Source organism: Phaethon aethereus, assembly GCF_964289735.1.
Source record: "Phaethon aethereus genome assembly, chromosome: 6".
Classification (NCBI taxonomy): domain Eukaryota; kingdom Metazoa; phylum Chordata; class Aves; order Phaethontiformes; family Phaethontidae; genus Phaethon; species Phaethon aethereus.
The window spans coordinates 10,401,202-10,473,290 of NC_138580.1; positions in this window are offsets into that span (position 1 = coordinate 10,401,202).

The following is a 72,089-nucleotide window of genomic DNA, read 5'->3' on the forward strand; positions in this document are numbered from 1 at the left end:
TCGGGAGCGCTGGGTATCCTGTGCAGGTTTACTTGCAGAAAGCCCCAGGAGCGGCCTGGGCAGGAGAAATCACTTCAGCCATAAAGGTTTAATAGCTGATAAACATGCACCAGTATTTAAGAAGCATGAACTGAAATATAACATCTCCTAAAACATTCAAGAACAGACTAAACATTGCTGAAGGAGTGAAAATAGCCTGATTGCATGAGACATTTTCGAGCCTTTTTCTTTAAAACTTCATGAACCTACCAGCTTTACTACCAGAGATTCGTAGTTACAAATGTTAACTCAAAATTCTCGTTAGTCACAGCTGAAGTGCACAATGGTACTTTGATGCATATTTTGACACATCTGCAAATGCTGGTGTAGAAAGGTCTTGAACCTGCTGCTAGGTATGACTACCCCAAGAGAAATATTCTGTAGCTTATCTCCACAGGATTTAAAAATCTTGATAGCCAGTGAGTGTTAATTAACATATATTAAAATATAACTAAAATCCAGTACTTAGGCTTTCACACAGGGCAAGGCGCTGACCTATGTTTGCTAAAGTAGGTAGCATCTGCTCTGGGGATCCTGACCTGAGACAGGGCATGAAACGGGGACCTTCTGATTTCTGCATGGTCAGGGGGTTGCATATTATAAAAATAAAACCCACAGTTAGGTGTAAACATTTATAAGACTATTAAGCGATTGCATGCTTGGTCACCACCACATCAGAAGTGCTTTGGCTGGGCATGATGGACATCAAGTTCTCTTTTTGGTTCTCGGGACTCAGAGGCTGGTTTTTGATAAGGAAGATGCCCTTGAACAATGCACTAGGAGGGAAGACCAGCTGGAGCTCTGCTTTGTGGTTAGTTATATTTTGGAATCCTAAGTAGCTGTTTGCCTATGTCTATATTCATTAAGCAGGGATTTAAAGTAAAAAGCACACCATTCATTATTGTTACCGCAGCACCAGCCTCTGCAGCCAGCCCTACCCAATAATGCAAACCAAGTCAACAGCTGACCAACATAATTTACTGACAACTTCTGTAACAACCTGGAAAAAAATCCCCGCAGCCCAAAATATTGTGGGTGGTTTTAACAACGTTGTCCACAGTGCATGAAATGCAATATTTTGGGGGTAGTAATTGCTGTTATTTAAACCTCAGAAAGCCACAGATTTATATTTGTTCAGTTTCCCTTTAAGCTGGATAATAAATCTGTACAGCTTCTTCTGGGCTTTTTTTGTCTTTTTTTTTTTTTCTGAGGCTTCTGAGAAGATAATATCTGCCTATACTGTTCTTTTTTTTTTTTTCTTTTTAAAACTTACAGAAAAGATTTTAACTGCTGAGTTGCTCTGCATGGAGCAAATTGTGTCTTTAGACATACTGTACTTTAATTATTGAAGATAACATCACAGGTACATATGCAGAAACCAGCAGTCAATTTTGACTCAGAAGATAATACACCTACTGTGTATTAAGTTTAATGTAGATTAATGTGACTTGCTTTCCTTTGCATGTATGTACACAGGTACAAATAATTAAGATTAATTCCACCGGATATAATGGCCTTCACTGTGCACAGTGCCATAAAATTCTTCTTTAATAGCTGTTAATTGGATGTATTTGCTTTGATGGTGAAGTCCTGATTAGTCTTGTTACCCTACAACCCCTTCCCACTCCCTTTGCTCACTTTTGTGCTTAGGAAAAGATTTATAATAAGGGAGTCACAGCTATGCAGTTTATTAGCAAAAAAATCAATACATGTATCTGTTTACATATATTACAGGTTCAGGTAAACGGGGTGCTCTGCGTAATACCTGAAGAGTAGAGATGATGTGTGTTTTCATCTTATTTTGTTTTCCTCATGCGATACTTTCACAGGTAATAACTCAGGGTTCTTGCTGAATGTCTTTTTTTTTAATCTTTGTTTTCTTCCTTTGGCTTCTGCATTGAACCTGCAGAGTTGCTTGGTGGTAGCAGGAGACCGATGGTACCTTCGGCGTGCTCCAGCGCCAATCTGCCAGGCGTATGGCTGAAGTTAGGAAGTGCTTTCATATGGTGATTCAATGTGTTTTTTTCTGGAAAATAGTAATTATTTTGCCATCTCTGTTCTCTGAAACACAGTAAGCCTAAAGATAAGGGGCAGTGACTTCCAGGTGTGCAAATCAGCATGTCTGCACTGAAATCTAGGTGGGTATTTGATTTGTGTTGAGTTCTGGCCTTTTTAAGTACGTAGCTTGTTTTTAGCAATACTACTTTACATCTGTTATCTCCCAGGAGCACAGCTCTTTTTATGGAAATAATGAATGATGAATATGGAAGTGGATGGGTGGTCGCATCCAGGGGGTCAAGGGCTCAATGTCCAGATGGAGATCAGTGACGAGCAGTGTCCCTCAGGGGTCCATGTTGGGACCAGTACTCTTTAATATCTTCATCAATGACATAGACGGTGGGATCAGGTGCACCCTCGTTTGCAGATGACACCGAGCTGAGTGATGCGGTTGACACACCTGAGGGACGGGATGCCACCCAGAGGGGTCTGGACAAGCTCGAGGAATGGGCCTGTGTGAACCTCATGAGGTTCAACAAGGCCAAGTGTGGGTTGGGGCAACCCCCAGTATCAGCACAGGCTGGGGGATGAAGGGCTGGAGAGCAGCCCTGATGAGAAGGACTTGGGGGCACTGGTGGATGAAAAGCTGGACATGAGCCGGCCATGTGCACTCGCAGCCCAGAAGGCCAAGTGTGTCCTGGGCTGCACCCAAAGCAGTGTGGCCAGCAGGGCGAGGGAGGGGATTCTGCCCCTCTGCTCCGCTCGGGTGAGACCCCACCTGCAGTGCTGCGTCCAGCTCTGGAGCCCTCAGCACAGGAGAGACATGGACCTGTTGGAGAGGGTCCAGAGGAGGGCCACAAAGATGATCAGAGGGCTGGAACAGCTCTGCTGTGAGGACAGGCTGAGAGAGTTGGGGTTGTTCAGCCTGGAGAAGGCACCGGGGAGAACTTATTGCAGCCTGCCGGTGCTTAAAGGGGGCTTATAAGAAAGATGGGGACAGACTTTTTAGCACGGCCCGTAGAGATAGCACAAGGGGTTTTAAATGGTTTTAAACTACAAGAGGGTAGATTTAGACTAGATCTAAGGAAGAAATTTTTTGCAATGAGGGAGGTGAAACCCTGGCCCAGGTTGCTCAGAGAGGTGGGAGATGCCCCATCCCTGGAAACATTCCAGGTCAGGTTGGACGGGGCTCTGAGCAACCTGATCTAGTTGCAGATGTCCCTGCTCACTGCAGGGGGGTTGGACTAGATGACCTTTAAAGGTAGTTCCAACCCAAACTATTCTGTGATTCTATGATTCTATGATATGTAAAGGAAGAAATTAAAGGTACAGCTACAGCCTAAGCCAATGTCTCAGAACTGGATTCCTGGGCACGGCTCCCCTGCTCCCACCCGTGCACCGCCATGTGTGGAACTGCAGGCAGTTTTCCTGGGATGTCAGCCCAGCAGCATGTGGAACTGGGGTATTTTTTCCTGCTCAGAGCAGTTTTAAGTACCTGAACCCAGCCACCCAGGAGCTGTGACAAAGCCAGACCTGACCCCAGGAATTGACTTGACTTGATGATCTTAAAAGTCTTTTCCAACCTTAATGAATTCTTCGCTATGGATTTCCACTCCAGAAACTCAACCTTACTAATACAAATCATCTGTACCATTTATTCATTAATATACTGATCCGGTGCCTTTTCTTGTATGAGTATGAACTCATCAGCTTCCTGTGTTTCTTGCTCCTGGTGGTCTCCACAGACCCCAGTGAAGAGGACAGGGAGGGCTCTTTCCTTCTCCTCCTGCCTCTTCCCATCTGCCTTGAGCCACCGGACGCTGCTGGGACACAGCCACATACAGAAGGGGGACCCCCAGTTTGAGATGGTTTGCACACTAGCAAGTAGGTTCTGCCTCAAGGAATTTTTAAATTAAATGTCTGTGGGGTCTGGTCTACTGCCAGGAAGGCTTTGGTGGGACCTCGTCCAGCCGAGGTTGGGCTTCTGCTTTCCTCCTCCTCCGCCGCAGTGTTTAGTGAGTCAGTGCACTCCAGCAGCCAAATAGGATCCTTAAAAATGTATGGGTTATAAACGATCGACCTGATTAAAAATTACTGCATAAAGCGCTCCACAGAGGACGGGCTAGCACTGCTAGTTGCATGAATCACTGCTATTTATGTCCTTTAATTAGGAAAATTACTGTACAATGCGTGTTTTAGAAGATGTCTTCTGACAGGTCTTCAGTGCTCCCCCTGACTTTATCTCTGCATCCAAGTCTGCTGCCTATATTATTTGGATCTCTTACTGCAGGCAGGGGAAGCCCAACCAGGGCCAATTCCTAAAGTCTTTACATCTGAGAAGCCCCATCGCGATGCCCATCGTCCGAAGATCTGACTGAATGATTGAACAAGTCTTTTGCAAGATGAATAATCTACGGAACATTAATATGTAATTCTGCCCCCTCCTCCAAAAAGGAAGAAGCCTGCATAATAATGGCAATTATAAGAAAAGTTAAAAAAAGGCGGCCATTTCTTTGTAACCATTTAAAGATGCTTAGCAATTATACGTTTATTGTCAGTATAAAATGAACAATTCGGAAAAAGCTGGGTGAACATCCGCGGAAGCAATTAAGAAAGGTGTTTATTTTACTGAGGCCTCTCCCATTTTCATTTCAGAAGTAAAGCTCTATCACTGAGTTTGCAGTTGTTTTATTCACGTTTTTAATTACAACCCATTTCCAAACCTGACTGCATCTGCCCTAGGCAAGGCTGTATTTACATGCACTTCTGCCCAAAGACCCCTCTAGCAAGGGGAGGGTTAAAACCAATATTTGTAGATAAAGAGGTAAACATATTTACATTCAGTTTTTCACACTTTATGCATATGTCATGCAGTGAATAGTTTTAGAGGTATGTTTGTACTATCTCTCCAGAATTTTTACAGTCTGCAGGACACAAAATCTCTATAAAGTGACTTATTGAAATAGAAGCAGATTGGTAAAACCGTTTCTCTCTTATGAACTGTGAAGAATGATCCTCTAAATGAAATCAGGAAGGAACTGGACAGAATCTTGTTTAATGGTGTGACAAAATGAATCACAACTATTCCAAGCATCCATCACTGCTAAAAGGGGACCACAAATGATCTGTGAACTACTATATATTGATTACTCATGTACTACAAGTGTCGGATTTAATGTTCACACACCATGGAAAGGCGGCAGGGACAGATGGTGCCTTAACTCTTCTTTGATAGATTTTAATGGTGAAATATTGATTTCTATCTGGCCAAGGCCTGTTGTTAGGGGCCAAAGTCATTTGTTGGGTATAGCCGGACACCCAGCCTGCTAGGGGTAATCAATCATTTTTGGCAAGGCAGGTGAAATTCTGAAGAGAAGCACCTTGGGTTCCCAAACTGTGTCGAGATGAGGCTCAGACCAACATTTGCGCATGCACGTCCCCTCCTCCCCCCCCGCCCGCATACTAAAAGACTCCACAAATTTGTGCTTGTAAAGAATTATTAATGATAAGACATGTTTACTGAGGAGAGTCACAGCGAATCACAGCTGACATGAAATAGTCTGGGAGCCTCAGAGAGAAAATGAGCTTCTCGCTAAAAGGGACTATATTTTATTTAAACATCCGTCTAGGGCTGAAAACTCAGGTAATCTGTTGTGTTACAAGCCACTGGCTGTTCTTGCCATCCAGAGAGATAACAGTGAGGAGCTAATAGGAACACATCAATCACAATCAGGCTGCAATTCCACCGGTGTCTCCTCTTCCCAGCTCCTTTTTAAGCTCCTTAATAACGATGATAACATAGTTCTGGGCTTGTGAGAGGTTTTCTTCCCTTTGAGGGTCATATTCATAAAGCGAATGGCTTGCAAAGTCAGCATCTCACTCCTATGGAGAGGGGCGGGGGGAGAGCAGAGGGAAGGGGTTTGCAGGTGGGAGGGGTGGGGGGGAAGAAGAGGGCGGATTTCCCCCAGAAATAAACCCATGGACACCCTTCTTCCCCCTGACACCCTTCCCAGGAGAGGGTTCCTATTTGGAAGCGGGCGGGAAATGGTAGCATCTGCCCAGATGTGCCCCAGATGTGGGAAGCCAGTTGAGGCTGATTTTTCGTTTAGATTATCTTGCTTACCTAATGATTTTTGCTTCGCTGCTCGGCTCGATTGTGTTCACTAGGACGGCAGGCTATTAAAATGTCAAGGCGCATTGAATTGTTGTTATCAAGGAAAGAGACCTTTCCAACCACCCCGTGTTCCCCGGCTTGCATAAAGGCGAGGAAGGGATTGGAGGAGGAGGAGGAAGACCTTCTCCATGTCAGGGAGGGGGTAACGGTGCAAGGGGGGGGTGCGCGTGCGCGTGTGTTTGTGTGACTGTGTGTGCGTGCACGCAGCTGTGTGCCTGTGCCTGCTGTAGTATGGTGCGGTAATTAAAGTGCCATCTTTTATAACAGGTATTAGACATTTCTCTCATTCGTATTTACAGGGGGAGACGAAACTTCTCCCCGCTGTGCTTTTCGCCGCAGTCCTTGTAAAGAAAATACTGAGAGGAGGAAACTTGTGCGGTTGAATCACTGGCCCCGCATACTAAGGAGCTGCTGGGTTGGGCTGAAGGAGAAAAACAAAGGCAAATGCCTTCCTCGTGTCTGCACCTGCCTTAAGGCTTGACAAGAAAATAAGTTCGCTGACCTACTGGGAAAAACACTGGAGATTGTCCGGTATCACAATATTGAACAACCAGTGACAGGATGATACAAAGCCGGCACATTTGGAGACACAAAAATCCCCTGCCTCTCGTCGCCACCACCACCTTGTTCATATAATTGCAGAGCAGTTTATTACACAGAGGCGCATCAGATATTGCCACAAATTGATTTTTTTCTTTCTTCTCTCATAACCTATATAGCACATCATATTGGTTGGAAAAAAAATATATTCTTTGGATTTACTTCTCTTTGTTTAAATCATTTCACAAATGTTTTGCTTTTTCCCTGTCATTTCTCTTTCATTTTCATTTTAAAAAGATGGCTTTTTTTTCGCTTGTATACAGTTTTGTAGAGTAATGACATCTATGCTGTCCCCCATGCATCAAGCATCATTGATTGGCCAGAACATCATTGTCACTACTGGGTGTTCATCTTCACACTTGTGCTGGCAGGTCCCTCACCTACTTCTCTCTCTGTCTCGCACATGCCCCTTTCCAGAGCTGCGCGCTCGCTCACCACGGGCATGCCCACTTTCTCTCCTCGCCTAATACGCATTTCTCCGGGTGTGCTTTTACTCCGCGTCTCTCCCTCACACGCCCTCGCTTTCTCTCCCTCTGACCTTGTGCTGCTGCCCGGGTCCACGGGCACAAACTGCAGCCGGGGACTGGGTTCTGTGGCAACCTTCAGAAGCCAGGAGAAAACAAATTCTTCCATCTTCGTCCATGTTGTCTACACTGACTCATGAGAGTTTCTTTCACAAGATTTGATTCCCCGACGTGTTCAGGCACAGGGAGGAGGGAGCAGTGAAGGGACTACAGCAGCCTTTGCTAGTCCTGCACGTGGCAGTGGAGAGGGGGTACACAGCCCTCCTTTCCCACCACGCTGTTACTCCAGCTGGCCTTGATTTTTACTCGGCCTTACATTTCCACTCTCACATCTGTCTTGGGGCTTGTCTCCGTGGAAAAATTATTGCACACAGGGCTGGGATGTGAATTAATAGCACAATCCTGCAGGGAACATTGCAGGTACAGTGAGGACTTGTGTGCACAAGGACGTTACTGTGGAGCCAGCCAAGGTGTAAATCTCCCACGTTGTAGCACCAGCTCCCCCACGGACGCTGCCGGCGCACGTGGGGTCTGCGTGGCCCCCCGAGCCCAGCTGGGCTCCGCACGCCCAGTGCCCGTAGGCACTTATGGCACGTGTACTTCTCAAGCAAGAAAAGTCCAGATGTATTTGCTAATTTGCATCATCTCATACCCGTGTTCCTTGTAGCCCTTGATACATTTATTTTTGCAAGTTGCTTGAGAGGCACGGAAGTGGTATTATTCCCTGTTACAGAAGGGAAACTGAGGTGAGAAGGCTCATGAAATGCCTAAGTACTTCAGATGATAGGGTCCAAAGTGACTTGCCCTAGGACATGAGAAAGTGGGTGGCAGACAGTAGGAACTGGCACCCAGTCCCTGAATACTGTACTCTGGTTCTTAGTACTCTATTTATTAGACCAGCTTTTATTTTTTCTATTAACATTTTTCTCATCTCCTCGCTGCTCTCAATATCTAGCAGTTTCCGTATTTTTCTTGCAAACCATAGCTTCCTCAAGCAGTTGCGTTTGGCCTCACCACCGACGGCTGTGAACCCGACATCCAGCCCAGCCCAGAAAGAAGTGTGGCTCCTCCAATCGCTTACCTAGTCAAACACAGTGACCTTCGTCATGGCCCAGATGTGGGATCCACTCATGGCACCACAGTGGGCCTTCAGCGTGCCTCTGCTTCTGGCCATGGTGAATTGCCAGATAGGATGGGGAAAGAAACTACTACCTCCAAGGCCAAAGCAAGCATGTGGCAGAGGGTGCCTGAGACCTTTTTGCATTGACATCCAACTTGCATATTGCTGCCTGCCTAGACCTATATCTCAGACCAGGCCCCATAGACCTGGACCGCTTCCAGGTTAGGAAGGGGTCAACAGGTGGTGGTTGAAAGGCTGGGGACAAAGGAAAACACTGAAAAAACAGTGTCCTTAGAGGCCATTGCAGACACCCTTGATCACCTCTCTATCTGTCCAGCTGTGAGACAGGCACTTTGACCTGCTGGAAGACATGACCACCGTCCTCAAGATCCCTCATCAGAAATACTTCACAGGGCTCTGTGAGTCTAAGCAGCAAAAGTTGGTGCAGGAGAAAGGTAGAAAGAGAATCATGATTTTATGTGGTAGCACTGTCTGGAGGCTCTGACAGTGTATGTGCACCTGCAGATCGCTGTGCTATAGTGAGGGTCTGAAGAATACAATAGTTGTGCTGCCCTTCTTACCTTCCTTTGCCATTCTGGATCCATGTATGTCCTCTGAGTAGAATACTCCTGCCTGTGATAATTTCCTGAATCTATTGTTAGTATATGTATTTTTTTTCTCCAACGGGTTATGAACTTCCTACCAGTGCTAGAACATTCCTCCTGCAGGCTAAGTGTCAGCAGGCAATTTTCATTACCTAATGAACTTGACCAGCATTACGGCAGAGTCCAACAAAGCGTTGAATCTAATCTTCTCCCACTTCCTCCACAAACTGTGGGAAAGGGCAGCACCCTTTCTGAAATCAGTGGATTCAGCCTAAGAAATTTTCCAAGTGGATATTTTTGAACTACTGACAGTTAAGAAATAATGGGCAATTTTTGAGGAATCATTATCAGTATTACTATCATAACAGATGAATTGATTTTACAGTTGGTAAAGGACCATTAGATCATCTGCTTCCAAGTCCTGGCCAGCACTGGCCATCTGAACACCATCATTGTCAGCGCATGCTGACATAATCTCAAACCTATTTTGGGCATGAGTTCAAGCCTGAAGTCAGTCAATGGCAATCCTTCTACTGACTGTGAAGGTTGGGAACAATCCTGTAGTGGTTTGGAAGATAAAAATCAAAAATTTTTCACTGCATTCTTCTGTGCACAGGTAACCAGAGTGGCTTTCTGCAAGAGGAACCAGCATGGCCTCCTGCAAAGCACAGGAAGGCGTTAAAGGCTGGGGCAGTGCAGGAGGAGCTGGAAGCCACCCACTGACTTGTGCCGTTGCCAAAACACCTTCTTACTGTTTGCTATATTTCAGAAATGTTTTGGAAATGTGAATTAATTTCCTTAATTCCTCAACAGATGCTCAAGGAGATCTTGTCATTGACTCACTCCATGGGGACTTGTTCTCCTGGATTTGGGCGTACCAGCACTTCCTCTGAGAGGGACAGAAGATCATACGTATTCCAAGGAGAGCAGATTATATAAACTACTTTTTCCTTGTCAATCTAGGGGCTGAGGAAAAAGAAAACCTGTAGCAGTGTAATCCACAGGGTCCTGGACAGTTAACAGCATGATAAATTAAAAGCAGAAAGCTAACCTATCTTTTGTTCCAGTGATGGCCAAAGTCAAAAGGCTCAACAGAGCTAAAGCTCAACAGGCAGAATATTTCACCAGAGAGAGATCACCAACTGAAGAAGTCACAGATCAACATGGAGAACATAGCATGAGGTAATGCTGTACTGCTTTGCGTCAATTGGTATGATGCTCGTACTCCGGCTGGTCCAAGCACATGCAGAGCACGTCTGCTTTGTGAATAATTGTGCACTTGTACCTGTGGTCAGGCAAAGGGTGGAGTTTTGTGCTCAGCACAGTGGGATCTTGGCTTACAGCTGTGCTGTCTAAGTACCAACATCTAGGAAAAGAGCTACATAAAATGGTGCAAGAAATGTCCTTTCCAGGAAAAGTGCAACACGTGTCCCTCCATGCCCTGTATTTAGCAATTTCTCTCACTGAATTCTCCAAGTGCTGACCCTGTTTTGGTCAGTAGTGTCAATACTGTACATCAGCTGAACTCACATCCAGTAGGAAACTCCTTACAATTCAGCGGTAACTCAGGGCACAGAGAGCTGTGCCTATTGTTTTATGGTTCAGTCTATACCCTGATCCTAATGCCACAGCGTGCCCTCCCAGGGCTGCTTGGGGTAAAAGGCTTGTTTTGCTTTCTGAGAGACGAAAAGCCATCTCTGGATATGGCAGGATGAAATGGATGGCAGCAGAGATGGGATGAGTTCACAGCATCTTTTGGAAGCAGTGCCTCTGCCGCACCTACCCGCTACCTGAGCACTGCAGTCTGTCGCACACAGCGGCCATTTGCCGCTTCTGCTGCTCCCTCATCTCTCACCCCATGAACTTCAGAGGTTTTGCAAAATGATCAAGAGGACCTAAGTTTCTGTGCCAAAATCTAATTTCAGACATCTAAGACCTATTTCTGCATCTGGCTCTTTGTGCAACAAGAAAACCCTTAGTACCGGCTATTACATTTAAATGTAAATTGAGTGGGACCGGGAGAATTGGTTCCTGAACTGCGCCAAAACCCCTGCATTAAGAGGTTAAGGCTGGTATAGATATCAATCACGCCAGCATCAAACACATCAAAGGGATGTAATTGTCCCTCAAGCATAGAAAACTCAGCTGAAGTTAGCTCAGTTAAAGTAAGTCTGAAGAGAAAGACACTGGGAAGTTCCCTACGATCTCTTGTGATGTCATGCAATAACCTTATAATTATGATTAAAGCTTCATTTTTTTTTTTGCTTCAGAACTTATGTTCTTTTCTGGCTGCATCTCTAACCTCCCCAGGCACCTTTCTCAGGGGGCAGAGAAGTGGTCACTGATGCCTGGGTTTGGAGAGGGTCAGCCCTTTCTGATGTGCTTGGCCATGGTACGCCCTCTCCGTTTGAATTCAAACCTTTCTCCAGGGACTTCCAAAACCTTAAAGCAAATCCCTGGGCTGACACCATCAAAGGTGTGAGGGAGGAGGCAGAAACGTGGGAGGTACATTGAAATACCTGGTTCAGCCAAACCGGTTTTGGGGCAGATGTGACCCAAAGCAAGTCCTGTTGTGTTTGAGGCTAGGCAGCGGCTGCCCAAGCCTGCGGGAAGATGCATTCCTGCGGCAGCAACGGGTTACAGCCACGGACCAGCTGCCAGGTATGCCAGGTCCTGGCTTCTAGGCCTTCAGCACACGGAGGAAACCCGGCATCGGCCAGGGCTGACCACGTACACCCAGGCTCAGGGTAAAGGTGAGCAGCCTCTGCTTGCAAACAGCTGGCTGCCAGTCCCCCGCTCTGGCCAGCCTTGGCTCTGTGGCTTTTCAAGGGCCCCTTTAGCATTCCCGATCCATACCCTCCGTCACCCTCAACGTGTCAAGGCAAAAATGCCCTGGGGATCTCCTCAGACATAGCCCAAGCTGTTACAGCTCTGGGATCCTCAAAGCAAGCACTGGAAGCAAGGCTGAGCTACAACTAAGCCATGTCCATTTTTTTTGCACACCACAGACTTATTTGCTAGCAAATTAGCTGTGCAGGGAACAGGAGGAGAGGGCATGGTTGTTGTTTGCAATGGAGCACCTTGAAGAAACTAAACTAGCGCTCAAAGCAGGGTAATCGGTGTAGCAGTAGGCTGTGCCCATGCTAATAGTTTTTACTGAGTTGAAGCTTATTAACATGTTCACTGGTGCATCTGTATTGCCTCTGGGACTCACACTCAGCATGGTTCTCTGCCACGCTGCGTGGAGGTTTTACCTTCCTCTGACCTTGCTCAGGCTCCTTTGTCCTGTTCTTCTTGTGCTCTGTGTTAACCTCTTGTGGGCTTAGGCTTATACCCTGTGTTTTAAATCCAGGACAACCTTTTCAAGCTTCTCATATGCTAAAAATTTCAGTTGTGCTAAAAGTCTTTTGTGTCCCATTGTTACAATGCTTCAGGTTTGTGGAAAGTTTGTTGTGCAGTGCACACTTCAAAGAATCAGCCCATCCTTAAGCTGAGATTTTAAGCTTTTACAAGTGATCAAAAACCCTCACTCTGTCCTTGCCCTAATGTTGTGCTTTGGGTAAAGAGGTGTGTGTTTACTCCACATGAGTTCACAGACTGAATCCCTGTTTGAGAGAGAGAAAATAAAAACTAAATCTTGCTGGAGTATCCAGACTATGCCCTTATTTCATCTATTAATATAGAGGAATAGAAGTGTAACTTTTGGGGACTAACACAAAATAGGTCAGGAGAGAAAATGCCATCTCTGCCTCTGATCTATGCTGTGAATCGCAAGGCAAACCAAATCTCTACTTTCTGAGTTACTGCTGCTAGCCCAGTTTAGGTGGAGTGTTTGCCAGGGTGTTACCTCTTATCATTGATTGTGAAGATCATAACAAAGTTCAAGTAAGGTATGTGACAAGCATAACTTATCACATGCAGAGTTCAACCCTATTACATCCCCAAAAGGCATTGACCTTTTTAAGCACATATTACACAGAGAGTTTCTAGAGTGGGACAGGGAAAGAAAGTTGATATGCCAAGATGCTGGGGTACCACCAGTCCACCTGCCAAATACAGGTTGTTTAAAATCACACAGGCGCTGTGAGCAGAGCAGCACTCTGCCTCGCTGCATGAACAATTTCACTTACATAGTGTGGGTTATAACCCATCCAGTGCTTCCTCCCTCCTCGCAGACAATTCAATCAGGCAAGAACAAGCCCCAGCCAACACAAACAGTTAGGTTTTGGTAGTGTTTTGCTAACAGTGCCAACCACCCTGATCTGCAAGTTTTGTCTCGAAATGCCCCCTGATTAGCTGTAGTTAGAGGTTGTCCCAACTCAAGGCCTCTTTTCAACAACGTTCTGCACTAAAACTGAAAACCTGCCAATTAAGTAGGTGCATTTTGGCCCCAGACAGCCTTAAGACGTCATCTGGAGACTTGTCGTTTGCTAGTTTCCACCCACTGTTGCACTGCTGAGATCATCTCAGCGTAACCCTGTAAGATTTCCACGGACGGAATCGCCACACTGAGAATTAGCGGATTTTGCTAGTTCATGTCTTTTGTGAAATCCAGTTGTTTTGTACTGAAAGCAGCACGTCTCTGGTATATGTGATTCAGATCAGGCAATCATCCTACACAGTGTAAATCAATGAGATGAAATGTAGCCATTGACAGCACTTACAATTTTGCCCATTACTATGAAATCCTCTTTCTTTAAACGGAAGGTGCTTTTATGAATCCATTGAAGCATAGCTGACAAAGCCTTCAATACCGACTATTGCCTAAATACTGCAAAACATAACAGTTATAAAAGATACATGTGGTGCATATTTATAAGGATTAGAATAAGCACTTTGTTGAATTGCTGCAGCACATTTGTCCCTTTTTCAGGATACTTATAAACCTTGGATATTTGCTTCTTCCCACGAGTCAAATAAACACTTGTCTGTGGGCTTACCAAATGTCTCTGCCTTTCCATGTGCTGACAGTGCAAAATAAGTATTTCTACAGCTGTGCTAAAAAAAAATTCATGCAGTGTAATTATTCTTTATGCTAATATAATAGACTAGTAAATGTTCCTACACTTCTTGTAGGACTAATTACATTTCAGTAATGTGAATGATCCCTGGAGCCACTGCTGTTAAATATTTTTTGGAGTGGTAGCGAGGGAGTTTGTTATTTGTACACACTAGAGAAGTGTAGCTTTGCGAAACAGAATAGCACGGCTCTAAGGCAGTAACGCTCCTTCTGATGTGACCATACTACGTCAGGGTAGATGTAACACAGGGAAACCCATTAGCCGGAGGATTTGCTGCTTCCCGTCTGAACACCAAGTCCTCACATTCAGAACCCAGCTTTTGCAGTGGCTGGAATAAGTTTCACTTCAGAAACCAATTACAAGAAGTTTGTTAGGAGCTGCTGAATAAAATGTAAACTGTATAGATTGTGTACATCTAGAAAAACGTAGGGGATTCCAAAGCCACATCTTTTTAAATTTTAAATTGGCTAAAATAAATGATTTGCTATAATAAGCAGATTAGAAGATAAAGCCAAAAAGAACTTCAAGCAAGCAAGCAAGCAGAGTAATTTCGGATAAAGCAGCAACTCCTTGTAAGTGTCCTGTAACAATTTGGAAAGGCAGCCCTGCCTAGCTATTGACTTCTGAGAAATACTTTTGTTTTGGACAAGGAGCTGACATTGGTCGTGTCATTCATTGGTTGAAGCAGTCACTGAAGATCTAGCCTTGCTGCTGTAGCTATCTGCTCAGTGTGTTGGTTAGACAAGTCTTGTCTTCACCCTCTGCTCTGCATGATAGCAATGATTGCAATACTCTACAACTCAAGCTGTTGCACAGCCTGCTGTGTTTGATAGTATATAAGTGCTACTCACTAAATGTGTCAGTCAACCTTTCTATTACAGGACTGGTTTTGCATGTTCTTGAACAAGTTTTGTGCCAGTCACAGCTTCAATTGTCATAGACCATCTGGAGGAGGTGGGAATGAAGGCTATTACTATCTACATGCTTTATAGAGGCTCTGTGAAGCTGAATGAAGATCAGCAACTGAAGGCTACCCGCCAGGCCGTGTCCTCTTTCTGCCCAGTGTTTTAGATTGAACAGGGCTTGAGGCTCTTGCTACTCTTCTGATCAGGCTGCTGGAAATCTTGGACAGACGGATGATGCACATGCAGTTACTCTGATGCATAAGGGATGTATCAGTCTGCTGCCTGGGTGCTAAGCAGATAGTCTGCAGGAGCACATTAAATCTGAGCGTGTAATCATGCAAATATAGCAAATCAGCAAATATAGACCTTCTTGGATCCAAAAGAATAACTAAACAAAATTATCTGGGGTTTTTTGGTGGTTTAGGTTGGATACAGAAAAACGATCTGCATAGTTGAAAGGTCAGATGACGTACTGTTATGGAAGTATATCCACTGCACATGCGAAAGCCATAACCTGGTGAAAAAATGACTGCTGTATCACAACAAAATAATAAAATTGAAACCATAGCCATCCCAGCAAAAGTGCTTCTTTGTCTAGTTCCCTTATGCTTCTAGCTTTTCTACAGAGGCACTTGTAATGGTTTACAGATCTGCTCTCCTACCTTGATACTGCCTTTTCTCAAACATCCCAGGAAACTTCTTGCAGCCCTGGCCCAGGTGGAGGCATTCCCATTCTGCACTTGGGTGCGTCAGTCGGGCTTCATTAGCCACATCTGTGAGCAGCTACTGGTGCAGCCTGCTTGGGTTGTTTATGCTGAATTGGCCCTGCACCAGAGCTGGGATGCTGCAAACCAGGCAGTTTGGGTTGGGGTGAAGAACAGCGGTATAATAAAGCCTGCTGCCACAGGGAAGTGATGGAGGGTTGGAAGTAGGGTGAGGTCCATTAGGGGAGGGCTGCTGGGGGAGCTGGGTGTGACAGAAGAGAGCTAAGGGAGCTGTGGAAAAGGAAATCCTTGGCAGGAAAAGAGAGACTGAAAAGAGAGAAAAAAGACTGAAAAAAAGAGGAATCAAGGTGAAATTTGAAGAGAGAAAGTGTAGGTGGAAAATTTTGAAGAAATCAGTAGCTGCCAGAAGGAAATGAGCATTTGGGGACAAACTGAGAGAATTCTGAATACTTATTTGCCATCTATTCCTTTTCCCTACTATAAGTTTCAGTTTTTACCTTTAATGTTGTCATTGAAGATGCTTCAGAGAAGGACAAAGCCCTGTTTTAAGCAACCTCGTGCTCCTCATAGCACCTCATTGAAATCTCTTTGATCTGCAAGCAAATTAGCTCTTTGGGATTTGAGTTTCCCAGTGTGACACCAGATTGCCCCCAAAACTGTAGCTGTTCAAACATCATACCTGCTGCAGACCCTTTGTCTTGCTGGTGGGAAAAGAACAAAAGGTCATATTCAGAATGTGTTGCCTTCTGCCTGGAAACCTGGGATGAAGCTACTCCACTTGCAGTCAGCAAGCCCTTGCCCACAAGGGTTAATGTTTCTGATGTGAAAACAAGAAGTAGTAAAATTTTAAAACCTTCTCCATTGAATGTTTACCTGTTTCCACAGAGATGGAGTGCAGCTCTCCAGGATATTTGCTGGATTGTTGAATTTGACTCAACTGCCCATACCCAGGACATGTGAAGGGACAAGAGACGTGGCCAAGAGAATCGGCAAGTGCCTCTGTAGTCTGTCCTGTGCAGAATCAGTCTGTAATGTTAGGAAATGAAATACAGACATTTTCTCAGGCTTTGTTTCAGCCAAAGAAGCTGTGAAATAGGTTACTGAGCTATGCTCAAGATCTCTCTTATGGAAGTTGCCAATGCATGGCTGAGATAGCATATTTTTCCTGTCTCCACACCCCCTTTCTCCTTGTGTTCCCTCTCTCCTCTTTAAATTCTTCTTCCTGATAGAAAGGGATCTGAGCCAAAAGTTCCCTAATTCTGGAAACTGCTTGGGTCTGAGGTTTTGACTTAATTTATCTTTACCTGATGATGTGAGTGAACTACAACCCTGTTGACTTCTATAGTGTTATCCAAGGCTAAATCAGTATATACCTGATCCACAAAGGAACCATTGTACAGCATGTTGGCATTTGATCATGCCGGAGAATGAAAGCCATATTTGAGTGAGGCCTACAAGTGCCTCATTACTGCACTGTAAACAACTGGATATTACAGTAATGGACAAGGCTTTGAGTGCTATGAACAGCTTCACATTCACGTTATTGATTTGCAATGTGCACTGTGATGGTCTGCTGTAATAAATACAAATGCCATAGTGTAGAAATGTCAGAACAACTTATTAAAAATGTGTCTTTTCCTTGCTCGTGCGGTACGGCATGTACATCTGCACAGCTGCAGGACTGTGGCGAGGTGGGAATGAAGCTATGGCTCAAAATTCAGCACTGCAAGAATATAAATTCAGCATACAAGCAGAACCTGTACTGGCCAGCCCTTTCCTTTTGCTTTGTGCTTCTGTGTAAGAGACAAGACTTCTCCTGTGCTTCAGAACATATTTCACATTGCAGAAGAGAATAATCATTTGTCATATCTCAGGAGGGTTGAGGTGGTACCAGGTCTCAGCCCACATACCACAAGCAGTTCTCTGCCTACCTTCCACCACTTAGAGATACAGAAAGTGCCACTGGAGCCAACATTTCTCTTAACAGTACAACTGTTTTATCTAAGCATGGATATGGAAAACCTTCAGCTTTTACCAGAGCTGTAGTACAAGCAAGAGACTCGTGGCAGATCATGTGTGTGCTTCTGCTGGGCACACCTGACGTATGCGTGTGTACTGTTCTATACATGTGTAATTCTGTCTCTCAGGATATACATATATAGATTAATATTCCTGACCAGATCAACAGTTCCAATAACATCTGCTTAGTCTCTTGGTCCACTAGAGGGTAAGAGGCAACTTTCTGAAGAAGATGGCTCGTGTTTATCTGCCCATCTGTTGAGATACTCTTTTCCAAGCCATTCTTCTCCATGACAGCTGAGTTGGTTTGCATCTTCTAGCTGGACTCTGTCACTTCTGGGCAAATTCATGTGGTGACTGGCAGTTTCTTGCTAGGGTTCCCCCACATAGTGTCCTGATATCCCCTTTAGCTTATTCTGTAAAAGGATGTCACAGTGAAAACTCTGTCATACCTACTACCTATAGGTAGGATTTACTGTTGGAAACCTCTCAGTCCCACCTGCCCCAAACTCTAACTAGTGGAAGAAAGTGGGAATGGAACTGGGAAAACTGCTCTGATTGCTACTTAGGAGGAATGATAGGCTATTCATTGTAACCAAAATAAATGTGAGTTTATGAATAAGTGTGGAGTGTGAAAGGGGCTATGGAAAGGCTGGGAGGAGAAGTGAATGGAAATCTCTTGCTGGAAACTCCAGTCTGTTTCCACAATCATGAATATAAACATTGCCTATATTCCAAGAATATACACTTTGTACAAACATTCAGATAGATCTTTCCATGACATCCATCAGCCGTAGCACTTTGCAGAGGGCAGCTGAATTAAACCCCATCATACATTATTTAGAGGGGAGTTACTGTGCTCCTCATGAAGACTGAAAAATGGAAGGGTTAGATGACTTAACCCAAATACAAGGCTTGTGGCAAAACCAATTACATAAGCTCTAATTCCATGTGAGACTATTCTTTGTCCTTGTATTTATAGAAAAAGTCCTTCTGAGTTTAGTAACAGAAGGGATCTATGGAATTTCACATAATTCTGTTGATGTAACTACAGAAACTGTCAGGACACCTTATTTTTTAGCGTTGTTCTCTTTGTTGTTCAGGTAGTCCTATGGATTTAGAGATTCCCTATAATGTTCTGCTGTGGATACCATAGGAGATGGGAAAGTCTTGAACAGGACAAATAAGGTGCAGTGCTTTGCTCCCCAAAGCCCCCCATTTGGTAGGCACGTCAGGAGAGGGGAGGAGAGGCTTCTGTTATCCATCTGATGGATAGTCCCTGAGGCACCACTGCCATCTGGTGAAAGCTAGAGCAGCCCATGGGGAGGTGTTAGGGAGCCATAACTGACAGCCTTACCACTGCACTAAACTCAGCAGAAAGTGAGCACAGTCTGGCCACAGAATTTTATTGAGAGTTTTTCTTTGGAGTTTTCCTAAGTCCGTTTTAGACTTCTACAGCAAATCCATAGTCTTTTGTACATTCATCAAAAATTATAGTTATTAAACTCTGAGGACCATCTCTATGAGGAAATCACGATGATGTCCTCTCAGACTTGGGAAGGATTTTGTACATTTGCCACTTTTGTCTGAGCAAACCCATTTTCTGAAGCATGTGAGAAGGAGGTGTCCTGCTTGTGTTGTGTAAATGTCCTGTTGAGGAGCGGTCAGTAGTGATTACTTCTGCAGCATCGAACACACTTCATGGTCAGATTTCTCAAAAAAGAAAGCAAAATGCTTAAGTATGCAAGCAGCTATTGTCTGTTCAGTTCCCTGGGCTTTGGAGAATAACCTGGTTCATATCAGAGATGCTCAAAACTTGTCTTGGCCAGACTGGCTATCTCCTCAGAGGACAAGGGGAAGGGAGCCGCTGGCATGAGCAAACTGGTCAGGTCTATATGCTTTGTGTGGAGCCAATTTGAAGGAAGTAGAAATTACTCCAAGAGCCAGTGGGTGTTTTTCTGTTACTGACCCGATATCACACATGGAATAGAGGAAGCCAACAGGCATGATGTCTCCTGGGGGTTGATCCAATTCAACCTGTAGGCTGAAATGGGTAGAAAACTGCTGACTAAATAGACCTTGGATCAAGCACAAACCTCCTGTTATCAGAGTTCAGCTTAAGTGATGCGAGGGTGAACAAAATCTCTCCAGCAGAATTGTACTTGTAGTTTAAATGTCGTTGTTGGCTGGGGTGATGAATATATACTAATATTTGCTTTCTCCTTCCATTCTTACTTTTAGAATCAAAGATGTTTTTATGGGTTTATATTAAAGTGTTTATGGTGTTGGGTTTTTTACTTTAAATCTCAGAATCATGTTTATAAATGGTATCAGCTACTATTTCAAAAACGAGAGATTGCGTTACAGTCAATAGTATATGTTATATCCTGCATTCTGTTGTGAGGAAGACAGTATTAAGACATACGTAATTTATTAGCAATCATCTCAGTAGTGGTCCAAAGTCTTTAGTGAGGGTCAGGTCAAGTTTTGGTCAATCTTTGGTCAAACTTTTAACAGCTTTGTAGCTGCTAAGTTAACTTCACTGTAGTGTAAACCCATTAACTTCAATGGAGTTAAATAGCCAAATGTTTAAGCGGGAAATGCAGAGACTTACCAACTAACTAATAGGTTTTTCAACACGACTAAAACAAAGGAAACTAAGAGATTTCTATTTTGGATAATCAGTTTTGCATCCTGACAAACATACTGGATAAAGGACTGGAAGCTATGAGAAGCCAAGTCTTTACACTTCCAGCCAGAACCTAGCTAGAGGCCTGAATACAGCATGTCATTATGATTAATTATGGGTAATGAGTGTTTTACGAACCTAAGAAAGAAAAGCATTTATTTTTCTGTTATTATACTGGTAGTGTCTTGTTTTGTTTTAAAGCTGGGAGTGCAAAGCCAAACAGATGATGGAAACCCCCTTATTAGCTCTTTTGTTTTGCTATAGGTTGTTACTGGACTTATGGGGCCAAATCCCCATCACACAGTGGCTTTGTCAGTGCAAGAGACCAAGATTCAGTTCAAGAGCTCTGGGATTTTGTATTTTTTCCTTTGGTTCTGTCTAATTCATTTTCTGTGGCAGAAATTCCGTAGACCTATCTAGGATGTTGTTCAACAAGCATAACAGGAGACAGGGCTAGCCCATCCCAGGAAAGGTCTGCTGCTGGGAGTTTATAAGCTCTGGGCCTGACCCAAAGCCCACTGGAACCCCCAGGAATATTTCTCTTCATTTTTGCAAGCCCTTGGACCAGGCTGTTGGGGGCTCATTTAGAAATCTGCAGCTGCAGATGATGAAAGCTTGAGAGCAGCTATGGCCAAGGGGATGGGGAGCGGGGACAAAGGCCCCGCTCAAACGACCCCGCCTAGAATTGACACCTGGTGGCAATGCCACCCAGCACCACCAGTCCAGAGCGCACTTCTCGGTGCAAGCGTTTCCATCCCTCTGGGGTCTCCGTGCCTTCCAGACCAGGGTCTGTGTTAAATCAACATGCGTACTGTTGGCTTCATCCGCAGAGGTATTCTTGCAGAGGGGCAGCAAGAGGGTGCACACGAAGACCTTTTGCTCCATCCCTGTGTTTTAGGGGACTGGGGACAGCAGGACGGGATCAGGGCTTTTTGCGCTATTGGGCCCTAAGTTTTAAAGAGGGGTTAAAAAAAATAGGGGTAAAAGTGGGGAAAGAGGAGGAAAAGAGAAGAGGGATCAGTCAGCGAGAGCCCTGGCCTCTGGCTGTTCCCCCGTGTGCCAGGAGGTGGTGCAAAGCCCCTGCTCATCCCACAGAGGGGAGACACTTTTCATTCTTCCAGGGACTGCTCTCCAACTTAAGACTACCCAGGAAAAACACTAGAGGTTTAACCCTCCTCGTTTCCATAACTCTGGTATTTTGGTATGTATTTAAGGCTGATAATATCAACTGTGGGAAAGGAAGAAAATGCAGGAGAACCTTATGCTGGTAACTGCTATTACTGTGCTGCAATAATGGTAAATAAAATAAAGGTGTTACCAAATTAATTCTGAAGTATTATATTTATAGGACAAACAATTCTTGCTGTGCAGAATGCAGACAAAAATGTGATCAGATTTTAGATTCTTTCTGCTTGTTTTTTCTGTTTCTTACAATTGCTTTCTTTATCTTTTAAACTTTGTCATAAAATAATAATAAAATAAACTAATAAGAGTAAAATTTAATAGATTTTCATAAACCATTGTTTTCTTGTATATTAATTAAAAACAAATTAAAAGCTATGTCATGAAAGTGCATTGTCAGTTCTCTTGCTAAAAACAGGAACTGCTAAATGTTTTCCCTTTCTCCTTACTTGAAATACTGCACATTAATAATAAGTAGTTTGTAAATACATTATATGGCCTTTGGTGGTAATTTAACAAAACAACTCATTTGTCTTTGTGGCAGAACTTTGTAAAAAATGGCTTGATTGCTCAATTACTGAAGCATTAGCAAAATAAATACACTAGTTCCAGGTAAACAGAAGTTTTGATTTCATTTTTAAAATCTCAGTGTATGATTACAAAGCTGCCATATGAAAACTTGTTTTACCCTGTAAGGAAAAAAATTATATGAGCATGAGTTCAGCTTACACAGAAAATAAAAAATAGCCTCAGTTTATTCTTCCTCATATTAGAGAAGTCCTGTTTTGTTTTTTAAAGAAGAACAAGGGTCTGAAAAGAAGCCTTCATTTCTGCTTCTCAATTGGCAATGATCAGCAATGCCTATTGTGGGATAGTTTAGACTGCCAGTATGCAAAAAGCAGTATATTTCAGCAGACTTTCTCTGGAACAAAATGAAATAGAATCTTTTTAGAATTTATTTTTTGACACACTTTAACTTTTTTCCTCTCCTGGCTAACAAATAATTTTTCATGCAAATTTTACAAATATTCCTGGTACAAATGCTTCCATTGTTTTTGTGGATGCAGACTTCATCAGGCAATAGGTATATATGTTGTAATAAGCATACCTCTGTTCAACATGTTATTAAACAATCTTTTTTAAGGTATGTTGGAAATTAAGTTGTGTAAGGGTTAAAAGAAAATGTAGTATTAAATTTGTGCCAACTTCCTTGCTTTTTAAAATTCTGACAAATGTTGGTTAGATTTTTTTTATCCCTACTTTAGTAATAACACATATACATATTTATTTTGCACTTTGTTTTGGATGTGGGTCTCATTTTGCAAGTGAGGGGTTTGGGAAGAATAATGGTGGAGACCTGTAAATATAAATATCCAAAGCATCATCCAAAAGACTCAATAACACATTATTCTAAATCTCAAGTCTAAAAGCTTTTAGAAGGTTGGATCAGAATCTCTGTTGCTTTAAATAAGTATAAGTTAGCTGAAGTCAAAGGAGCTACATTGACTTACATCAGCTAAGAATCTGTGCTATCATTTTGAATCTTATTTTAAGCACAGGTGCTTCTCTACAAACCTTTAAAAGTTCATCTCTGCTTATTCAACAAAATTAATGTTTTGAACTGTCACCTAGAGTATTAAAAAGCCATTTCAGAATATAACCAGATTTTCTGTTCTTGCTAATTTAACTTTCCCTTATTATCTTTAGAGAATGTCATTTTTCAAGCATGCTAATGCAGCAAACTTTTATACCATCATTAAGGATCACAGTTTATTGGATTTCATCTGACTAGTCAAGCAAACATTTGTTTAGTGACATTCTTGAATACAAGATTGTACTACAAATGTCAGAAAAGCTGTTTGAAAGTTTATGAGTAAAAAGTTTGTTGCTTTTAAGAGAACCGAGCAAGGAATGAAAATAGAAAAATTTTACACTAACTTTCTCTGTGGTGCTATGAGAAAGCTATTTGCCCTTGGATTTTTTCAAGATTATTACATGATAGTAACAAAATTTATAATTAAATTTGGGAAAAACGTGCATAAGGTACAGATATAACTCAGGCATTGTGGATGCAGGTGTGTATCTATCACCCTTAAGCAATCATATTTTTTGACAGCACTTGATGCAACAGTTGAATGTACAATATTCTAACATCACAATGACTTTATCTGGATCTTCATGTTGTTAAGGTAATGGGAAGTTTCCTGTTTTATTCCCTTTCTTTTGATCTTTTTTTCCTTTTGTTTAGCTGGTCACAAAAAAAAAAAAAAAGTGAAGAAACTGCATTTTGCACTTTTTTATAACCACTGCTGAAAATCTGTCACAGCTAGCAAGGAAAGCTAAAGAAAACCAGAAACAGAAAGACTATTATTTATAGCTAGCAGGATACACTATGGCACCATATGGTGGAATTTATCAAATTCTTTCCTTTCTCATGCAGGGCGAATAGGGGCCGTAGACAGTTCCCTCTTGCAGTCCTTGCTTTGCTAGCCACTCATTCATTTACACCATGGGCTACATCCTGCTTGACCTAGTGCTTTTACACCCATAAACCTACTTATGAGGGCATGGCACGCAGGGTTTGGCCCTCTGTGTTTATTTCTTCTTTCTGCAGATGCAGTTTTGCTAGGAATGCTGTTTGCATTTCAATCAACTAAAACAAGAGGATGGATAAATTAACGCCTGACTTAGCCCTTCACATCTGGTACTGAAATGTAACAGTAATCTTCCGAGGGTTTAAGTTTGCAGGGTGACACTTACCAGGTGTAAGGTGCTGTAAGGTTAAGAAGCATCAAACCTATAATAAGAGTCTGACTTCCTCTTCATTTTGTCTCCTTTTGTGTTACATACTAGGGCAAGGAAGGTCTGCCAATCACTATCATTTCTTTTTCTTGTTCTGTAAAGACTGGGTCGTCACAGCAACAGGCCTGTGACAGGCTGGTATCCATTTAGAGCTCCAGGGGGGTCCTAATAGGATTGAACCAAAAGATCAAGTGAATAGCTTCCTATTTTAGATTTGTAATAACTCTGAACTGCTTGCATATACATGGACCTTACAGTGTTATGAGGAGACTTTTTACCAGAGAAAAGATCTGTTTCTAAGAGTGCTGTACTTTCAAAAGGATGCCCCTTAGCCTACTCCATCCTTGGAAAAAGGAAAAAAAACCCCAAAAAACCAAACAAAAATTAAGCCCCCTTCCCTTTCTCCTGCACACACGAAGTTGGAAGGTGTCATTTCCTTTCATTAATTCATTTTACCAGATCAAAGTAAATAGTCTGTTTATGGAGAACAAAGCAGCCCCTTTTTGGTATTCTGTTGAAGTCGCTATCAGATTCAGAAGTTTACTCATCTTTCCGAAATCTGGCAAGGCTGCATGCTGCCCAGATTACAGCCAAACAGCTCATGCAAAACGGGCAAATAAATTCCATGCAAAACAAATTCTAGCAGAGAAAGAATTAGGAAGGGGTATTTTGTTGATTTGGGAGACTCTCGAGAGGCCAGGGCTCTCATTCGGCTTGCAGAGGGGGCTTTGGTAAACCCACAGTACCCAGCACGCAGAGGAAGAACTGCTGGGGGAGGAGGGACCTGTATTTTGTTAAAGTTATTTTCACCGATTATGGAATCCATTAGGCAATAAATGTTGCTTCATACATTTCATTCCCAGCCAGATTCTTGTATCTATTGTTCATTAGGAACAGCGCTTTATGTGGAACTTCCTGTAGGGCAAGATTCCAGGAGTAAACATGTCAAGATCTAGCTCCAGGAATTATAAAACATATTTTTAAAAAGGGCTAAATTCTGGTAGTTAGTTTGTTTTCCTAAAGCAGGGCTTCTGAAATGTCTCATTCAGAGAGGGGTAGCAGGTGGGGCTGTCGTGTGAACTGCATTGTCGAAAGGTTTTGGAGTCTTCAAGACTCCTAATGCTGTCTTGCCAGGATGCGCTGCTCTGGAGGTGTGTGCTTTGGTATCTCAACTTTGATAACGCTATGGCAAGTTATGACACCTTAAGCCTTGTCCTGGACAGTCTGTCTTTTGGGTACAATCCTTCTGCTCATTTTTTGGCTACTTAGATGACAATTTCTATACCATCTCTGAGTCTCTCTCTCAGCAAGCAGAATTTTTAGTCTTTGCCTTCTCTACCCTAGCAAACATTTTGTTTTCAGCCACAGCATGCCTTCGTCATCTTAAACCCAATACTAGACTCTTTTCAGGAGGGTCTTCCACGACTTATTTTCAAATAACCTGCAGCTTCTATACTAAAAGTGTGAGATTCACACATGTCAAGAAATATTCACAAGGGCTATGTCTGGTTAAGTAAATTCTTCTATTTTCCATGTAGGATCTTGGCATGTACATACTTTCCTGGCAACTTTATCGGTACAAATTTTGAAAAGGATTTTGCATAGATTAGGGACCCAAAGGCACTCAGTTAATTAGAATTAGGGGCATCCCTCTGTGAGAAAGGATTAGGCAGGTAAAAGACTGGGACTGCGATCCATCAACCTATAGGGACAATGGCGAAACTGCAGTTCATTGGTTTGGACCCTGTGTGCAGCGTTGAGATACATGACAATGAGCACCCAGCTGAAGGGAGCGCTGGGGGAGGGACCGTACAGCAAAACCCAGGGGCCTCTGCAATGGGCTTTGAATGGATCTTCCTAGGCACGTCTGCCCTAAACCCAAATTTCTCAAACTTCCCTTTTGCATTAAACCAAATCAAAATATAGGCCTGCCAATCAATTTTTTATAAAGGTCTTCACAAGGGTTTCTGTTAGTTTTTTCTCAGATTTCCTAGTGAATACAGTGTAGCATGGTCTGAAAAATTGGGACAGATCTTGAAGTTATATGCGTATTTTATAATGAATTTAAGTTTTCTTTCGATAGAGGCTTTTAGCATGCTTTCTGTGATTCAAAAAAGAGGATATTTTTTCTTTGCTACAGCTTTCCTTTTGAAAAGCCTGTGTCATGAAGGCTTCCATTCTGGCAAAGCAAGTTTTAAAGGATCTTCTTAACAGAATACAAAGAACGTCATTTACCTGTAGGGTCTGACGTTTTGATGAGGTTATCTTAGAGGCTTTGAATGTTGCCCCCCAGTCATGAAGAAGGCAGAGAGTCTTTATGGCAAAGAAGATAAAAATCAAGTTCTAATCCCACATTTTGTTGCTAATAATGTTGGAACTCCACTATAATTTTAAACCTTAAAATCTGAAATTTACATATACAAGAAAAAAGAAAAAAGTCAAGCAAATTTTTTTCCCCCCTGCTTCATCTCTTCCATTTATCTGGGTTTACCAGCTTGACGTTGGTGTCCCTGTCAAGTCCCTGAAGAGGCAGGTTTGGTTTCCTGATGTAATTTATCCTGTGTTAGCTTTCCATACATGTCTGAAGCATTATCCTATGTCACAGCAACATAGCCCCCATAAAAATAACTAGTATTTAACTTTTTTTTGTCTTGCTTGGCTCCTGTTTAAATTTAGATCTCACTTGTTCTGTGATACTTTACAGTCCTTTTGTATCTGCTCACTTCCTGGCTGCTGCAGATGGTGAGGCCATAGTCACTGCTGTGATACACTTGATAAATTGCAGTTTTGACTTTAAAAAGCAGCTCTAAACTTGATATGTTGATTTGGAATTACTCTTTTCCACTTAGCTTTCAGGTGTCAGAAAAGAGCTGTAAGTCTAACATGGTGAAACCCCTTTTCTTTAAAGGATTATTTGGGCCATTTCCATGGAGAAGCTAGCTGGCAGCGCTGAGGCCCGAGCTGACACGACAGCACACTCAGAACCTGGCTGTCTGCTGGGGGACGTGTTCTTCCATCTTCACCTGCAGAAGAAACAACTTTACTAGGCTTTTAAGATATGTTTATAATGTTCCCTTTTTCAGTGTACGAGCTAGACTGTGCTTTGCATGTGTGTTTGTAGATGAAGAAATTACTCAGAGCAAAATGCAGGTGTCTGTGCTGAGATTTGTGGCTATCTTGCAGGACTAAACTTTTCACAACTGGTTTCTATGTCAGGCTTTTCAGCAGTTTGATGTCTCTGATGAAATGTTTCAAAAAGGACCCTGAAAAAACACAGTGTGATAAAGGTGTCTCTCCTCACCCCACCTTCTGTCTGTCTCTGAGTGTGGTGTTAGACAAAGACCCTCTCTGTGAGGAAAACAAATATTTTATTTAACTGCGACATCTGATGCATGTTCTCTTTTGTCCTGATCTAGACTAAGCTGTCCAGGTCAGGAGTGGTCACCTTTGCTATTATTCTGTAACCTGTCCACAGGAGAGAATTACTTTTTGTTTTATGTTGTACAGCACCTGGCTCCTGGCATGGTGCTAGTACAAATAATAATAATGTACAGTACCTGGTACAGCAACACCTTATGCTCTCCATACGTGGCACTGCCATAAATGTGATAGTGCAATACCTCCAGTCAACACAGAGAATTACCTCTTACTGAAACCAAATGGATGTGGCTGCTCTTGATGATAAATCTGCCCACCCTGGTCTATGCTTTTCTTTATGCAATTAGCTGGAGTGAGGGATGGGATTTTTTTCTGACAAACTACCCGCTTTTCAGCCGCGAGCACAAGAAGATACTTCCCAAGGGTTCGTCTGAACATAACATGGCGAAGACCTGCGCTATTGCCCTGCATGATGGATCCCCTGGGGCTTCCTGACCCCAGGTCTGGCTGAGGCACTTTATGTCAGCTGGGCTTGGAGCAGAGAGTCCACGCTCATCACCCCTTTTTCCTTCCCCCTTCATGAAGGCTGCACTTTCTGTCTTGTGATGCCCCCTCTTCTGCAAGGTTTGAACAAGAAAGCGGGCAGGCTGAGATAGAAATTCAAGAGGCAGTTCCAGAGGGAAGCTCTAAGATGGAGGAATCTCTCTGAGAAAGGGATAAAGACTGCTAGGTTGTCAGCATGCAAGGAAAAGGGCACTTAAAAATCAGAATAAGTAGTAAAAATCAGAATAAGCAGTACTTCGGTCTGAATTTCGCACAGTTTGGCTCGTCCTCAGCACCAGTAAGACCAGTGTGCAGAGACACTAGTGCTGCCGTGGCCCTGCGGCCCTCACAGCCCTGACTGGCCCTGATCCCCCCACTGCGGCTTCCCTGCAGCCCAGCCCAGGCCCCCCTCGCTGCCCCAGCGAGGCCGGGGAGCGCCATCCTGCAGTCCCGCTGGTGTCCCGGCCTGTCCTCAGCCCCGCTTCATTGCTGCAAACCTCCCTGAGGGCCTGGGCTTGGGCTGAGCCCAGCCACCATCCTGGGGCCTGCCCTGCTCCCGCACAGTACAGTGTGGCTGTGCCCAGGGCGGCCGCTCGGCTCCCGGCTCCCCTCTTGTGTGAGGTGAACTGCTGGACGGGGACATCAGTCGAAAAATAAGTCGCTGCGACTTCCATTTCTGAGGTGTTTTATGTACATTGGCCTGGTTCGTACACCCAAGAGACCACTTCCCTGAACAGCAGGTACCAGCTCCCTTTCACTTTGCACTGCTCTCCATTCTGTTTTCTTGACACAATTTATACCATATTCATGATTCTCACAAATATCGTATTTTTATATTATCTATATTTATATTAGTTATAATTATATTTTTATATATTTGCATTTATATTATACCAGTGTGGCAAAGATGAGTGAGCCCATTATTCTGGTGAAACTGCATTTTCCAATGGAAATGGTCCTATTATTAGAGTTTTTAGACTGTTTTCCTTGTAGGCCCAAAGTGCTTTAACTCCATTATCCTGGTGTGGAATATTGAATATTTTTTTTGCTTTGTCTGCAATAAGCAATAAGCCTCAGGTCTGCCAGACTACTGAAGTGGTTACACCTAGAAAAGGTCTAGAGCTTTCAGAGAGAGAAGGGAAGAGCAAGGAAAAGGAAGGCTGAATCTTACACACCTTTTTATTTTTCCTCTCAGCTAGTGTTATCGGAGCTTGTTTGCGCTAACTTTCACCAGAGAAAGTCAGTCTGTGGCATGAGAGGCTGTGAATTTTACATAACTTCTCTGCACCAATTTCCAACCATATATTCTTTCAGAGTGCCTCAAAAAAAAACCAAACAACAAACCCCAGCACAAAAAGTAACAATACTAGGCCCTAAAAGAGTGCATTCATAGCATTACTGTGGAAAAGCATGTCTGCTGAAGATCTGTGGCTTGGCTTACTGCACACCATATTTCCTACATAGACAAGCCCTCCGAGGACAATTGGGACATAAATCTTTTAAATGAGTAAAATGATAGCTGTCTTGGCAATGGCAGGTCTGATAAAGTGTATTCCACCTGTTGTGGAAAGGCAGCATATGGCCACAGTAATCTGCAGTTCAATCAGAAATGCAAGGATTTCAGTGCTAGCCTGGGAAGATTTCTTGTCATTGTTTCTCCTTAGCCCTGTCTATGGATAAGTCTTTTCATGTAGCATGAGGCAAAGAACAGGGACATTGTTCAGTGCTTGTGTTCTGGGTCTGAGGAGTGCTGGGCTTGGCTGAACTTTACAGAAATTTCCTTCCAGGTCTTCCGTGCTGCAGGGAAACCTGTGCATGGTTTTCCATCTACAGCCCACCTCCTAGGTCTGAGGTATCTCCAAATGGGCACGCAAAAGCTTTCATCTCTAGAACCCACAACACTTTTAATTACTATTAATTGCTTAAAGTTGTAATTTTCTATATTGCTAAGTCCAAGAATAGATATAAGAGTTAAGTACAGGGAACATCTGTAAATACCTCCTCTAGCCTTCCTCCTCCTGGGAGGAAGAAAGCTTTGTACTCAGAAGGGTTCTGCAGGAATGCTCCACTCTATTTTATTTCATGTAGTTATAAACCTTTTCCATCTTGGTTTTGTGTAATTTTCCTTTTGATTAGATAAAGTGTACTAAGCAATCCACAAGTTAGTATGAGACTGGAGCGTTTGTATAGGTGATTTCTCTTTTCATAACCATATTGAAAGGGTCTACCTTAGCTTCCATGTAAACCAGACATAGGCTGTGAATATGTTCTGCTGAGCAAGATTGAATGTTCCTGCTGAGAATCTGAAAAGGTAATTTTAAAGGAGTAAAGAAAACCTCTCTGAAATCAATACAGGAAAGAGAGGCTGACAGTTTTATTATTCATTATCTTCTAGTTAAAGAGCCGTTTAAGAGTATTCCAGATACTTCCTAAAATTTGGGGGAGCTATTGATAAAGTTTATGCTTGATGTTTTTGTTTAGTGACCCTTAAGATACTTTTATATTAATCTTTCTCAAAAGAGAGGTGAGCTTCAGCAAAGAGCTATGTGCGTATGTGCACACTTTAACGGAGGCCCCAGCTGCAGACCCTTTACATCTCAAAGCTTGAACTCCTCTGTGTCTCATTGTGCTTTCTCCCAGGACTGCTGTAAAGCTCAATTCATTGATGTTAGACGTGTCTTGAATGGGCTGTAGGTATATCTCCACATCTACTGCTTTTAATTCAGGGTTTCATAAAGGTCCCATTGCTGCAGGATTCAGTGCTGAAAGACTGACCAAGTACTCTGCACCTTTACTGGAGCAAAACCATGACAGCTCCAGCACATCTGTGGCATGTAGATGCTTGAAAGGCATCACTCTCGTGCCACTTTCCTTTCTCTTGCAAGGAAGAAAAAGAATAACCTGTTAATGGAAATGGTGGCACTCCACAGCAATCTCCCCACTACTGAAATGAGCTGTGGGAGAAGCTGTCTTTCTCACAAGTTGCCCCTCACCTGGTGACGTGGTGGGTGCATGTCTATGTGATAAAGTACAGAGTCTAGGGACTCTGTGCAGTTGAACAAGGGGGTTCACTAGCTCTCTGTCCCCCCATTTGTGTGCAGAGTCTCAGTGCCAGTCTAGATGTGTCCATTTCTTTACTTGTACATACCTGAGGGCACAGGGACCTACAGCACCTCTGTGTGAAGAGAAATACTCCAACGAGAAATGTGTCTTCTGGGAGTGGAAAAATCTGTACACCTCCCCTAAATTAAATAAAACAAACTAACAACATCAATAAAGGCCACTTTTAGCTGCAGTTTAAAGCCAGCTGGAGCCATTCTTCATGAAATCAGCTTCTGCATTTTTAAACAGTATTAGGCCAAAGACAATCTTCTGTCATTACTACTTAATCTTAACCCTCCAAAGGTCATTCAGTGGTATCACTAGGTTTTCGGCATGCCATTAAAAATGGAGAAAAAATGTTCTTATATGGTGATACTGTAATGAAACACAACCTTCCACTGGCCAGTGGGACTCTTGAGGCAGAGATATGTGGGGGTTTTATAGTGTTTGTGAAGGATGCTTTATGTTCTGTAACATATGGTATTGTTGTTACTCTTTGATTTGTAGTTTTGGGCAGACACATTCTCATAACCTTTGTACGCCTTCGGCATTGGAGGTCCTAAAGCTGCTATTGTTCAGTCAGTTTCCAAGCTCAAGAAGAATATTTTCTTCATAAAGAACATGTTAAATATTACCAGAATTTCAGCATCAGTTTTATATTTCAGGCATATGATTTGGCATGTTCTGTAGATGACGAAACATAGCTTTTAAGTTATGATTTAATTTAGATTTTTTAAATTAAAAAAGCAGCTGTTTCTCTACATATGAAATGTGAGTCCACTGTAACTTTACTTACATAAGCATAGTTTTCAAGGTATAATATATTGTATAACCCAAGAGAAGAATAAGGGCTGGATTCAGTGTAAGATCTGTCTAGCTGCTTCCTACCACCGAATGAGTGCAAGGCTCGGGTAAGCTTGACAAATCATTGTCAGTGGCTTGGATAAAGTTTATTCTCTTTCTTTTCAGTTTTCATTCTTTTGCCAGACATACCTGCCTTCTTAGCTGAGTTGAGTCTGAACACTGATAATTTGATTTATGGGAATTATGGTGGTGCAAGAAGTTTCAGTAATGGGTAAACTGAAAGACTGCAAAGGGAATGGCAGATCCTTTGGATTCTAGGCTGGACAACACCTATGCTGGGTGCCGAGAGAGAGTGCAAGATAGTGTATTATTTAAGGTCCATTTTGAGAATGTAAGGAGTCCGTGTGTGGTATTGTGAAGAGGGTAAAATTCCCCTCATATTTAGAGGTGTTGCTGATAGCATGGTAAGCCATGCACAACATAGGCTGAAGGATGTTACAGGGAGATCTTTATCGGTGCCTTGATTTTTCAAATGGCATAAACCCCTTCTGCCTTGGCACAATATTTGGTGTTAGATTTTTTCCTAAGATTTGTTGGGTTTTTTCCACTTTTTCATTTGTGCTTTCATGAACTTCTCAAAAACAATGAATGATTTATCTGGATAATATTCAGAGAAGAATACAGACAGGATATCCAAATGTGTGCTAATAGCTATGTGTTGTATACAGTACAGCGCCTTTGTAGGCATGAGAAGTCACTCTTCTAGGAGTGTGACAAAAGGAAATAACTTAGGACTGTGTTTTTCCACACTAGACAAAACAGCTGTAACTCTGATAATAAACAGCCACTAAATATTGTTCTTCTCATTCAACATCTTTTTTGCTTACTGCTGTGTAGTCAAGGGCAGTTGTGGTGCTGCCAGGAACCCGTACTTCAGGATTTCTGAACAGGGAGGGAAAGCAGATCCATTTTTCATGCACCTCTCTGCTCTCAGATTTTCACTCGTGTCTCTTCTTGGGGCACCCTATAAAGCAGTGCTAAAATGAATGTCCTTGACGTTTCCTGCACTTCATTCCAGGTATTGCACGTTATTTATATACAGTCTCATGATAAAATAATTTTTTTAAGATATTGTGGGTAGCTGAAATATGTGGAACTACTTATATGAGGACAAAACTTTAGTTTAAACCTTAATGCTGTGTATTTTTTTAAAATCAAATTCTTTCCATGTGCACTTAGATTAGAGCTTCACACACTCTTCCAGCCTCAGATCATGGCCATTATTGCTGTGTCGGTATGAATTGGCACCCATCCTTGCCTGCATAGTACAATATTAAGGGGAGGCCTGTGGTAATAATCAGAGCTGGGACTATTAAGTTACCAAACAAAAATATTGAGGGGATCACAATCCACAATGACTTCCTACAATCTTTTTAAAATTCTTTCTTTCATGGAATTTCTTAAAATTATTATTATATTTTTTGGTTTTACTCTTAAAATGTCTTTAAAATGTTTCATTAAAAATGTAGCTAATTTAATGAAATAATGCAATAATTTGACAACAGCAATTGAAACGTTTCATTTAGCAAACATTTAAATAAAATGTTTAGATGTTATTTGTCCATTCTACTTTGTTGTTTTCAAATTATTTGCTGAATTTGACCTGAATTTTCAAATGTTTCTACATATTGTCACAGCATGACATTTCCTGATGGGTATATTATTTGTCTGAAAAATTTTACCCCACTGTGTTGGAAATACCTTTTGTGACTGTAAAACACTGGCAGAAAGTGGATTTTGAAAGAAGAGCCTGATTAATACTTCACGTAAGGAATCTCCACCAAGAAATTCTGCTAAGAAAAGTGGAGTTGTTAATGCAAAATCTTTCACTGAGAAAAGTTCGGGATAGAATGAAAGTGATAAATCAGTGATTTAAGTCAAAACTAGAAGTCCATAAATTCCTTTTTCAGCAGTAGGTTAAACTGTCAGGTTTAACAAAAGCGTGCAACGCTCGCCTGCTCTCTGGTTCTGATTCTGCAAGTGCTATTGCTACCAGGTGTCATGCTCACTTCTGAGACCTGCCACACCAAGGAAACAGGCCTATTTGGGACTATCTAGGACCTTATTTAGATGGGGCAATGTGTCAAACGTTATTCATATGTAGGTTTCCAGTGCTGCTGTGCAAGCCCTTTGATAATAAATAGTAAGCCTGACAGATTTTTCCGTGATCATCTGCAATAGACTCACTAAAATAGGAGTCTTGTTCTGCAACTAGCATTTGGATGTTTTTTTCTGAACTATCTGGCTAAAAAGTAACATAATTATAAATATATTAATATATTTATTGTATAAATGTTATATATTAAAATATATATGTTTCTCAGTAATTTTTTTGGTTTTGATTTAAAAACAGCCTGCTGAGATGGACAGTGGTGAAATACATGCTTCCTTGTCCAGTGATTTGTTTGAATTGTTTTATTTCTTCAAACAATCTTTCAGTATCACTTTTATCACACCAGCTGCTGCTGTGGTGTCCTTGTTAAAAGTCTCTCAGCATATCCTATACAAATCCTTCTTTTCAGGCTTTATAGTCCAGTCATCAAATTAACTTTGAGCCGTAACTGTTTCTTGGGACAGAAGCAGCTCTGCAGAAAGCCTGCTGACAAACCAGCTGCTCCTTAAAAAAGACAAGAAAGATCATAGGAATTGCAGAGGACTTGTGGACTTCATCAAAGTATGTTTGTGTGAGGTTTAGAAGGACCTAAAATGGACTGTTGCTGAGAAATCAGAGAAGATCAGAGTGGACTAACCATTTATAAATCTTCTGAGTCCATTTTTGTGGACTGCATCCACAGCAGCTCCCTGGCAGCCATTTTACACCATGGGGCTTGTGCCCTGTGTTTAAAATGAGTTGCTCTCCAAGCAACTGTTATTCTTCCTGATTACGGCAACTGTTGGGTATGGCGTATGTATTGAAACTCTACCATCAAGGGTAAGCAAGAGGCATAACTGAAATAATATTAGCAGCAGAACTGAAAGCTGGACTAAGTTTTATGGGTTGCTCAGTCCCTTGAAAAGGAATGTTAAGATAATTTTAATTGTTGGAAATGCCTTCTGTGGGGCATCTGCTCAGCAGAAATTTCCTCTGCACTTCTCAAAGTCTGGTTTAGACAGGTTAATAAATCTCTGCCTCTCTTCGGCTGCAGAGGGTTGGCATTTTATAGCTGGAGAAGGTGAAGAAGAGAAAGTTACATCTTGTATGGAAAGATAATTCTAGGTCAGCACCAAAGGAGTACACAGACTTCTTCACTCTTAGTGCTTGCTGCTAAGTAGCTGAGCATGTTGTTTTAATAGAAAACAAAGGCTCAGAGTGCAGAAAAAATGAGAATTGAGAAGGCTGAGTGGACAGAAAGGAAACAGATTTGTTTGCAGAGGAGACTCGGGAAATGTAAGGAAATCTGTATGTGTGTACGTGATTTGTGGTTGTCACTGAAGCTACAGAGTGGCCTAAATCAGATTCTAGAAACTGTAATTTATTCTATACCACTGATAAATGAATTAAAATAATATTGATTCAAGATATTTTCTTATTTTAATTTTCTTTGTGTACACCCAGTCTGAAATGCTCGACGAAGTTATAAAAATGTTCTATCAAGTTTATGTACTTCTAAAATGTGATTAATTTGATTTACAAAAGACAACGTCTAAAAAGAATGGGAACATTCATAACCCAGTGATTTAGTGTAACACATAAAATTACTGGCAAAATTACTGGCAAAATAATAAAGCTATGTGTTTAAAAATGTAAGGAATAAGTTCCAGTGATGCCATAAATTCCAGGAAAATATTTTAGGAACTACAACACAGAAATTTATTATGGCTTGGCTGGAATAATGATTTCTTCTTTGCCAAGAAAACACTTTTTAGCTTTAAATCTATGGATGAGTATCAAAACTGGTTTTATCAGAGGGGCTTTTATATTTATATGTTATTTCCTAAATTTAAAATACTAAAATAGCAGGTAAAACCAGGTCACTTACTAATTATTTTATCCTTAAAGTGTAATAATTTAAATTAAAAATTGTATGGTTTATGTTGTGCATGACACTTGCAAGGTACGTCCATGCAAAGATACTCCATGCAAAGCTGACAGAGCCTAGTATGGGTTTGACAATCACCATCTTGTATGATAGTTTGGGGGCTCACAATGCAACCTCTAATGAAAAGCACGCTTCTCTAAGCAATATAGCTACGCACGCAAAATTAGTGCTGTCATCGGTTCCCATGAGCTGGCACAGAGGGAAGTTCTGTTACATTATCTTCTGGGTCCGTTTTCCACTTGGCTCCCTTTCTCCTTATGCAGTGCAGAGATGCCCCCCTTAACTCCTTCATCTTAGCAGGGCAAAAACAAGGTCGTGGGAGATCTGACCAGTTTTATTGTCTTCTGTGTAACGCTGCAAGTCCTTTTCCTTCTATAATACCTTGGGGTTTTTTTGCTGGCAGGTGTAACTGTGGTGCCTGGGACCTATTAATATGGCCAAGTTTTGACTCTGGTGAACCTTTAATTCAGCTGAGCCATGGCCAGAGGTAGTAACGTTCAAAGCCAGAGTACTGCGCTGCTGAGATCTTCACACTAATCATTTCTATAGTGCTCTAAGTGAAAGTGGGTGGAGGTTTAAGTGACTGACAGGTTAATAAAAACTTGATGTTCCTACACTAAGGATTTTACTGTCCAAAGTTCAGTTGCACATTATGACCCAGATTCAAGGACTTCTGAAGTCAATTAAAATACTTCCATTCATGTCACAGTTGCTGAAGAACATTTGAGAGTGCATGGCAGAGCCATGAGAGTTTGCCAAGGAGAGGCAGAGGTGTCATTGCCCCATTCATCCTCCAAAGAGATGACCGCTGAATACACCCTGATTAGTCACCCTTACAGGCAGTATCAGAGACCTTGTGGCTCACCCCCTTCCTGGTTGAAGACTGGTCTTCTGCATGAATTTATGAAACCGTTCAGTGCAGAGAGAGGATATTTCATGTCTGTCGTGGGTGTGCCAAACCCTGCTTCTCTCTGCCTTATTTGTGGTGACATGGAAAGATATAGGCTGCATCATGTTAGGGCTCTTGCAGCTCATGCAATCTGGAAGGCTTTGTCCATTACTTCCTTCCCAAAGAAGTCATGGTAAAAAGAGTGGGGGTGGCACACTAGCCTTGAAGTGTAGCTTAGGTACATCCACACTGACATTAAACTCTCTGGCCTGTGTGTGGGTTCCGGTCCCACTGGAGCAGCACAGGACTCAGGGCAAACATAAGAATCTGTTAAAGGAGAGGACTAAGTGTTGACCCTTCAGATGTAATGCTAACAGTACTCTGTCCAACTGCTTCAAAAGGAGGTATGCCGACACTGCACGTCAGGCACAGTAGTCACCTGAAGATGTATACAGCTAGTGCTAAGGACTATGCAGGTAGTTGTGGCTGTAGTGCAGTACACAGCCTGTTGGAGTTGCAAAATAAAGTGGATAGTGTCTGGGCTGGTTGCCTTCCCATTTAATGTTTTAGTTTTCTCATAGGATAATTCACATTTGAATGACTTGACTTAAGAATAAGATTTACCTCATTTGGTAGTGTAAGTGTTGATCTGGGACCTGCTTTTATCTGTCCAAATTCTGTACTCTTCAATAGGGGTTGCTTATATGTGGCCAAGGACCAAAGTGGTTTCTCTGTGGCTGTGTGAGAGAGGAAAGATAAATTAAAGGGCCTAATACTGGAGGAAACAGCCTATTCTCATGTGAGAGGTCTTCTCTTTCATGTACAGAATCATCCCAGAGTTCTAGCAAACTAAGTGAGGTTGTTCTGGGTTATTTGCTGGGGAAAAGGCCAATAACGCAATTTAAAACTGCAGAATCCAAATCCTATTTTTTCCTAGATTTCCCAAATGTGTTGTTTTTTTGCATTCATATCACTTAATAATTCAGTCCTGATCTTCCAGTCTGTCTTCATTTTCTGTCCTGTTTTGGGGTTTCAAATACACTCACTTTTCCCCAAACATCCTGTCACATACCAGAGGTGTAACCATATCCACTATCTTACCTCCAGGTGGCTGGAAGCTGATTCTGCATAAATTAGAGAGAAAAGCTACATTTTTCTCTTCCTTCCCAGAAAATTGCCCAAAATTAAACTTATAGACCATAAATCTGGCCAGAATAAAGCTGTGTCCACCTCTAGTCGAACAGTTCTCCATACTTAGTATTCGCACAAACAAAAATTGCTTCCAGCTATTGCTCAATCTTATTCCTTTACCTTCCTCTGTAGTTTTCAAAGCCCAGTTTCTGGCATAACCTGTACACACAAGAAAAGTGAACAACTGCACACTCATGAATAACTTGATTAAAAAGCAGTGCAGTGGATTTGAATTAAAGAAATAGAATCTAATAAAAAGTCAGACTTTACTGCCATTAGCACATGAAAATTAATTTTGCCTCATATAACACAAACAGATAAAGAAAATGTTGTTCATTAAATCCAGCTTTTTCTAATGTATACTTGAAGATGTCTGGAACTATTGCAGCAGAGGCAACTGCTCCAGCAGCTAGATACTCCCGCACATGGGTAAGGTTGGTGAGGATGGAGACTATATATGCATGACAGCCTGCTGAACCCTTTGATTTACAGTAGATGTGAATCACTGTAACTTTAGTAACATCAGTGAAACTTTGAGGTTGTCTTCCTTTACTTTTGCAATTCCAATTATTTCATGAAAAGTGTACAGTTAGAGATAAGCCCAAACTTAACAGCAGTTTGGTCTGTAATGTTTCTATAAACCCCAACCCTTTATGGACAAAAGCAGGATTTTTCCTAGATTCAGCTGACAAGAGTTGACATGCATTTTGTGCTTTGGCTCTAGATGGAAATGTAGTGAGATCAGATCTCATAAATGACTATCATTAGTCTTGTGAGAATTCCTCCATTTTGGTACTGAAACTTTTCAGAACTGTTAGTTAGAAATTTGCATCTTTGAATCCTGAATGAAATCTTAAACCAGCTTCACCATCAGACTTTTAGTCTGAAATCAGTGCACTTCAGACTCACACAAAGCAGCTATAAAAGACGTCAGCCCATACAATTCTGCTTTTCTATTTCCAGACAGAAAAACTACCTGCTTTCTATTCATACTCATATATTATTCCTGTAGCACTGAAGACACTTGTTTTCAATGAGAAGTAATACTGGATGATTTCCAATATATGTAATTCTGGGATACAGCAACTGAACAAAGTGAAAGGGTTGGCTATGTCCAGGGCTCTTACTACCTTTTTTAAAAAAACTTCATGAAAGTCCGCCTGATCGATGGCTTAATCTGAGAAAACTACAGCAGCCATGATCATTGTAGAATATTGCTGTCATTAAATATACCAGGAAATATATCTACCTTCAGAATTTCTTATCTCTTTCATAAGTGTTCTTTGCTATGGAATCAGCAGTGCTAGATGAATCCAGCACAACTCTTTAAAATCAAGTGACAACTTTCTGTGTTTCTATTTTTCTCCATTGCAAGTCCAGATAGTCTTTGATTTATAAAAGTATCCATCATTAGCCAATAAAAAAAAAAAAAAGGCTTGTAGGAGTGTTGTCTTGATACTTTATTATTTTCAGAAAATGCATTACAAAGTTTGATATCTACTGTCAGGGATGAGATAAACAAAAAATGAATGCAGTATGCTCTTGCCCTGGGTGAGCTCACTGCAATACTCGTCAATTATAAGACTTTTTCATGGCTCCTCCGCTCCTTTCTGAAATGTTAAAGGTCTCACTAATCTTATCAGGTTGTTGATTACCACCTGCTGAGCACAACATATTGCCAAAGAATGTGCATTGCCTTCAATACATATCAGTGTTCTTACTCTTTCCCCAATCCAAAATTATTTTGTTTCTTTAAATGATGTGAATATTGAAATTGCCTTGTACAAAATGAACATCATGTACCTACGCTACTCAGCATCTGTTTCAACATGGTGCCAGGTGATAGAGCACACAGTGATATAATTGCAACAATGGGATTTTTAGTGCCAGGGATGCAGCTGTCACCCACCCTGATGACAATGGCCAGCAAAGGGGAAGTTTCCATGGAGCCTCATCCCTATCCCTTAGCTCTCAGTCTCATGAAATAAAACCGTAAAGAGAATGTCTGTTGCTGGGAAAGATGTGGAAAAGTTTTTCCTCTGCAGTGGAGGCAGTAGCAGCACAGAAGATTCCCTCATTAATATAATAAATGAGGTGAGAATTAGGAAAAGATAAGATGCTGGTTTTCAATGCTGAAAATTGAACCATGTGAGACACTCCAGAAGCTCCAAGTATAAATCTTCCTTATACAGACATAAAAGCAACAGGACTGGAAGAAGCCTCAGGGGGTTTGTGGAGCTGAGTTTTGACTAAAGATGGGTATAACTAATATGGGTCAAAGCTTACATTTGGTGGATAAGCATTCAAAATTTGTCAGCTTATTCATATTTACTGGACTGCCAAAATCTGGCAGGAGATATGAAGATAATCTCTACTATGATTTTTTAGAGTTTCCTGCTTTGGTTCAGCCTGGAAATGCTCCAAGATCAGCTTTCTTGTAATATTTTGGCACTTTTTTTCATTTCTCAATTATTTGTACCTTAGCATTCCTCTTTTACTAGCTGAAGCCTGAACTAAAGCCTCTGTAGAGGAGATGGCAAGATAAGACTGGGTGAACTGGACACTGAGGTTAGAGAAGAGCTTGAAGAGTGGGAATCAGAGGAATTTACTACTTTTATCAGAGTGGCATCAGCTGAGGAAATGGGAGTGGGATAGTTTCACAGCAACCAGCAAGATCTGGGAGGAAGGCATAACCTAGACAAATGCTTTTGTATCCAAAACAGTGATGGAGATATGACCGCATGGTGTTCAGTTAGCGACTGAGCATCTTTGAGCAAGCAGATGAATACCTTTGCACTCAGATGGCTGGAGACAATCTGTTTCAACAAGATATGTGGTGCTTCTTAGGCACCCTGTAAATGCCTATGTATTTGCCTCCCACTGCTCTGTGATGATATGCATGAGTATGCTTCTCTGCAGCTCCTGCTGTCTGGAATAACCTTTCCATGTCTCCACCTCCCTGATTCTCCATTTCTCTTCAAATCTCGCTTTAAAACATTTTCTTTTCCCCCACCCTGTGCCCCTGAAGTTCTCTTTTGCTCTCCCTGTGGTTACTATTGATTGCTCTCAAAAATACCCCTTATGCAACTGGCTTTTGCTCTATTTTGGCTTGAACTTACACCTTGGCTGGGTCTATGTTGTATGCAGTAAAGTATTGTGGGGTTCACAGTCTGTATCTTATGTGATGCAGATGAAAAGTTGGGTTGAATTCACAGAAGCTGAAGTACTGCTGTAAGGCATTTTTCCTCCAGGAATGGCCTATTGGTGCCAAGGATTCCAGCACCGTGTCTTGTTAGTGGAGTAATATTGAGCCAAATCCTCAGTGCAACAGATAACAAAAATCAATCCAGTCAGGTTTTCTATACTTTTCCCATGTGGACATTCCTCAGTGTCCAAGGACCTTCTCCAGTTAAGAACAAATAGGAAGACTAAAGTTAGCTATCTGATGTATTTCAGCACGCATGCCTACATGCATGCACTTTCTCTCAGTGCTCTATACAAATGAAGTGTTGATTACTGGCTATCTGACAGATGACTGAAGATAATTCTTCCAGATGCTGCTAGCTAGTGTCACAAATGACACTTCACTCATGTCAGTGAAGTTTTTGTGAAGTAGCTGCCAAATTGCAAACGTCTTTCATGATATGTCTTAAGCTGGTGGAAATAGACGTGTTGAACTTTGTTTTAAGATGGGGTTTTTAATCTATTCATGCATTAGGAGCACTTAGAAAATGTAAATCTGTCTTTCTCCAGGTATCTCTAGCCCACTGACTTCTGCTGAAGGCTGAGGCCACCATGAAGCTAGATGTTTTAAAATCACATACCCATTTATGTCCTTGGTTTTTCACAAGCTTTAGGATTCCATCTCTGAATTCCACCAGAAAATCCATACACTGATCCCACTTTTGGCACTGTTAAACTGTGAGCTATTAACTGTATTGATTTGGCCAGAGTAGGAGTGGCAAAAGGACTTACAGAAGAACCTGTTAACATAAGCAGTATTTTATCTATTTAAATTTAATAAAGGATGTCAATCAAAACAGCATCTTAGTGCAAAGTTTTGCTTCTGTAAGAGATTAAAAAAATGTAGGTTTTAATGATGTTGACTAAACCTAGTTCTTAGGACTTGGTCCGTTGCTCACTGAAGGTACGGGAAAGACTCTCTTTGACTTTAATGGGTATTAGATCAGTCCCAGAGTGACGAGGGAAGTGTTTTGTGAGGATTAATTCTTCTGCTTAAAGGACCTTCCCCTCAGCAAGAATTCCTTCTGCACACAGAAGTAATGGACCATTTTCTCCATTTTATGCCTTTAAGAAAGATATCTTTTAGTCAAAGATTAATTTGGTAATACTTGCGGAGTTATCTGAAATTCTAACATATCAATCCAGAACTGCAATTTCTCTCTGTATTATCTCCTCTTCCTCATCTATAGATACGTTTCATATAGTCTAAAAACTGCACATACTCATTGTTTAAAAAGATTGGTAATTTGTGATAGACAAAGTTTGCTAATTTCAACACCATTTTTAAAATTATGCGTTAAGTGTTTTTTTTCATCATTAAAGTTTTCCTGTCCTGTTTCCAGTGAAACGACAGTGACATAAGAAAAAAATAACAGTCCAATCTTTATGTTTTGCAATGAATAATAAAGTGTTTTAACCTCTTTAGGGACTTAACACCACGTTAATGCTTTAATCCCCAGAAAAACCAATTTTGTTGACATGAAAAGGAGATATTTAACTTCATCCAATTAATTTTCTACCTTGCGATACCATGATTCTGAAGATTATATTGAATAGATTCATTAGAATAACCTTATTGTGTAGAAAGTGATAGTTTTGCCAGTAGATAATTGTATCAGAAAACTTTATATCATAATTATGCTTAATTTTGCTCAATATAAGGAAAGAAATGCCAATACTCTGAAACCCAGAAAAAACTACCAATTCTATAATAGTCATATATGAGGTATTAAATCTTCTTTTTAACCATATTTGACAATTAGAAATGGAAGAGTAGAATACTCACTGCTTTGCCTATATCTTTGCTTTATGACTTTGCAAATTTTGGTCATCTTCAAAGTTTTACCTAAGCAGTGAAGCAATAAAGCAACTATTCTGTGTTGATTTTCCAAATGCATGGCACATGTAAATCGAGATGGATTTTTCACTTTTCACTTAAGCATCTGCAGAAAGGTCAGATTTTCAAACATGTTTTGTGGTACTTCAAAAGGATAAGGCTTTTTCTGAAAAATCCTGCCTTATAGTTTGCTGTCTCTGGAATGAAAAGAATATGCATAAGTGAGAGGAAGGGTGGTTTTATGGTTAAGACATCAAAGTGAGATTTGCAAAGTCCAGATTAAATTCCCCACTCAGCCATAGGTTTGGCATGCAATCTTGGTCAGGTCACTTGACCTTACATCTTCCTCTGAAAGTGGGTAGATAATACATCCTTTCTTGTAGCCTTTTTTTGCTTGCCTTTTCAAACTGGAAGTACTTTGGGGTACAGACTGAGGCCATAGTTCAATGATATAATAAATTTGCTTTCTAGTACTGGATCAAAACATTTTGTGACTGAATGATGCAAAACACCAAGCTTGGATAGACTTTCTCTGTTAGGCCAAAGCTGTCACTTCTGATGACTTTGTACCAGTGATCTTTATGCTGGAAGAGATATCACTCCCTGTACCACTCAAAGAGTGTGGTTTATGAAGCACTTTAAGCCAAAGAAAGCCCAGGGTCCTGCTGCGTGTTCTCTCTCCTCTGTGTTAGCCTTAACAGGGGACAGCTGTGCAGTCAGCTGGATCAGTGAACTGATCCAGCTCAAAAGAAATCTTACACACACACACCCCCTCATAGTGATTTTTTTACTCACAGCCAAATGTGTGATCACTAATGTTGTCACAAGGGAGAAGATGGGAATGCAAGGCTTGGGGAGGGAAAGTGGGACTGCACTGTAGATGCACAGATCTTCATCAGGTTGGTTAAGGGCTTTGCAATGTGCAGTTTATGAATATAAACACACTGGCAAAATATCCTTACACAGGCACAGCTGTACTGGCAAAACAACAATATGGTATGGAGATATCAGAATAGCTATGCTGAAAGAGCTCCCTAAGCATGTGCTTGGCCTTCTACCTGAATGCTGGTACTGTCATCAGAGAAGTGATGTTGAAGATAGTCATCTGCATCTACGTCTCAGTCACAGGCACTTGCTCAACATGTCATGGTGTTGGTAATCAACTACTCCTTCTCTCATTCTGAGAAGTGCTGGGCATTTTAAGTGCCACTGTGCTTGCTCAGGAGCTTCGGGGATGAAGCACTTAAATCTCAAACACAGGAACTGTTAGACTGAGGGCTCTTTTACAGATTCCATGCTTGATATGAACCTAATACGTGCTGATCTTTGGTGTTATTATTTTGTTTTCATTATACAGGCAGATGAAACTGTACAGAGCACGAATTATTGCAATCCATTGGTGGATATTTTGCTGCCTATAGTATTGATTTTGAAGTTCTCGTGCTGCAGTGTTGCAGTATATATTATCTGCAGCACTCTTACTCATCAATAAAGCATGGAATTGCACAGAGTATCACTTTGAGTAGGCAGGAAAACTTGCCCTGACACAATACAACATAATGGTTTCCAAGGAGTCATTGCTTTCTGTCATGTCAATAATTGGCAGATTAAAGCTCCTTAAATAGACACTAGCAGTACCAAGTGTAACAACTCCAAAGGAGCTGTTACCTCCTGTGGTGTCAATAATCCATCAATTAAGGATCTCTTTTAGCATGCATTGACATAAAAGATTAGAATGGCTCTGAAGGAGCCAGTTGCAGTCAGTTGTTTGCTTTTGGTTGTTTGGGGTTTTTTTCTACACCCTTCTATCCACATCTTTTATTGTCCCTTTCTTTATGCCTTCTCCTGAAAGTCTGGACAAGTGCTGTATCTAAATAACATAGAAATGTATTTTTATGTCACATTTAGATTCAGACAAATTCAAGGGTATTGAACCATTTTTTCTCTTGCTTTCTCCCCACAGCTGTGTGCACATGTGCTCTCACACAATGAACACAAATCCTGTTAAATAAATTGAAAGTTATGCACACGAAAATGCCACCTGAATTAAGACTCTGCTGAATCCAAAATGCATATTTAACTTAGCTTCTGTACAGAAGTCCTCAATGAAAATAAAAAATGGGTCTTCAAGCCAGCGACATAAAAGCAAAATGGATGTGGCTGATATTTTAGTAGAAACTCAGCTTTGGTGAGAATATTAAAAAATTGTGGGGGCCAGAACTGCACCCAGTATTCAAGGTGTGGCCACAGCATTGCTGAATACAGCAGGATAATCACATCTGTTGACTGGCTGGTTATGCTGTGTTTGATGCACCCCAGGATCGCGTTTGCCCTCTTGGCTGCCAGGGCACACTGCTGACTCCTATTGAGCCTGCTGTCGACCAGCACCCCCAGATCCCTTTCTGCAGGGCTGCTCCCCAGCCACTCCTCTCGCACTTTGTCCTTGTGCTCGACATTACTCCATCCTAGGTGTTTTGGATTTAGGATTTAGGATAATCCATCTGGCATTTCAATTTGTTAAATTTTGTCCTATAAATCATAGCCCAATCCTTCAATCTATCTAGTTCCCTCTGCAAGGCCTCCTGTCCCTTGAGAGAGTCAACAGCACCTCCCAGTTTGGTGTCATCAGCAAACTTGTTTTCATCCCCGTAAGTCTCAATGAGTTGTTTTTAAATTAAGAGTTAAATGATGACATTTAAGGAACAAGAAGTTCAGAAAGCTATGACTTTTAGTCAGGCTGAGGCATACTGGTTGAGTACGGTACTGCTACTCAGAAGTTCATTCATCAAAGCACATTAGCACATGCTAAGCACTGAATTCAGTGAATCTTAATGATATTCTAACCAGTCTTCCCTGAACTGTATCCGTGGTGAGGTTTCATTCTAGATAAGCAAAGAAATGAGCACCCAATCTTCCATATTTTACTTTTTCTGTCCAGATCAGTGCTTGCCTTGGCTGACCAATGTCTGTTCAATGGCTTTAGGACGTGTTTTAAGTCCCCAGTTGTCAGTAGTTCAAGAGAAATAGTAAAATATCTATTGTCCTGTGGTTGGTTGGCCTTGGCTGGACACCAGGTGCCCACCAAAGCTGCTCTGTCACGCCCCTCCTCATCTGGACAGAGGAGAGAAAATGTAATGAAAGACTCATGGGTTGAGACAAGGAGAGGGAGATCACTCAGCAATTACCATCACGGGCAAAACAGACTCAACTTGGGGAAAATTAATTTAATTTATTAATCAAATCAGAGTAGGATAATAAGAAAGAAAAGCTAAATCTTAATATAAACCTCAACCCAAATTGGATTTACTCCCAAATTCTCTACCTCCTCCCCCCAAGCAGCTCAGGGGGACGGGGAATAGGGGTTGTGGTCAGTTCATCACACGCTGTCTCTGCCGCTCCTTCCTCCTCAGGGGGAGGACTCCTCACACTCTTCCCCTGCTCCAACGTGGGGTCCCTCCCACGGGAGACAGTTCTCCACGGACTTCTCCAGCGTGAGTCCTTCCCACAGGCTGCAGTTCTTCACAAACAGCTCCAGTCTGGGTCCCTCCATGGGTGCTGTCCTTCAGGAACAGGCTGCTCCAGCCTGGGTCCCCCGCGGGTCACAAGTCCTGCCAGCAAACCTGCTGCAGCCTGGGCTCCTCTCTCCACAGAGCCATAGGTCCTGCCAGGAGCCTGCTCCAGCACAGGCTGCCCATGGGGTCACGGCCTCCTTCGGGTATCCCCCTGCTCCAGCGTGGGGTCCTCCCCAGGCTGCAGGTGGAGATCTGCTCCCCTGTGGAGCTCCATGGGCTGCAGGGGCACAGCTGGCCTCACCATGGGCTTCACCACGGTCTGCAGGGGAGTCTCTGCTCCGGTGCCGGGAGCACCTCCTGCCCCTCCTTCTTCACTGACCTTGGTGTCTGCAGGGTTGTTTAGAATCACAGAATCATATACTAGTTTGAGTTGGAAGGAACCTTTAAAGGTCATCTAGTCCAACCCACCTGCAATGAGCAGGGACATCTTCAACTAGATCAGGTTGCTCAGACCCCTATCCATTTCTCTTACGTACTCTCACTACTCTTTTCAGCTGCAGCTGCCCAGTTTTTTTTCCCCTTTCTTAAATACATTATCCCAGAGGTGCTACCACCATTGCTGATGGGCTCAGCCTTGGCCAGCAATGGATCTGTCTTGGAGCCACCTGGCATTGGCTCTGTTAGGGGAAGGGGAAGCTTCTATCAGCTTCTCACAGAAGCCACCCCTGTAACACCCCCACTACAAAAACCTCACCACGCAAACCCAATACATTCCACCCCAAGATAAAGACAGTTTAACAGGACAGGCAGGAAGGAATAATAATAATAATAATAATAATAATAATAATAATAATAATAATAAACAAAATAAGTGATGCACAATGCAATTGCCCACCACCCGCTGACTGATGCCCAACCAGTTCCCAAACAGCTGCCACTGGCCAGCTTTGCCCCTAGTTTATATACTGAGCATGATGTTGTATGGTTTGGAATATCCCTTTGGCCAACCTGGGTCAGCTGTCCTGGCTGTGTCCCCTCCCAGACTCTTGTGCCCCCCCAGTCTCCTTGCTAGTAGGGCAGTATGAGAAGCTGAAAAGTCCTTGACCTAGTGTAAACATTGCTTAGCAACAACTAAAACATCAGTGTGTTATCAACATTACTCTTATCCTAAATCCAAAACATGGCACTATAGCAGCTACTAGGAAGAAAATTAACTCTATCCCAGCCAAAACTAGGACACATCTGAATTCTGCTGCTGACCTTGGGTAGAGTCAATGCGGTTTTGCATGATGGAAGTTTGGAGAAAGATGAAGGAGGAGGTAATTTTATTTTTTAGTTCTGAATTCTATCCAGAAAGTGTCTTGAAAATAAGGAACGTTAATATTGAAAAGTCAAGGCTTTGGCATGTTGTGCTTATGTGGTATTAATAGGGCTGTATGCATTACAAAGTCTTTAATTACATGAGCACATACTGTACAGTGGAACACATTCTTCCAGAGCTCATTAATCCAAATTACTCAATTAGCAGAGCACTAAGTGCTCCTGTCATCACAAGATTTTTGGGGTTTGTTGCACAGAGTTTAAAAATCATTATTTCATTCTAAGCCTGAATATTCATTTTCAGTGGCAAAGCAATCGAGATTTAGCATCCTTAAGGAATACATACATGCAGTAAGGAACATTCTATTGCAGTAATACAGAGTTTCATTCAGCTGAACAGTGATACCGTCCTCAAAATATTTCCGACTAGGAAATTTTCACCATCCTTCACCAGAATCCTGCTTTATTGAGTGTACTGAGCAGATTGTGCCCTGGGAGTGAGTTAGTACTGTGCAATCAATGAAGCTCTTCTCTATGCAGAACCTCACCCCGTTTTTTCCAGTGCTGAGAGGCATATGATGGAGGCAATGGGGCAATAGTAGGAGAAGCTGCATCCTGCGGTTAAGGAAACTGGATTCTACCCCTGCTGCTGTCTCATGCTGTCTGCCCTGTAAAACTGGGCAGATCCTCAGTCTCAGGACAGCTGGGCCTTTGGGATGAGTGTCTTATATTCTGGGTGCCTAGTGCAGTTCATCTGTGGCCAAATTCAGAGAGATGTTGAGTTTTTACAGCTGTAACAGAAGTCAACTTGAGCTATGATTTGAATGTAAAAAGTGCTATAACAATGCCAGTTACTTAAAAAGAACACCCAAGAACAAAAAACCCAAACAAACTGATTTCAGTTATCTGGGATTAGTGGACACTTTTTGACAGTTATGATGCTAGCTGCTTTGTGCCTCTGTTCTGCAGCTGTAAAATGGGGACAATAAAATCTGTTCTGCAGAGTGCTACAAAGTGCAATGGGCTGCATGTTTGTGAAGCTACTGACTTCTCTAAAGATTAAAACTCAGAAACAGGGTGAAAAAAAACCCCAATTCTTTACTGGCTGAATAATCGATATTAATGTGGGGCCATATCAAATAAGGAAGTAAAAACATTGATTGAATTAAAATGAAGCCAGACCCTGCGTACTGATATTCCTACAGGCCATGTATGTGCACATGCTGAATCAACAGCCATTCCCCATTTTTAGAGTTTGATTTTGTCACTAGGATGTCCTTTTAGTGTTATTTGATAGTGATTTCAGTGCATCTGCTTGTATGCAGCTTTGCATTTGCCAAGAGGGTTTTTTCACAGACTGTTGTGTGAGACTAAAACCTGAGCTGTAGCAGGGGTCAAGAAGTTGCAAGTGGAATCAGTGAATCCTATGGACCTGTGCACTGCAGTTGTACTTGCTGGTGTGAGACCTATTGGACAGTTTTCTAGCCCTGGTGCTCATAATGTCTCTTACCCATATGGCTTCTCCCATAGCTGATAGAAAGTAAGTTCACACCATAGTCTTACCTTCCACAGGGGCACTAATACAATCTCTCATTCCTCTCAGCTGCTATATTTAGAATTTAATAATAGAAATTGTAGAAACTTGTAGAGACAAACCCTTCTGTCAAATTTGGCTGACATTACCTGGTAGGCTCAAAAATAATTTGCAAAATGAAAGGATGAGGGAACATTCATGCATGACATGATTGCATAAGCTTCATTCTCTTTAGACAAAAGGGAAAAAGCAACATGCAAAAGGCAATATGCAAAAAGCAGAGACCCCCTCTCCACCCTGCCAAGCCATTCACCAGAGGACTTGTGGTCCTAAAGCAGGAATGGATCTTGCCATCATCAGTCCTATACCAACGTGGTTTCGCAATCGCAACTTTTACAACAGTATGTCCAAGGGAAAAAAATCCACTCCACACATCCAGGCTGATGTATTTTATTAAAAAATTAATATCTATAAATTCAAAACATGGGGCAGAAGCCTGTGTACATCTGGCAGACTGTCTAAACTGCTTCTCCATGGGCATATTGGTGTAAGTATTCCCTTTTTAGAACTACTGCTGTGTAATAACCTTTCCTCGTTTTAATCTTCTAAACTTGTCTCAGGAGGCAGATAGGAAAAAAGTATTACAGAAGTGTGTGACCCTTGAAATTTGCTTCTTCCTATCCCACTCCCCAGAAATTCACACTTTTATTCTAGGAGACAGAAGTCTATTGTCCCAATTCATTCAAGTAGTGTATATGTTTCATGCTCTAAAAATGAACACTATGCACTTTCAAAATAGTATTTGCATCAAAATAGGAGAAATGTCTTGAGCTTTTATTTAATATCTAATGATGAGTGCCCAAAATTTCTAAGTGAAAACCTGACCCCCAGGACTCCTTTAGTATGGAATGTATTGTTCATTAAGAAAGTGCTGTGTATGAGGAAACAGAGCAGAAAGAGTACTCTCCATCTATTCATACTTTGAAGAACTTTAACTAATTTCCAGAAATAGAAACAGCACCTGCTAAGGGCAGAAGTATAATTGTTTGCATGCTCTCAAACATTGCTTTACTGCACCACTTTTCATCTTGTTCTCAAAAGGACTAACAACTGAACACTGAGGATTAGGGTGGTGCAAGGTTAGAAAAGGAGATCAGAGCAGGCCAGGCAGACAACAGTAGGGCAAAGTGATTTTTTGCAATATACAGTAATTTATAGCTCCAACGGCCACTGAATTCTGTGACTGTTTTTGCTTGCATGGTAAATTGAAGTAGCCCTTCTGATCTAATGCTGTTGGTCAAGTCTTGCAGCTCCTCATTTGGAGCTAGACTGTGGCACTGTACAGAATTGCACTGTAGACAAAAGGATGTAGGGCTACACCTGTGGACCGAGGGCTGTTGGGACCATGGGGCTAGCACCAAGTGTTGACTTCACTCTCTGTTGGGCCAAATGGTACCTACTATCTTTGGTGGTGCTCCAATTAAAATTCTGAAGCAGAGAAAGAGAGCAGCAAATCACTTGAGGATGACAGTTTGTTTTTTAGCAACTTTGTCTTGACTTTGTGTATATTCTTAATGTATGCAGTCCAGAAAAGTGGAGCATTGCTGTCTTAGAGACCTGATCTTGTAATCACAAGGCTAGGGTTTTAAGTGGTATGAAAGTGGTTGTGGGCTAGAATAAATACCTGGAGTAGAAGCAGGTTGGTAGAAATAGCTAAGAGTATCAAAAGCTTTTTTTTTGTTAGAACCAGCATTTTCAAAAGTGTCTTCATATCATATATAAAATGACACAATATTTTCTGTCATATAATAGTAAAGCTCTTTAGGAATTTTCAAGCTGGACATAAACCTGTTGACTATAGAGGACAGTCTTTCAAACTTACAGCAGGAATGGATGGAAGCTGTTGCATTCATCTCTCCCCTTGTACATGCAGCACAGCCTTTCACTGATTTACTTACAGATTTCTGTGGCATGCTTCACAATTATTATTGTTTTTAAAAAAATATGAAAAAAAATTGATCAGAAGATTTAACTTGACTGAAATTACAGAACTGAAATGGGAATGTAGCTGGGGTCACAAAATACCCGGAGTACAGCTTGTAGAAATATTTCATTTCTGTCTAGAGGGTGAGCTGATCTCTACCAGTTTTTTGGAGTAGAAGTAGCTGGTTCAGTTATGGATTAGCTTTGAGAAAACCATAATGACTCTGAGTAGCTGAAAGTGCGCACTTTGCAAAAATGAAAGGAACAATCTCAGCCCAAGTCAGTGACACAATGTGGTTGCTGTTGGGGCAGAGGATGGAATGGACGCAGTCAGCTCATCCTCTGCTGGTCCCCATGGTGGTGTTGGATTGATGGTTGGACTTGATGATTGTAAAGGTCTTTTCCAACCTTAATGATTCTGTGCGATTCTGTGCTGCGACAGGTGGCATAGGTGTCGTGGTTTAGCCAAGCTAAGACTTCCAAAACCCACACAATGCCTACTTTGGGAATACCTATAAGACTACCTTTTCTTACATTTTTAACTCAGTATCTTCCTATATAATCCTATATATGGTGTTGACTGTAGTGGAAGGGTTACAGCTTTAGCAGCCACAAAAGAAGGAAAGAAGTAAAGAAGGTATGTCCCATGCAGAGTGATGCCAGATTACACACTGCAAGGTTTAGACTGAAGAATATCCACAGCTAGATTCATTTGTGTGCTTTGACATAGAAGTGCTAGTGAACTTTTTAAAAAAATTGAATGCATTTCTTCAGAGGAAAAAATATCTTTTCTCTACCAGTTTATTTCCTTTGCATGTATGTTTTATTGCAAAGAAATAACAAATGTATTACCCTATAATTAAATTGGATTACAGAATAATTACGGCCTTGTTTGCTTTCTGCAGATTACATGGTAATTATACTTGGTATTACCATGAAAACCCAAGAATTTCCAACTATGTAATTACATGGTTATTTCTACAATACAATACAACTGTTTAATTATACATGTAGTTTCGTTACTTCAATGGAAAAATGATTAAAATCATGGCAATGCCTCAAAGTTTTGAATAAGTGCTGCCATATTAGATAACGTTTATAATATTAGTAAGCATTCATGGGTGTATTGGTAAGTATGTATTTACATATACTGGATTCTCATTCATTCTTCCAGTCTCTCTTTGTACCTATGATACACAAATCAAGTTTTCTAATAGGTACTAATATTCCACTGGATACAGCACAGGTAATTGCATACTGATGCCCAGAAAATTTTGGTCCAGAAGCTTTGAGTCTTCTCCCTAGTTTTAAAGTCTACTTAGAAATAGCCATGACAAAGATCATTGGTTATCACTTCAGGGTATGGTTTAGTGGGCTTGGTGGTGTTGAGTTGATGGTTGGACTTGATGATCTTAAAGGTCTTTTCCAACCGTAACGATTCTGTGATTCTGTGAAAGATGAAAAAAAAGGTAAGTGTATGATAGATACTACAAGCTGCACGAGCTGAGTTTTGACAAGGTTTCTTTACTTGTCAGATTATTTGTTGGCAGAAAATCTAGCTGCTGAAGGACTGAACTCTTCTGAGATTCTTCCCTAAATTATCCTCTGCTGTTAAATAAGCTTCTCTAGTGGGCTCTTGTTGGAAACAGTAAGATCATCAATGCCACATGTTCCTCGTAATAGAGAGGATCGAGTCCTCTAATTAGTCAGATCTAATGAAGTTCAATGTCTATCTTTCCTAGCCACACAGAAAGATCACGTACAGTAAAGTCTACTCTTTTAATGTTTGGGTCTAGCATTCAGAGTCCTGCTTTGTAACAGAAGCATGAGTGGCTGGCAAGTCTTTTCTCATCACCATTTCACACCTTGCTGATGTCTATTGAAAGAAGTAAAACAAAACCATGAAAGAAGTAATGAGAGGCAGTAAGAGCAAATATATTTTTTTTAGATGTAGTGACCTCTACATCAAAGTAGAAGTAGATGAACTTCTTACAACCATAGTTTCAATCCCTTTTGTTACTGACTCAATCATAGATACTTCCAGAGAAATAAATTAATTACTGAATGAGTCACATGATGATCTGTGGACCCCTGTGAACCACAGGTCTTTGGAAGAAACTTTAGTGATGCAAGTTCTTCCTCTGCAGGAAGAGAAAAAGAAACAAACAAAGCAACAACAACAAAAGCCCCAAAACTGTGCACTTTTTTCCAGGACTGGCAAAACACATTTTGTTTCCTGGCATACATTTCTCTCTCCCATACTGCACCAGGCATGAGGAAAGCTCCTTCCATCAGTGAAGCCGTACATCCACCAGCATAATGTATATCTAGCTAACACAGCTGTATGGAATAACACAGAATTTAAAAGTCTCAGGAAGAATACCAACATAATAACCTAGGTGATGATAAAGTGCCTTGTGCTGTCTTTCCGTAAAGCTGTAGAGTTTTTTTTAACGTCTATTATCAGAGAATGAAATAAAAAGGAAGAAAAATTAGGGCACTGGTATATTGTTAGTCAGTGTTAAATCTCCCCAAAGAATCAGCTAGGGTAGGACAAAGTCAGATCTAATACTATTTTTATTTCCCAGGTAGCCAAAACACTTGAGAAGGAAGAATGTTTTTTCTTTTCTGTAGGTTTATCTTTTGTATATTGTTTGCTTTAATTGACCATGGAGCATTGCTTACAGACTATTGACATGTTGGGCAAGGTGCTGTACAAAAAGAGAACTAAGATACTTCTGATCTTTTCATATGACAACAAGATATTGGAGGAATACAGACATCTGGAAGAGACAGAAGTTGACATTTAGGCTGTGACTGGGAAACAGTAGGTAAAATAGGATAAGCTGGGAAGATCCTTGAAAGTAAATACTTCTTTTAGATACATCGGTGACAGATGAAATCAAAGGATGGGCATACAGTGAGGGTCAGAGCGGCTTTTAGGATGATATCAGAATCACTGCTGTTGTCTATCCATTCTGGATCTGGTCATGCGAATCATTTGTGCCTTTTAAATCAAGGGAAATCAATGGGAGTTCTGTCTCTGGGGGTCTTGCAAGACTGTGCCCTGAGGAGAGGTATATTTTATACTCCATCCAAATTAGTTTGAATTTGTTCTGTCTGGCAGTAGATAGCAATAGCTGCCAATGCAATCAGTGTCACTTGCTGCTGAAGATATAGCATGAAAACGCTGTCATTGGACAAGACATTTTGCATCTTTTTCCTTTTGCAAAAAGCTGATTTCAACAGTAGCAAATTCAGCAAATCCATTTCCCCAGGTTTAATTGCAAGGTCTCTCAGTGTGAGTATAGAGCAAGCCAGCTTGATAACCTTATTCACAACCCTGAAACCCAAAGGGACAGTTCAATGTTACCAAAGGGTATCTGGTTCCTGAAGCTGTATATTAAAGTGCTTACATTAAAATGCAGTTCTACCGTCAGGTTTCTCTAGATGGTTGTTCTGGGATTCATACATGGATAGTGAAACTCATAAAAGAAAGAAACATGTCACAAATGAATGTTGCTTATTAGTCATCATATAGGGAAGATGAAGTGAATTATTAAATTTCTCTACATCACACTTTCCTGAGTTGCTGTCACAGAGGTTTCAGCACACTGGGAGCTGCAAAAGCTTCCATGTTCAGCTCGAATGCTGTTTTGTGTTAGGATCATTATGTACTGTAGTTAAGCATTTTGTTAACTTCAATATTGACAGACAAAACATTTTTCAGGTAAGTACAACTGGTAAATACAGCACAGCTTTAAAACTGTGGGAAAATACAGTCATTACGCTATCTTAATAGGGGGAAAAGGGAACCATTATTTGCTATCATTACACACTGTTTGCTAATTATCCTCATCAGGTGATAAAAATGAATAAGTTAATTTAGTTTTTTATTGTTCTGCCTGAAATCCTCAGAGATTCTTAGGGAAGTAATTCTTCTCCCTTTCGTTCCTTCCCTCTCTCTTACCTACAGCATTGTACATTAAGGACCAAAATATGAAGCTGATAGCAAGTGCTAATTGGTTTTAGTGGATTCAGTGTTGATTTCTGTCCTAAATTTGCAAACATCAAGGCCATATTCCTGGGGATCAGGAAAGTCTTCATGCAGCTCTGCTCTAGCTACCCACACCTTAACTGAAAGCTTCATGTAGAACCCACTTTCATATAGCAAACAGTTATTGATGGTTTTACTGCTGTTGCAGTATGTTCATGTTAGATAGCATTGTGGGGTCCAGGCTACTGGCTCCCCGTTATTACTTTCTGAAGGTGGGGGTAAAGGTTTTGGGCACTGGATATTTTCTGTGTGTTCCCAGCTCAGTGAATGGAGGACATTTTAATGTCACTCTCTTCTCAGTTTTCCTATTTCTTCATCCATAAAGTACTTTTCCAATTTCAAATTAAATGCTGTATATAATGGCAGCTGTTGCCAGCTATTTCTGAAGATTTTTTTACTAATGGTGGGTCACTGTAACCTATGTGCCCTTGGTTTGATTCATAGATATGGCACCTATGCATTATCCTGCCTCTTTCTGCTTGAAATTCCCTGTGAATGAAAGGGGGAGGAATTACACATTTGACTCCCAGAAGAGGAGATATGAGAGTTCATTACTGTGTTGGAGTTGCTTTGAGAGCCTCTAAGAAGGGAAAAAGTTCAAGCCCAAGCTGTCATGAAATACAAAGGCAGAAGGCCATCTCCTCAGATGGTTTAAATCATTGTGCGGCAGAACTGTATCAGTAGTGTGCTGGCATGTTCTACCCCCTTTTTAGAGAAATGTGTTTTAAATACTCCACTATTACTGTGGTTTGATTAATGAAATTCCAATTGAAAATGAAACACACATTTATTTACAGAATAGGGCCTGTGCATTACCAGGGAACATATTACGGTAGTAGTACAACTTAAAGAAAGCTACAAAAGTGTTTTCAGACCGTCTCATGTTTTGGTTCAATCAACTGTAGAAGTACAAAGAGTGTTTACGGATGTGTAAGAGAAAAAACTATATACACTTGGATGAGTAGTAAATTCTGATGAGCTTTTTTTGATTCTGTTATTTAAAATATTTATAGAACCCATTTGCATTTAGCTGGATGATTCTAGGAATTTTCTTTTTGTATTGAAATGCCAATTCTAAATCACAAATACATATTGGAGTAATAATACACAGTGCTTTTTTCTTAATGATTTTTCATTTTGTGGTTGAGCCAAGTATATATATGGGTTAAAATCTATAATTCCCAGAACTGATAGACAATTCAAAAGGCTTAACAGACTTCATGCATCGCTTGCTATTGAAACTGTATATCTAGAGGAAAACTAATATATTGACCTTAGAAGGCCATTTACTGTTATTTGAAATAAACCCATTGTTTATAAGTCTATGGAGTATTTATTTTGATGGTTAAAAAGCAAACACGAATACTGTGAGCATTTGGGTTTTTTGGGAAGCCCATTTTCAGATCCCAGAATAGTTTCTGTGTTTGGTCTAGAGCTAAGTGTTAGTTCCAATGGGAGATCTGAAAAAATACCTATTGTTCCTGTGGTTATATTTATTCCCTGTAGCATGCCGCTGCCTAACAATTTCAGAAGTTTTCTCTTATTTTGATCTGAGTAACACAATTTTTGAAAAGAACAACGGAAGTTCTTCATGTTTCCCACAGTTATAAACAATTATTTATTCAAGACTGATTTTAAATGCACTTAAGTCCTTTAACAGTCATCATTCCATCTGTCTAAAGTGACCCGACACTTCATAGGGCAGCTTGGGGAAAAGAATAGGAGGGCAATGATGCATTTTTATATCTCTAAGATAGTTCTCTAATATATAAAACAGTCACTTCACTTGGTGGTGAGATATTTAAACTCCACATAACAGCTGCATATCACAAGGAGAATTTTAAAAGCATCGAGAGCTTCAACAGCTACAATAAACATTAAAGTACCAAACATAATCTCAGACTTGGGAAACTTAAATGTGTTATGACTCTCTGACCAAATATTATTGGGTTAGCTTTCACCATCAAAATAAATTAGCAGTTAGTGACCCTAGCTACAACATAACTAGGGGTAACAGAATAAAAATAGGCACATGCAAATGTTGGAAAATGTTTTCTAAGAATGAGCTTTAATAAATAAGAAAATAGCATCCCTATGGAAATTTTGGAAGCTTTCTTCTTTGATACTTTAAAGTGTAGTAGGTAACACATTAATAAATTTGACATCTTGCAGATTACTTAAATGCCCTTTCCTTCCTCTAGCTTGTTTGGTTGTATGAAAGGTTGTTTGGATTCTGAAAGAGTAAAACTAATTACAAGAATATTTAACTTAAGACAGCCAAGATTTGAATGTTGCTTGTATTCAAAGAACTGTACTTAAAATCACTATCCAATAGCAAGCAAAAATAGCAATTAGAAGATGGAAGTGAAAGAAACCCCATTTCCCCAGATATGTACTTGATGGCCTACAGAAGAGATGTCTAGTACCATCTTGGGACATCTCTGGGTAGGGGAAAAAAAAGATTTTTCAAGGTAAAGCCTGTTCTCCAGGAACGACCTCTAAAAACATGGCTCAAAAGCATCCTTGCTATCAATACCAAAATCAAAGGCTGATGCTAGGACTGAAAGAACTAAGTAACCTCCCAGTAATAGGATTAAATGGATTTCCATGCATCCTCTGGCTGATGGTGAGCCTGAAATGAGAGAATCTGGAGAGCCTCGAAAACACCAGCATTGGCTTGTTGTAACCTTCACAGCTCTGAAAGGGAATGAGAGATAAAACCATTAGTAAGATATCCAAGGACAAGAGAGAATTTCTAACGACTGCTTACCTGACAGAAGCTGGTGCTTTCCTGCAGTGAAGTATGTGTAAGACAGCAGCAAATGTTGGCCAGTTTTTGAAACCAAGTATTAGAGAAACATTTAAACACATTCTTACCTTTAAGCAAACACTGATGTGATTGCTATGAAAGAGACATTTTTCATGACTGGAAAAAATCCTTACCTGATGTCTAAGATAGAAAGTGTCAGAACATACTCTCTGGTTCATTTACAGACACAATGGAAAATATTTGACTCATAGGGGACACTTAAGGTCACCTATATTCTGTCATAGACAGTAGATAGGTCCTATTAATTCTTCTTCAGTAAATCTCCTCATCATAAAATGTCTGTTTGCATCAGTTCACTAGCACAGTGAGTGGCTTTCTTCACCACCATCCACAGGAAATTTTCATTAATTTATGTACACTGATTCCTGTTACTGAAGTGTAACTTAATCTTATTAATCCCTGAAGGGGGTTATGTTTAACTTCCATACGGATAATACAGCATATGCATCCCATTTTTCTATTCAGAGTGATCTCTGAAAGAGGGAGTGAAGAGAGAAGAATGATTTTAAGGGAAACATGTTAAAAAAGGAGAAATTGGTTTGGGGTTTTGGGGTTTTTTTTCTGGTTTGATATGTTTTTGCATGTGGTGACTTTTATTTCTGTTGATATTTATAATTATCCTCTTGGTATGCAAAGAAAACTTTCAAGAATTAGAAATGCTGATGCTGTAATATGTACTCTCTGAGGGAACTTCCTCAACTGCTCTAATAAGTGTTAAGTGGTGGAAGGCAAACTATTAGGAGAAGAATAAATATACATCCTAAAATATTGCTCCCTATTTATATTTCTAATGTCTATGGTTAAGTCACTCAGGCAGGCAAACCTCCTGTGAGACATCTTAATGGAGAGAACAAACAATACATGTAGACGTAAAAGCAGAATATGCTTGTTTCAGGCCAGAGGATGAGTCAGTGGCGGCCCGAAGTCAAGCTTCCCCTACTCATTTCCAAGCTCAGCTTGTCCTGTGTGAGATGGTCACATGGAATACTTATGGTGGGTGAAACCTCATTCAGAGTGGTCTGGCTTTTCATCTGTAGAATACAGAGAGAGAGAATTTGGAAAAACCTATTTGTCAGTGAGCCATGGTACATGCAACTGATGCAGTGGTGAGGATGTGATTGTTTTGCCCTTCCCCAAACAGTCAAAATTCTTTTGCTTCTAAGAACGTGTGGCCTGTGTGTATTTGATTAGAGGAGTTATTGTGATGGTAAATAACAGCATAAGCTTATTTTTCATATTACTTGTTTTGTGAGACTTCTGGCTACTTAGTATAAGCAGCAGAAAGATATTTCCTGGAGTTCTTTAGAGTGTTAAATGGTATGACCCTAAAACTCAATTGCCTTGCAATGTGGACATTTATAAAACACACAAAACATTGCACTGAAAAAAAACAGTGTGTCTCTGTGTTTTATCCGAGGCGTCAAGCAGTATAAAAACCTCTCAGACTGTCACATCAGCTATGTATGATGCTGTGTGGGTTGGGGAGGTCAGCTGTAGATATCAGTCCTGAAACATTTTTGAAAATTACTTTTGACAGAGCTGATGTAAATGTACACACTGCTTGGCAATTTGTTGGTCATAAATTGCTTGCAAATGTAATTCTATTTTGTGTTTGGGAATTATCTGCAAGCAGACTCTGAATTTTATACATTTTCTCATTCGTCAGCACTAGCATGTGATCTCCTTTTGCCAGTTTGTTTCAGACTGCATATGCAGAGTTCATTAACTGTTAATTCTCAGTATGCAGTCAGCCATGGAGGCCACATGATGGTGCAGATAATGTTTATCCTCTCTTATTGGAGCACTAAGATTTTGCCAAGCCACAGTGGAGTCACTCAAAGAAATTTCAAGAAGACAGATAGAAAAATATTAACCTTCAGCCTTTTGCAAAAATATCTCATAACATTTTCAGTATCAGGATAGGCAAATACAACTTGTATGAATGCTATTTTGAGAAAACTAAAAGGAATAACCTTAAAAAGCATAATCAAACCAAGTTAAGAGTTTCTATTCAGATCCCTGTGAATAGATTTAGCTATATTTTTCTAATTCTGTTATACCAGTTTTATCCTTTTTATTCTATAGAAGATACACAGAGTTCTAACAAATTTGTGTGAACTTGTGTTTTGGTAATTTTATAAAATTCTCCTTCAGAAGAATGAAAAAACACAAGACAGATTTTTATTTTCTTTTTGACCCATTTTGACAAATGTAGACATAAAATATAAAACACGTTGTATGTCTCAAAAGTGTTGTAATAGTGTATTATAACTGCGAAAGGAAAATGTAAATTTGGTCCAAACTCTCCCGTTCCCATCACTGTAAATTTTTTTTTCAGTGTGTACTGGAGAAAAAAACCCCCACCATTATTAGGGAGGCCAGAGCTGTGGTGGGTGTCAGTAGGTGAATGACGAGGATAAAATCCTCTTTGGACTCATAGCCATACTCCCGCTGGCTTTATAGGACCAGGCTTTCCTTTGATATGGGTTATATCAGCATTGATAGAGTTTCTTATTACATGCAGCAATAAACATGGCCTTGTAAGATTGGCACCTGAACAAAAACCTAAATTTAGGATCAAATTATGGGAATTGTGGCCCAGATTTTTAAAATTCTGTTTAACATAGCAAACTTCAGTGAGATAGGCCTGAACTCTGACTTGCATTTAAACGGGGAACTTACTTAAATTTTGTGTTTCATTATCAACAAATGTATCTATTTGTGATTTAGCTACACTAATTTCTTTCTAAACCAAATTTCTTTTTAGAGGATCACAATGCTCAAGGTACCCTAATAGAGTGCAACAATTAGATTTTCTAACATAAGAAGCTGCTTTTGATTTGGTAGGAGTGCAAACCTGACTCAAGCTGCTAACTTTTAATTTACTGGTATTCCTAGTAGGCAAAAATGATTGAAGAAGACTTGGTTAGAGAAAAATGAAAAAATAATTTGTTTTATCCTGAAATATCTTTGAAAGTATTTAACTTTTCATAGAGAAGATACATAATCTTAAAAGAGAAGGATTTACTATTGAAAAAATGAATAATACATTTTATGATATAATTTGCAATTCAGCTGTTTTATTTACCCTATGGAATTACAAAACCCTAAAGAACTCAGTGAAAGCTAGACAAGGCATGTATTTGTGTATGTGTGCATGTGTAAGAGAGTATAAACATGAAAGGGGGAGAGCAAGCCCAAGTAGAGAAATAGAAAACATTCTGATGGATCTAATTTAATTTTATGTTGTGTTTTTATATTGAAGTTCATTTACGAGTGCTGACACTTTGCTGTGAAAAGCCATGAATGTGGGATTGGCCACAAATGAGAAGAATATTTTTAACTAACTTTAGCTGTTGGATTATAATTTGTTAAAACAAACAATAGTTTATCGCACTACAGTTGAATGCAAAGATATTACTGTACTCAGCTAAAATCAAATAATCTTTTAGTTTCTATTCTCTCCAAACTAAGCTAAACAGTGGTGTCATAAAATGACAAATTACAGGGTGAACATAAGAGCAGTGCCTTCAAAAATACAATAGTTATACAAGCCATCTATTGTTAATGAAGAATATAATGCAATTTGTCTGTCTGTAATACAATTATGCAAATCAAAGATGGAACTATCCTGAAATCTCGCTACATTCCAAGTGATTAAAATGAGATAATTTATCAAAAAGAATATTACTGATCATGTTTATGTGTTGCGCATTAATCCTATTACAATAATGTATCTTTCTACTAATGTAATGGATTTGTGCAATCTAACAGAAAATGACTTTTATACTACCCACAATTACAAAAATATTCAAAGCATATCCATCGCTGCATACTAGCATATGCCTAAGACTGTACAATAAACCTATTAAAACAAACAAAGCTTATGAATGTAACCTTCATACCAATAAAGCCAATGCTAAATTCAATTTTATTGCCCTCATTATTTCAACAACTTCATATATAGTAACCAGGGTGAGTAAATTACCTTAACCTTCTTTATAAAGAAAGAAAATCTTATAAAAAAGTGTGATACAAAATTTGAAAATGGGTTAAATTGATGCCAGGCATGTAGAACATGTGCTAAAAACTTCTAAAACAACACATAAGTGGCAATCCATGCACTTTTAGTCCAAAGGTCTCTCTAAATCTCGGCAACCTGATAGATATAATTTTAATACATGACAAGTCAATCCTTACAGTAACAGCATCTTCTGAAAGAGTTTCTGTTATATGCAGCAAGGCATGTGGAAACATCATGAGGTACACATGGACATTCTTCTATACACATGGAAATATAATATTAGGCTTAAAAATTCCCCAGACAGAGCTACATACAGGAAAGTCGTGGTTCTACTTTCAAAAACTAAAAGATGCAAAGGAAGACAGCATATTCAACTGTAAAACTAACATTGTACATATGTATTATAATACAGTCACTAGGTGAATGATCACATGCTCAAGAAACATCATAATATTACTTATTTTCTGCAACCAATCTGCACAAATGGATTATTGTATATTTATTCCCATTATCCTATATTTACACTAATTCCTTTTCGAGGTGTCAGCCCATCTTTATTGACCTAGGCTTGCTGCACCCTTGTTTCATCTGTAAAGTGCTCCATTAATTTTCTCAGTACGCAGTTGCAATGTACTGGTCTTTTTTCCTTCTGGCACCTAGGATTTTCTTAGACGCAGTTTAGAGATTGAGTGAGTTAGCTGCAGAACTAACATAGCTGCATACACATCTCCTGCTAAGCCTCTTGTTGAGCCTCTCCAACGTGTAAATCAAACTGTTAGCCAGTTCAGACACATTTATTCCTCTTTCTTTGAACAGAGAATTCTTCTTATTCCTCTCCTTAAGCCAGTATTTTCTTTATGTTAAAATAAGAATATATGTTAAAAGAAGAAGGATGTAAGAAAAAAAAAAAAGTGATGATGCTCATGTACAATGAGCCTGGTATTTAGTGGTCTTAGCCCACTGCAGACTCAAATGTTACTGCTAACACTTCATATGTATGCAGTGTTTATGGGATAGCTGGCTGCAGTTGCTTAAAACTCTTTTTTGCCCCCCATAACCCTTGCACTGCTTTCTGAAGCCTGGACCCTCATGTTTTTTCAGAGCTGCTCAGGGGCTTCCTTAATTGACACCAACCTCAAAGGACAGCAAATCTCAGCTGGGCTCACATACATTCACAACCTGTGATTTTTTTCATTTCTGTCATACCTACTTTCCTTCAGTCTTGGGGGAGAAGGTTTTGCAGTCTGGAAACACCTGACCTCAACCCAGCAGTTGTCAGGAGCTGCTGTTAGTGTCAAATGATCTTCACTGTGATAGCTAAAATGGATTTTATGCTGCATTTTAGTAACTGCGTGACAAAACCAGACTGTTCTATGCTGGAGAACTTGACCCAACGTACAAGACATAACACTTTGGTAAATACAAAAGCCATTCTACAAATCTATAAATCTGCCCCTCCTGTTGCAGCTACAGTATCATGTTCAAAAGGATTTGAATTCCCAAACTTTCCCTCTGTTCTGTACTGTGAATGGGATAACATGATCTCATGGGTAGAAATTCTCCTTTTGAGACTTGCTGGCACATGTCTCTGCTTTCAGCTCCTGAGAACCCTTGTTTCTGTACGGCATTTGTAATATACACGTGTCTCAACCATGTGTCTAGGAGGCTTAGAGTATTTTGGAACAACTGTTTGTCAAAGCTGTCTAATACAAACTTAACAAACCCTGCAGTTTGCAGAACAGAAACACAGTAAGGAGAGGCTTGGTTTTAGCTAAATCTTGGTGGGGACAGAACATTCTCTGTCACACAATTTAATATTTGCCCATATAGAGTTACTTGAAACCAAATTGAGATACTGCTGCAGTATTTTTAGTCTGTCTTCGCTTCTGTCTCTCTTTAAAACACACATATACTCTAAGACAACTGATGGATGACAAATATACAGGTTTCTGCTTCTGATATCAGTAAGAGCAAAGCTGTCCTTTATCAGATGAGAACTGATTCAGAAACAGCCATATTTGTCACTTAGAGAACTTAATACTTCTATATGTTCTGGCCAAGTATTAATTCAACCAGACCTGTATGACATGTGCAGACATAAATTTCAAGTACCTTCAAGTAACTAGCCCAAAGCAACCTCATCAGCCTCAGAGACTTTACATCTCCATGGCTGAAACCAGGACAAACCTGCAACGTGGGGTGACAGCTGGCCCTAAGGATCTCATGTGCAGTGGTACAACCCTGTTGACCTTGTTCTTTAGTGTTCATCATGACAATGCCAGTCCATTTGGACTCCTGCATGGCAAAGGCTTTCCACACATTTCTCTTTTCTTTTCAAATAAATTGAAGCTTGCCAAGGTTTTGGACTGAGCTGTTCATCAGGCAGAATATTCAATGGATTTTAGCCTTGCAGATCTCTGTAGAAATCCCTCTTTCCTCGCTGAGCTAGTCACAGAGCTTCTACTCAGCCTTCCCAACAGTAACATAATATAGCGACTGAGGTGCTTCATTGGGTATAAGGGCTACTGCTTACTAATATAACTTAAAAAGTTATTGAAAAATATTTAAGTAGCAAAAGATACAAAGCAGGCGTCCCCTGGGAGATTTACAGCCCGGTCTAAGCAGGTCAGCTGAGTCCCGAGAAGAGGAAAAGGAAAAAACCAGCAAAGAAGGCTTATTAACTTACATTTATTACTAAATTCTCTGTGTTTTTTACCATCTTGACTACCTTTAAATCTACCCTTTTCTCCGTCTGTGACTCACTTCCTAGAAAATGAAGGTTAATAGTGACTTACTTCACAGATTTGTTGTGACACTAACCACAGTATTAGTAAGATGCTCAGATAGACCAGCAAAGACATCTGGGTACCTCATTTTGGCATACAGGCTAATTTCCCTGAAATAGCTTAGCTAAGCTAGTAACTAGACACTGGTAGCCCAGCTGGTTATGACAAACCCACTGAACTATTGTGCTCTTTGTTTACTGCACACTCGACTATCTGTATGCTGTGCTAGTGTGTGAACATGCGTTCTGGAGAAAAGCAGCACCAATTCTCCATACCATCTAAGGAACTCAATTGGCAGAACTGTGTGACAAATCAGAGCAGATTAAAGTCAAGCTGGTCAAATTCTGCCATAGTGACATTTGCAGAAAGAAACTGTGGCATTGCTGGGTCCAAAAAAAGCCAGAATTTGGATCATAGTCCCAACGCTCATATGCAAGAAGGAAGAACTCCTTGTTAAGGAGTTAAAGACAAAGGAAGACTCATTTTTGAGCAGAATGAGGCTGGCTGGCTGTGGGGGCTTTTCTGCTCTGTTGAGGTTGTAATTACAGCCTCTCAAAACTTGCATGACATTGCTAATTTGAGAGAAAAGGGGACACTGATATCTGTAAGAACACTCAGGGTTGGTATTTTGATTATATAGACTCCATATATCAACAAATCAAACCTGTGAATATTAAAGTTATTTAGTATCTTTATAAAAGTAATTATAGAAATCGTTCAAAAACAAGAGATGGGAAGATGTAAATGTCAGTTATTAAGAAGAATTTGAAGAGGTTAGTCAGATTTTAAGATACTTGAAAGTCAAATTGACCATCCAACTGTGGCATGAAATTGTGAAATAGAAATCATTTAACACTTTTCAAAACATAACTTTCTTGGCTAAGTACCTCCTACCTACAGAGGAACCTTTGCATGTTAAATGGTGCACTCCACTTAAGATACAAATTCTGTGATTTGATACATCCTATTTTATTTTATATAGCTTTGTATCATGAAAAGACCCAGTTCTTTTCCTTTCGAGGTTTGGTCACTGGATAATTCCCCTGACTTTTGGGAAGCTATACGTCATATGTATCAGCATAAAAGAGAAGTAAATGTGCCATAAATGCCCACTGCACATAGTTACTTATGATTTGTGTCAGCTTAATTGTGTGAAAAATATTTTGCTTCCAAGCACACAATAATTGTCAAAGTGTATACTTACCCTACCAACATCAACCCAGAAGGGTGTCTTTCACCTTGCTACACCAGGCCTTAAGTCTTCATTTCATTGTATGGCCAAGTTTTGTTGATAGTTTAAAAGAGTAGCAGGGGTTTCTTTCACCTTGCAGGTGATAATGTCCCACAGCAGGAACTACAGGAGAGAGCTAAGTACTTATAAATGATGTTATGAAAGGACCTTGAGTTTGGGGGGTTTCTGAAATCATCTCTTGTTGTGGATAAGCACTCTCTTGCTGACATGCCTAACACCCCTTGACATCACCTGTATTCAGTCTGGGTCTGTAGATAGAAATGAAGATGTTGGTGCTTATCTATCTGTATCTAATTCACAGAAAGCTTGTTGTCAAACTTTCCATGCCCAAGAAATGGTATTGCAGGGATTTGATGTCCAAATGGGGGTGGAGACGGGGAGAGACGAAAGGAGAAATAAAAAAGGTTTTATCTGATATAGATCAAAATCGAACAGATCTCCTTTATTTATTTCCATTTGAGACTCTCTTAGCAGCAAGATGTAAGCATTAAATATACAGGACATAGTAAGCAGAGGAAAAAAAGTAAAAGAGTTAAATGGTAGCAGAGATCAGTATTTTAGTGTATTCCTTCTACAATCTAATAGATACAAATAGAAAAGGCCAGGCACAACATAAATATTTCCTATTATGGATAAACTAAAGTCACAATGGAATCTGTCATGCTTGTGATATGAGAGATGGACAATATTCCTGAGCTGTTGCCATGCTGGCACTTGAATGCAGTTTATATTTTGTTTATGGAGCTGAATCAGAAACCCTTTTTCCCTTCCTCTCTCTCTCTCTTTCTTTTTTTTTTTTTTTTGGCCCAGCATGTGTAATTCTTCTTCATGGAAGCTCGAAATGGCTGTGGCGCAGCTCAATATTCCATTTATTTTATTTATAAAAGAAATTCAAAGCCTGAAAAGATGAAGTAATTGACTTACTGGGATGACAGTTAAACCCACTAAATTTAATCTTATCCTCTCAAGTACAACATATCGCACTTACAAATTATCACCCTGCACCAGACAGGCCTGCTCTCTTCACCTAATCCAAATGGAAATGAAGGCCTCTGTTATTGTATTATCTGACTTTACTATCAGCATTAATCCGGCTTAACTCACTTAATGATGCCACTTGTGGCAGTATGAAGGCAGCAAAGAAGTCTATAAACTACTTCCATTAAAATGCAAATCTGGCCCACAGAGAAAATAAGTGACACAAAAGTAGGAGAATTCGGCCATACACTGTATTAGCCTCTTGCCGCACAGAACTGATACAAGTATAATAACTGATGCTGTGATTATTATTCTAGCTGTGGATTTCCAATGAAAGGAAGCCAGTCTACCACAGAACGTCACAAAAGTGCTTCAACAAGCCAGGGTATTTAATTTCTGAAGAGATTTATATTTTTTGTTGTCAGGAAATGAACAAATACTTATCAATGTAAAAACTGCTATCTTAAATCTTCCTGCCAGGTTTTTCATACTGATATTATTTGCACCCTATAACACAGGAAATGAAAATCTTCTGTGCCTTTCACATCTCCACTGTATCTTAAAATCCTTTAGTAACAGACTTGCTTCTTTTTTTAACCCCCTTCTGTAAACATAAAAGAAAACTTTTATGGATTAAGTATAGGGAATTATTAATGCCAAAATACCAACCCCAAATTTCTTCTCCTGAACATTTCTGTTCACTGTTAATTTAATTATTTTCTAAAGGGAACCGTAACATCTGTTTTATGGAAAAGCCTGATTTAATTTTAGTGTAAGGCTACTCACATTTACCTCTGCCCCTCTCCTCCCTTACACACACATGCACACTTGTGCATCCTGACTGGCCACCGTTTTGTGTGAAAAATCATCAATGCAAAAACCTTCATTACTATGAAAGAAATCCAAGTAAAAACACTAGGATTCAAGTTTCTTCCAATCTCTCTTGAGTTCAATTGCTTCCTCTGCCTCAGTAACCCCAAGACTTCATTTCTGGCTTTGGCACAGATACAACATGCACATATCTACAGGGAGACATAGGCACAGAGCCCCTACTGCTTCAATCAACATTTTTCTGTAGGCTTCGATAGCGAAATGTAAATGCAATAATTTGGTCCAGCATGTTTTATGTACAGGGTGACAGATGTGTGATGCCCCTTCGCTTTTCCTTGGAAAGCTTATTACTGATAATACTACAAATTAGAGATGGGGCCAAGCTATGCAATTGGGATTCATGTTTCAGTCTCGCGCATAGGAATTTGATTTAGCTCAGTGTGCTAAGAGGAGTAGCAATGAGATTCAGGTTTGCATCGAAGTTTGGATGGTGAATCCCCTCTGAGGCTGCAGAATGTTTTGATCTGGAGCCCTGGCGCGATCTCTGACAAAGACCTATTCTCTCTCATCCCCACCCACACACTTACCTCACCCTGAGCATGACTTGTTATTGAGATGGCCGTTCAGCAGCACACAATTTTCTCTGATGTTACATTGCTGAAATACTGTTAAATTGGCTTTTCTCTCACCTTAGGCCCTCATGAGTGTGATCTGATTACAGCAGGCGGTGGATCTGCTATAGCACTTCCGTCCGGGATACTCATCGCTGACTTTAGTGTCACCAGTGTTTCAGCAGTGGGCTGTTCAATGCAAATGAAAACATCCAGTTTCAGCCTAAAGCCATGCTCTGTGCACTTACAGCAAAGGGAGTTTCCACTTAAAAGAAGCCGACAGCTCTGCAGACTTCAGCATTTTCTCTTTGTAGCCATTCATGGCTGCTGGGAATTTTTGCTACTTACAAGGTGAAGTTAAGCCCTAGACACAACGTATCTGGAAGTCATGTTATGGCCAAACAGACGTGCAATGCTACATACATACTGCTCATCCAATGGGCTTTGGGCCATGCCTAAAACGTAGAGCATGGGTGGATGCCAGAACAGAGCCCAGAAACTGCTGGCAAGGGGCACTGCTCCCCACCTGCACACAGCCGTGCAATCCGTCCTTGGCGCCTATGGATTGGCATTCCCTGTACCAAATCCCTAGCTGGTGTCAGACAGCGTCAGCAAATGAGTTACTGAGCTTTACTCAGGGCTTGTTAGGAGGAAATTTATTGTCTGATTTACAGAGGAAGTGCCTCAACTCCTGCACAACTTTGGTCTGAGGCCTTTACCTTCTGAGATGTGCAATGCTGTGTAAAAGCTAGGTATCAGCTAGGTGTTTTTTCTTACCATTACACAAGAAAACTTCACTGGCTTAGCTTGAAATGTTATTTTAAAACTATGGAACTACTGAACTACATCTTAACATGAATACTATTATTTAAATTTACATTGAGTTTGTTTCCGTTTAGCTAAATGTGCTAAGAATTGGATTAACATAAACAAATGAAGAGAAATTTCCAAAGGCACAGGGATGTAGACTACAGCAATCTGTGAAACTTAAACTGCCTGGAATTGTCTTTTCTTTATTTGAACGGGTTTGATGCAGGACTGGATTCTCACATTCTGTGTTTTGTTTTCCTTGCATCATCCATGAATCTGAAACATCTTCATGCAGACATCCTACAGTTATATACATCACATTTTTCCAGAAAACGGTAGGGTGTTGGACTGGATGATCTTCCAGCCAAGTTATTCTGTGGTTCTACATGTTCTAGTGAATCAAACCAAATACCTAGATAGCTAATAAAATATTGTCTGGTATCATGGATGGTAGTAAATATTTAACATTCAGTTTCCTGGGAAAACTGTGTATACATTGAATAAGTAGCACACTGCAATATTCTTCAGACATAGCAATGTGGTATGCAGTAAATCTTATTAAATGTTATTGTACTCATAGGAGGCATGAATTTTAGGTTATATACAAACAAATGCCCATGCGGACTAAATCATACCTAATTTGTACATGCAGTTATCAATCAAGTTTGCATAAGATTTAGGCTAAGTACGAGAGAAATCATCAAACAGGTACTTTGCATTTTTTGTTCTTTTATTGGCATTGATACAGGCATGATCATCTAGAGGTATATTTTTATACACTTGTTAATATATTTGTGGGAAAAAATGGACCCATGTGAGGTCTTTTTGAAGTCTGAAAATGAAGCAACAAACTTCAACTAAACATCAGGTGATAATTTAATTTAAATATGCTAATAAATTAGATCATTAGAGATTATCTCATTTGCACCTATAGAACAATTAGGGCTTAGTGGGAACTGAGAAATAAGAAAAAGACTAATACATCATAAAGCAGCCTCTCTGGTGAGGTGGTTTTTTGTATCTCTTAGCATTATGAATATTAGTATCCAAGGTTGTATTTTGCAGGTACTGGCATGCTGGTTTTGATAATCAGAATGAGAGTAACAAGATAAAGCATCTAATTTTAAGTAATCTCTGGATGCTTCTGCTCTTTAGGAATTCTTTAAGGCTATTCTGTTACATTGCACTTATTTGGTTTCATCCACTTAGGGTTTTGGGGTTTTTTGGTTTGCTGGGATTTTTCATTCATTTTATTGCATTGGCTGAAGCAGATCACAGTTTATGATTCATAAGGACCTTCATGTGCCTGCTCACATTGGTATTTATTACTAATGTGTGAACAGTTTTTGTATTCATTCCTCTAGTATTACCTCATTGAAACTCTCTGTTGGGTGGCCCATGAACAGCCTTCTCCTGGTGATGAATAAGCAGAGTTCAAAGGTAGTAGGTTGCATAGTGTTCTAAGAGCATTTATTTCAGAGCAGCACTGCCTTCCTGTAAGGATAATAATTGCTTACTGTTTTTGAGAGTACATTCCAATAGGGGATGGTATTTGACAACTACAGATATAGAGGCAGAGGAGGCTTTCTCTTGAGCTGCAAGTACAGGATCACAGAATCACAGAATCACTAAGGTTGGAAAGGACCTTCAAGATCATCAAGTCCAACCATTAACCCAGCACCACCGTGTCCCCTAAACCATGTCCTGAAGCGCCACATCCACGTTTTTTGAACACTTCCAGAGATGGCGACTCCACCACCTCCCTGGGCAGCCTGTTCTAATGCTTGACCACCCTCTCAGTGAAGAAATTTTTCCTAATATCCAACCTAAACCTCCCCTGGTGCAACTTGAGGCCATTTCTTCTCATCCTAACACTAGTTACTTGGGAGAAGAGACCAACACCGTTGTTGCCACAACCCCCTTTCAGGTAGCTGTAGAGAACGATAAGGTCTCCCCTCCCCTCAGCTTCCTCTTCTCCAGACTAAACAACCCCAGTTCCCTCAGCCGCTCCTCATAAGACTTGTGCTCCAGCCCCCTCACCAGCTTCATTGCCCTTCTCTGGACACGCTCC